Source organism: Vombatus ursinus, unplaced genomic scaffold, assembly GCF_900497805.2.
Source record: "Vombatus ursinus unplaced genomic scaffold, bare-nosed wombat genome assembly UNPS02011431.1, whole genome shotgun sequence".
NCBI lineage: Eukaryota > Metazoa > Chordata > Mammalia > Diprotodontia > Vombatidae > Vombatus > Vombatus ursinus.
The window spans coordinates 2282349-2354437 of NW_020951209.1; the positions used below are offsets into that span (position 1 = coordinate 2282349).

Here is a 72089-nt window from a genome sequence, read left to right on the forward strand (position 1 = left end):
CATTTTATGTGCACACTCATTTCCAGTTCAGTAGAAACTAAAAAGCTTTTCATCATCAGAAAGCAAGGTACCATAAAAGAGAAAATACCTATGTATGCTGATTTAGTGAGGTAAAGGACTTCTCTATAGCATATTTCTAGAAGTGAGAGCACCACAACTACATTAGGATTGGCTGCAGTCAGAGCATATTGTACATGTGCCAACGACTGAGCCCTCACTGGCCAATCTCCAATTTACATCTCTACATTTTCATCCTCTGCAATACTTTTTAGAGTATGAGCTGCAACGATTTTCATGATGTCTTTTATTGCAAATTCTTGTCCTGAGTACTTCAATATAAGATTACCAACTGCCTCATAAAATGATGCTTCTTGTTGCCTTTGGGGACAGTATAAAATCAACCCTGCCAATTCATTTATTTGCTTCTTGAAGGAGAATCTTGGACAAGTCGTCCTTCCACTTAAACATAACTTCTTAAATTGAATGATTGATCTGATTCCTCCATTGGAATGTTCACTCATTGGTCATTGGTCAATGACCTCATGTGTAAACATGTTAAAGTTGATAGATGGTCCAAACACTTAGCACTCTCTAATTTCTTTTTCTAGCCACTACTGCAGAAGCAGTTGATTTAATCAAAGTAGACATTTTGCCACCCATCACTGCAGAATCAAGAAGTATTCTCATTTTTCATTGCATCAGGGTTTGCCATGGCCAAATAATTCATCACCAAATGACTAGTCTACAGGTGATGAAACTCTCCATACTTTAAGAACTCACTTCCACACCACAATTAGCACTGGAGTAGGACTTTGTGGAGAATAACATATACACAGATAAATAAATATTAAATCCCAGGAGATGATAAATTATAGCTGTGAGATAGGGGATGACCACTTTTCTTTTCACTATTTCCATGACAGCATTTCAGTCAGTCAATAGTCAGTTAATAAACATTTATTAAGCACATACTATGTACCAGGACTGTGCCAAGCACATGACTCTCCTGTGATGAAAACACAGAAATCCCAGGTGACCTGTCCATTCCAATAGCTTCATGTCCCCAAAAATGGTTTCAGACTGTGCAAAGTAATTACAGGACAGGGAGGAGCTCTGAGAACTGGGAGAATTAGGGAAATACTCCTGGAGAAGGTCGCATCTCAGCTGAGTTTCTAGAGGTTCTAAGAAGTGGAAGAAGGGAGGGAGAGCATTCCGGACATGGAGGACAGTCCATGCAGAGGCATGGATAAGAGATGGAAGGACATACACAAGAAATAGCAAGGGGTCCAATTTGACTAGAATATAGAATGTGAAAAAGAATAATGAGTAATCAGCCTGGAAATAGAGATTGAATTTGTGAAGGGCTTTATCAATTGTGAAGGGCTTTTTCACAATATTCATATTGTGAATGGCTTTAACCATTAAATAGAGAAGTTCATATCTTATCCTAGAGGAAATAAAAAGCCAATCAGGTTTCTTGTGCAGGGAAGTGATATAGTCACTTTAAGAATGCTTTAAGAATATCATATGTGGCTGTACGGAAAATGGTATAAGAGAGAAGAGATTCAATGCAGGGAGACCAATTAAGAAGTTCTTGCATTGTCCAGATGAAAGAGGATAGTTGGCTCTGTGAGTTTAGATAAAAGGTCAGATGTGAAAGATATTTAGAGGCAGAATCAATAAGACTTGGCAATAGATTGGAAATAGAGAATAAATGAACATAAGGAGTCAAGGATAACTTTAACTCTAAGTTGGAAATTTAGTGTCAGGACAAATGGTGGTACCCTCAATGGAAACATAGAAGTTAGGAGAGGAGGTGATTGACTTGGGAGGGAAAATAACAAGTTCCTCTTTGGATATATTGAGTATAATAGAACTTTCATAAAAGCACTGAGAAAAGATTTTATCAAGGGCTTAGCTTCCAGTAAAAACAGAAATGTGATTTGAATTCAAGGAATAGAAGGGGAAAGTAGCCAGATCCAAAAAGGTGTTCCTTTTCCCTCCCTTGCAAATGCTTATCTGTTGCAGATGGATTTCTTGAAGCTCCTGGCCCTCCACCACCATACTATTGTAGCAGTCATCCTCAACATGCTGGCCCTCTGTCTTTCTACCACATCATTCCTTAGCAGCTACTGGTGTGTGGGCACACAGAAAGTGCCCAAGCCCTTATGTGGGAAGAGTACGGCCTCGAAGTGTATTGGCATGCTAGTGCCCTTCGATGGGGGTAGCGGCAATACATCAAGCCAGGAGGTGGTAAACTACAGCTGGGAGACAGGAGATGACCGCTTCTCCTTTCGCTATTTCCATGCTGGCATGTGGCTCTCTTGTGAGGAAAACATGGAAAGCCCAGGTAACATCTCCATCCCAGAAACCTTACATTACTTTTCAAGTGAGTTCAATACCCAGAAAATACAACCAAGAATGAAAGCAATTGAAGTAATACAGTGATAAGGGACTCCTCTGCCACACCAAACATACACATACATTGTAACCAGTACCTCTTTGTGTCTCTTCTACTCCACAGAGATCTCTCATGGAACCATAGAAAGTTAGAACAGGATGCACCTTTGAAAATCTTAGTCCCTTATTTTGCAGATGAGAAAACTGAGGCCCAAAGAGTGAAGCAGTAACATGCCTAAAGTCACACAACTTGAGCCAGGGCTAGAACCAGGCTATCCTGACAACTAAGCCAGAATTCTATCCATTACATCCTAAAAGATCAAAAACCAGTATTCTTCATCGACTTTTCATTCCTGAGATATTCAGTAGAGAGTATAAATGGGGAAAAAATTATTACCTTTAAGAATTTCCCTTACTACTCACATTTTAAAATAATTTCTACACAGAAATCATTTGTGCTACAGTGGGGTTGCTTGATCTTTTTTATGTCAAGGATCCCTTTTGCAGTCTGGTAAAGCTTATGGACCCCTTCTCAGGATAATTTTTTAAATGCACAAAATAAAATACATAGGATTAAAAAGGAAATTAATTATATTAAAAATAGTTTTCATATGTGTACATATGTGCATAGACAGATAAATAGATAATAGATAGATAGATAGATAGATAGATAGATAGAACAAGTTTATTGATCCCAAGTTAAGAAGTCTTGCTTTCTTAGAATAAAAGTAGTAAGAAGAAAGAGAAGGCAGCACTCTATAGTGAAAAGAACCGTGCAATGGGAAATAAGCAACCTGGTTTCTGTCCCTGTCTCCTTCCTCTAGCTTTATGATTTAGTCAGTTGATCTCTCTAGGTCTCAGTTTCTCCATCTATAACATAAAGAAGTTGGGGTAGTTCACCTTTAAAATCCTTTCCAATTCTCAACCTGTGTCACTGAAAATGGTGGGGGAGCAGGCTCAACTTCAAATATACCCCACTGGATGCCCCCACCCACCCCTCAGGCCCATTCCCAAGCATACTCCATGGAGTAGGCTCCAATCCAACCTCCACTACATTAATAATAATGATGGTGACGCTAATGAGCTAATTTTGTTCTCCATATCTTTAAGGCAGCACCTTTAGAAATATAAAGCAGCTTAGGTAGTAGGAAAAAAATGAATGAAGGAAGTGTGGTTTCCTCCACTTCCCCATAATGTCATCTCTGCGTTTCTATGTGTATTTATTGTCTGTTTCAGGAGAGAAGTGCCGCAGTTTCATTGAACTCACACCACCAGTAGAAAGAGGTATGAGGGTGTCTTGATATGCTCTGGAAGATGGAGCATAAAGGAGCCTGCCTTTCAGTGGGCAGAATGTGTTGTTGACTGCTGGTACAATGTGAGGGGCAGGAAAAGAAACTCTTGTCCAAAATATGTCCTATCCCCTCCACTTTTCCCCTTACTAGAGTATCTAAAATTCCTTTTGGGTTAAAGCATTGAACCCAAATGAAACTTACTTCTTTAATGTGTATAACAGTGGGAGGAGTAAGATATTAAAGGATCAACACTTTCCTTTTAATTGATTCGTTAAATATTAGGAATACTGTCATCTCTCAAGGCCTTGATAGAATGAGTAAATGCAGGTGGGAAAGGTGAAAGGGATAGACTCTGGGTACCGGACCACATTGGATACAGCATCCTTAAGTAGCAGTAAGAGAAGATGAGTGCCGGAAGAGGACAGAGAGCTATTTTAAGGGGGTTGAAAAGGGAGGTCTCTTGACCACCAAGAGACAAACTCAGTCTCCTTCAGACTGTTCCTGAGGGTTGGACTTAAATGAGTGACTTTCTGAGCTTCCAGAGGTAACCCAACCACAAGGATCTCAGCCTCCTCTTTGTTACATAACACTTTTTGAGAACAATTGAAGGAGAAGATATGCTGAGCAGCTGCCTTGGTTTCTCAAGCTAAGAGTTGTTGCTGTTGTTTACTTTTGGCCACCTAGATCAAAATAGAGATTGGGCAACTGGCTTCCTTTAAGTTCCAACTAAAGTCTTGTTTTCTACAGGAAACTCCCTAACATCTCTTAATTTCTATGCCTTCACTCTCTTATTTCCTATTTATCCTGTATATAGTTTGCTTGTATATATTTGTCAGAATGTTGTCTCCCCCATTCAATTGTAAGCTCCTTGAGAGCAGGGACTGTCTTTTGCCTCTTTTTGTATCCCCAGCACTTAGCATAGTGACTGGTACATAGTAGGCACTTAATAAATATTTATTGAATTAATTTGAACTTCCCAATTCCCAGAAGCTTCACACTTTAGAGCTGGAAAAGACCTTAGAAATTATCTAACTCAACCCTCTGAATTTGCAAGTGAGGAATTTTAGGGCCAAGCTGGTGAAGTAATTTGGCCAAGGCCAATCAGTTAATCAAAAACAGTTCACACAAGAGCTTCAGCCCAACTTTATTTCTACTTCCACATTTGAGTCATGCCAACAGCTGTCTTTCAGAACTTTAAAACCCCAAATCTCTCACTGAGACTGGTTGACTCAGTGAGTAATTAGACAGCCAAGTTTCGGATAATTCAGGATGCAAAAGGGATATTTGGAAGCCTGAATGATCCAAATGTTGATTATCAGCTTGGATCATGTAACCTTGATGAATAGCTGATAAGTGACTTCCCTCCAGACACAACCCATGACTCTCTGCTGTGAACTGTGTGAGGCCCAAGGATAGAGTGACACACAGTCACACAACTCTCTCTACTTGCACCTATTGGCTGAGGTTGAAGGCAGGGGATCTTTCAAGGAGGCTCAGAGGCCTTTTCTCTATAACACTAGCCATTGACCATACAGGAAGCCATTCTTTTTTACCTTATAACTAGTGGTATGCCACTGTCTGGCAAGGTCTAAAGGTCTAAGATAGAAAGTTAAAGCAAAAGGCGAGAACTTGCTTCCTTGCTCTGACTTTGTAATTGAGGGATATGGTCCCCCTTTCCAGGCCATATCTTCCTATTGCCTCAGGGGCAGAGGTCCTCCTCAGTCACTATCCCCTTCTACTTGGCCTACTCAAGGAGAAAACAAAAACAGAAGGTAACTGTGGCTCACATGTACCCATCCCCTTCAGCAGATTACCATAGCTGCCTAGACACCATGGTCTTAGCCCAAGGGGCAAAAAATAAACTCAACTTTGGTAAAGTGAGTAATAATCAAAATTTTGAAATTCTCTGCCCTAACTCATCTTAGAGCACATTAGCTTTGATCAAAATCCTAGCGATCTGAGAAAAGTTAAGACCTCTGTCTCACTCTCTGTGTACCAAATCTCAGCCATTCCCTAACCTGCTCTGTTGTAGCTACTACTTTTACTTTTCTTCTTTCAAATGAATATGTTTTTATTTACATTTATGTGTATTATTTATATTTGCATTTATATGTAAACCAATTTACTAATCTTAAAGCACTTCAAATTAAACATTAGTTATTGTTGTTGTTAGGGCAGTTAGGTGGCATAGAGTGTGGGTCCTGGAGTGAGGAAGATGTGAGTTCAAATCTAGCCTCAGACACTAGCTGTGTGACCCTGGGCAAGTCACTTAACTCTGTTTGCCTCAGTTTCCTCATCTGTAAAATGAGGTGAAGAAGGAAATGGCAAACTACTCCAGCATCTTTGCCCAGTAAACCCCATATGGAGTCACAAAAAGTTGGACATGACTAAAACTGAACAACAACAAATTGTTGTTGTTATTATGATTATTATTGTTAATTCACCAAGCTGCATACTCTCCCCACCATCCTTCCCCAATGGTTCCATTATTGTAACCATTTATTAAAGAAGCAAACAAAGTGGGAAGGGGAGGAGGGTGTGGGAGGTGACATTTTCTCTGAGGCTGGTAATGGGAAAAGTTCCATCTATAAACGATTAGATGAGAATAGAATGACTTTCTAGGAACCTCCCTTGCAGTTTATAAATTCAATTAGTCATCAACATTTATGAAATACTCATTGTGTGCAGAGTAGACAAAGCTATCCTGTAAGAGAATCTCAAGGAAAGGGAAATTGCACATGTCGGATGAGATCAGACTTTCCTGATTTCCTTGGTCTCATATCACCTCTGCTATTTTGCTCACTAACCTTTAGTTCATAGTAAATCTTGTATGTACATCCTATTTTTTCCCAATTGGTGTTTCGGTTTACTGTTTGGTTTTGACATAATGAGGGTGCCTTCTTTCTCCGTTTTCTGGCAGGAATACTTTGGTTATCCCTGGGGTCAGAGATTGTCTACATCAGTCTGCTATCCATCAGCCTCCTCCTACTGCTACTGGAATTATTATTCCCTGGAAACCCTGGCTGTGGACTTAAGCTTAATGCCTTTGCTGCTATGTCCTCAGTCTTATCAGGTGAGTGTCTCCCTAGGGGGCATAGAATCACAAACCCCTCAGACCTGGAGGGAAGCTCAAGGGTTACCCAGTCCAACCCATGCATGTACAAGAATCTCCTCTACAATATCATCAACAAGTGGCCATCCAGCCTTTGCTTGAAGATCTCTATTGGAAACTCACTGGTCACTAACTCATTCCCCTAATAAACATTTGCTAAGTGTCTACTACGTGTAAAGCATTGTGTTAGACGCTGGAGACACAAAGACAAAAACAAAACAATGCCTGACTTAAAGAATCTTATATGGTGGCAAACAAGGACACAGGTAAATCAATTTCAAATATATGCAAAAATTGCCTGATATACAAATATAAGTGCCTCAAATCTCTAGGTTCTGGACTCACTTGAAACAGTTATGATCTCAGTGCTTAATCCAAAAGGGTCATTTTCTCTTTGGCTTACTATGACTGAACCTGAAGTTTACTCTGGGAAATCTTCAAATACAGTTTGTGTCTAGATTTTCACAGAAGTGAGTTAAAGGATCCTCTGCTCCTTTACAAGCACCCAAGTAATGAATGTATATTGTGCATAGGATGACTAATAATACCACCCCACAGAAAATACAGAAAGGACATACCAGAGTCCCATAAACAGATAAATAAAATATATAAAACAGTCCCCTCAGAAGGAACTGAACTCAGAGTTGCCAGTGAGGCAACATTCCAACATCCTGGTGAATCCTTAGGAGTAACAGTCCCTCCTAGTCTCTTAGTGCCCCTTATGGCTTAGACTACCCAGAAAACAAGTATATTTTGTAGCTACTGGAGAGGTAACCTCTTCCTTCATATCTACACAGCCCAAATAATTTACTACAAAATATCTCGGAGTGGCAAAGTAGATACCTTGTTCCCCTATAGCATAGCTTTAACCTTGCTGCCCATTCAGTTGCAGGGATCATGTGGTTAATCTACTTTCTCCAAGAAATTAGGAATTCCTTCTCCCGAAATCAATCCCCTTAACTCTTGAACTTAGGGTTAGTTTTAGGGCACTGCCCAAGAAATTTCTCTTCTTTGTTAAATTCCAAAGATAACAGTGCTTAGGAAATTCCCTTCCTCTACACACGAGGTTGGAGTTCAGGAACAATGTCCATGATATGCCCTTTTAGGCGAGTAAGCAAGCACATATCTGTTTCTGCTGTGTGTTTCTGGAGGGACTTTATCACTGCCCTAGTTAATTCTATCAATTAGGTTAGGAAAGTCTATTATTAGGCCTTAGTAAAGGAGAGAAAAAGACAGAAAGTAACCAGGAGGTACAGGATCTCCCATCAAGTCACTTAGGCAAGTACAAAGCCTGCCATGTTCTTCTGCCACAAATAACTACCTTCTAAAATAAGACACTACCCCCTTTTCTCTGTTCCCTTTCTTCCTTCTCTCCCTCCCTCCCTCCTATTAAGCTTCTGATTTTTTGAAACTTTCACCCATTGCTTCTGCCCTCTGGGACCAAATAGAACCTAATTCCTTTTCTTCACAGCCCTTCAAATATTTGAAGACAGCTATCCTGTTTTCCATAAATCTTCTTGTCTTCTGGCTAAATATTGCCATAGTCCATTAAGTGATCCTTATATGGTATTAATCTTGAGGTCCATTGCCACACTGACTGCTGTCCTCTTGATATTCTCCAACTTACCAATGTCCTTTCTAAAATATGGTCCTCAGAATTAAATACAGGGCAGAGTAATGAGGGATTAACACCTCCCCTAGTCCTGAAAATGATACTTCTCAATGCAACCTAAGGTTTTGTCAGTTTTTTGCCTGCCATATCACATTGCTATGAGAGATGGGTTGGTGTGGGTAGAGGACCAATCTTGGCATCAGGAAAAGCTAGATTTAAGTCCAGCACAAAGTACCTATGTGACCATGGGTACATCATCTAACTTTTCAGTACCTCCAGGCAACACTCTATAAATTACAGAAGAGTAGCACATCTGTATCAGTGGAGTTTCCTTCACTGATGAAATCACAGGTCCTGAATTAGCTTTCCCTCCCCACCAAAAATAAATCATCTTTTCCTTCTATTAAGGTTATAGTCCACAAGATCCCCAAATATTTTTAGATGAACTGATGTTTAGCCATGTTCTAATCTTATAGTTGTAAAGCTGATTTTTAAAAACTCCAGTGTAATATTTTACATTTATTTCACCTTATTGCACTTGCTCAAATAGGTGCACTTCTATCTGTCAAGACCTCTTTAGATCATGGCTTGGTCATCCAATCTGACAGCTTTTTGATACCTACAAATCTGAAAAACCATACCATCTTTGTATTTAGCCAAGTCATTAATAGAAATATTAAACAGCATAATCAGATCCGTGTAGCACTCCTCTAAAGACCTCCTCCCAAGTAGACAACTACTTTCGGGGTGTTGTCATTCAACAAGTTCCAAAACTACCCAACTGTATTACTGTTTTGTACATCTCTCCCCATATTTTCCACAAGTATAACATTCATAAGGTCTTGCCAAATATTTTATTAAAAACCAGGTGAACTATGTTCCTAGTATTTTTCTAATCTATCTGTCTAGCAATCCCATCAAAAATGGAAATTATGTTAATCTGGTATGATCTGACATTTAAAAAATCTTTATTAATCTTTTGTTTTTCCACTGATTTCCAAATACATCCCTTCCCCCTTCATTATCCAGATAGCCATCTGCTGTAAAAAAAAAGAATAAAGCTAAAGAAAAAAAGAGCAGTTAACCAAAAATGACCAACCCATCTAACAATACATGTAATATTCCACATCCATAGTCACCCTCCTCTGAAAAGAAGGGAGGGAAGTGTTTTTTCTCCTGTCTTCTTTGAGGCTAAGAGTGATTATAATTACACAACATACTGTTCTTGTTTTTGTTGTTCTTTCCATTTACATTATAGTTATTATACATAATGTTTTCCTAGTATTACTTACTTCACTTTTCATCAGTTCATAAAATTATTTCTTTGATTCTTTGAATACAGAGGCATTCTTCATATTCACTTTGTCTTATGGCACAGTAAGAGTGCCATGCATGTATCACAATTAATTTAGCTATTCCCCTTTCCCCCTTTCCCCCCTCAATACACACAGACTTTGTTTCCAGTTCTTTACTGTAACAAAAAGTAGTGTTGCCCTCCTTGGGTTACATGCCTAGCAGAGGCATCTCAGTGTTAAGGGGTATGAACATTTTAGTGACTTTCTTAGCATGATTCCAAATTGCTTTCCAGGATGACTTAGTTCCACCAACAATGTATTAGTGTGCATATCATTTTACAATCCTTCCAATATTGACTATTCCCACCTTCTGTCATTTTTCCTAGTTTTTAAGGTGTGGGGTAAAACAAACCTGAGTTGTTTTGACCCTTGTTATGAGTGATTCAGAGCAATATTTCAAAAACTTGTTAATAGTTTGCAATTCATTTGAGAACTGTTTGTTAATATCCTTGGAATATTCACCCATTTGGAAATGACTCTTGGTGCAAACCTATTAGTAATGAATCCTAGTTTGTTATCAATATGTCAGAATGCATTAGTTGAAAGGTGAAAATGAATTACAGATACTATTCCACATGTTGTTTTAAAATAATTTTATTTATTTCAATGAACAAACATATCTTTCCCTTCCCCTACTATTAAAAAAAGAAAAAGAAAATCTTTATAACAAATATGCATAGACAAGTGAAACAAATTCTCAAATTGGCCATGTCCAAAAAACATGTCTCATTCTGTACCCTGTGTTCATCACCTGAGGTGGGTAGCGTGTTTTATCATCAATCTTCTGGAATTATAGTTGGTAACTGCATTGATTAGAGTTCTTAAGTATTTCAAAGCTGGTTTTATAGCGTTATTATTACATAAATTGTTTTCCTAATTTTTCTCACTTCATTCTTCATCAACTCATATAAGTCCCTATATGTCTTTTTTTAAATCATATATGTGAAATAAGTTAATTTATATTTTCTAAAACCTCTTTGCTTTTCATAAGGATTTATTTGCCACCGGGTCCTCTGAATTTAAAGTTTTTCTAGTGCATTTAAAATAGCATTTGATGCTTCCACAACTTTTCAGGGATGTACTAAATATATTGAAAGATATACACACACAAGTCCAGGAAAAAAATTATCCAAGAAGGAAGAGAAAGTAGATAGAAAAACCCAGGGGAGGGAGAAAGGGAAAAGCAAGAAAATAGGACTGTTGGACTAAAGATATAGCAATGAAAAAAGACACTTTCAAAGACTTTGGACCTAAAATTCTAGGTATTATGTCCAAACAGTTTATAACCATTGACTATGAGCTCCTTGAGAATAGACTCTATGTTTTGCCTTTCTTTGTATCCCCAGTACTTAGTACAGTGCCTAGCATACAGCATGTACTTAATAAATGTTTATTAACTTTCTGACTAATCAACGTAGAGCTCTTGGCCCTTCAACCACTTTTCACAATAGTTTTTAATTTTATGGGATGCAGTTGTTTCATCATTTGTCAGGACAAATGCCATGGAACTCTTGCATCTTTACACCTTCTGCCCCACCCCACTCCCCAAGGATCTGTAGTTTCTTAAGTTATGATCCTTGAAATTGAGCATTTCCTTCAAAGTGGGAAGACTTGCTACCAAAAATTTAGGGAATAATAAGACATAGTAACAGACTCTGCTTTCTTATTCCCTCTGTAGGCCTTTTGGGGATGGTGGCACACATGATGTACTCACAAGTTTTCCAGGCAACTGCCAACTTGGGACCAGAAGACTGGAGACCACATACTTGGGATTACGGCTGGGCCTTCTAGTATGTCCACCAAAAGGTTCTTGTCACACACACATACACACACACACACACACACACACACACACACACACACACCCTTAGTCATATCCTCTTTAGTTTTTCTCTAGTCCAAATCTGCTAGATCACCTCCCAAAAACTTGTTGTAAGATGTTCTTCTATTATCCCTCGGCCTTCACCTTATCCCTCATCCACTGTCACTGTCAAATTTAGAGAACTGGACCCAAGACTAAAACCCAAAAAGGATTGCAGCCAACTGAAAAGGGCCTATTAGGTGACATCCAATTCACCACTCCCTCAGCAAGTAAAGATGTGCTTCCCCTGGTTTTTTTTTCCCAAGTACTTCGCCCAGTTCAGTGGTCCTACTAATAATGGCATAATCTTCCATAGCTTCATAGAGCTATATCAACTGTATCACCATTCAAGTGCCTCTCCATTTTGTGTCCAAGTTGTCCATGAGAAATGAGAGCTATGACTAAGACAATGAGACTGATGTTTTTGTGTGGTTTACAGAAATCAGTCTTACTTACTTGAAAAAATACATCTATTTCTAGGTGTTTAGGGAGAGAATGGATAACATCTTGTTGGTGAGAGGTGCCATGAAGCAATGGAAAGGATGCTTGATTTGGAATCAAAAGATCTGGTTTCAAAGCCCAGCTTATGACCTTTTGTGACTTTTTGACAACTTGCCTCACCTCTCTGGGTCTCACTGTAAAATGAAAGAAGTTAAACTTGATAACTTCTAAGGTCCTATTTAGCTCTAAATCTATGATCCTTTGGTATCTGAGCACAAAACAGCGGAGTTTAATTCCTAGGCCTATGAATGGCTCACTCTTCCACATATGGGAAGTCATACACTTCCATTCCTTCCTACAAAATCCTATAATTTGCCCCATAAACCACCTCATAATCATGGTGTCAATTTAAAAGAGAATAATGTTATTTATCTTAGATTCCCCCCCCCCAAAAAAAAATGAGAGAAGGGAAAACCAGAATCTTCTCTTCCTTCAAAATGATTTCACTTTTTTAATGAGATATCTGAACATTTTCTATTTTCCTAATCTAATTACTAACCATTATCTAAAATACTAGTCATTACCTTTTTTTCATGTCATGAACTCCTTTGAGAAGTCTGGCAAAGTCTCAAAACCCCTTATCAGAATAACTTTTGTTGCATATGTTCATAATAAAAAAATGCTAGATTTCAATTAAAGGTTAGTGAAAAGAAAATGTAATTTTTTCCCATCCAAGTTCACATACTCCCTGAAATCTATACACAGATCCCCACAGGGTCAATAGACACTAGGTTAAAAACCCCTTCTCTAAAGTATTGTCATTTATTAAATGTTCATAGAGTTCCAAGTACATTTCAGTTATACTATAAAAACATGATACTGGACCTCAAGGAATTACCATTCTAAGAAGACAATCATAAGCCTATAGAGTAAGAGTATTTTGGGTGGTTTTTTGTTTTTTCTACATTTGTTAAATAGTAATTATCTGACACCTGACCTGCTCCTGACACTTGCTACTTTATATAGTAGATTCAAGAGTTCTTGGTCTTGGAATTTCTCCCTTGAGAAATCTTCACCTGCTACTATACAGTCATGGTTGTTCTTACCAAACTCTCTTGGGTACCCACAGTATTCCCTTACAATCCACAGCATTGGGGTATTTCTTAGCTTTGGTCACTAGCTCCCTAAGCAAAGTAAGCAGAATAAGGCTGAGTTTGCTCTTGGACAGCAAGAGCAAACCAAGCTTCATTCTGGTTGTTAGAGGCAGAGCACAAAAAGCATCTTTTGATCCTTTCCCCAAACTCACAAAATTGTCTGTCCTTGGGCTGTTCAGAACTCTGGAGAGTTTAGGGAGAGAAGAGGGGTATAGTTCTGAATGAACATACATTTGCCTTTCATTGGAGAACTTATCTCCCAAAGTTATGATTCTTAGATTGTATAGATTCCAGACAGAGGAAGACATAGGAGATAGGGTTCCTCAGGTACAATGCCAAAAGATAGGAACTGGGGAAGAAACAGAAAATTCCTGGCACTCAGAATATGGGAAGATACCAGACTTTTTCGTGTGTACTTAAAACACTTATCAAAAGACATGAGAGAAGTGGATAAAGCTGTGATAACTCTAAACCTTTGCCCACAGAAACCGCATTACACTATGTCTCCACCCTAATTCCCTAAAATATACCTTCCTGTTATCACATGCAAGAAAAGAGGAAGCCCTCTTACTCTTATAGATTCAACCTCAAATCACATGGGAGAAGAAAGTCAGGTTCTCATTGTCTAATTCTTCTGTTCCTTCATATGTAGCATGGCCTGGGTTTCTTTCACCTGTTGCATGATGTCAGCCATAACAACCCTCAACACCTACACCAAGATGGTATTGGAATTTAAATGCAGCCATTACAAATCCTTCAAACAGAACATGAGTCACTCACCATCACTACACTACCCATGCCTTCTGCTGCAGCAACAGCAACAGCGGCGGCAACAGCAGCGGCAGCCACTGACTCCAACCCACTCCACGGATCGACTGAGCGGTTATTACCAGGAAAAAAACCAGTCTGTCCACTCGGTCTCTGGAGAGGCTGATTTTTGCTCAGAGCTACAGGAGAACGTGCTTTCACAAGAGCCTAGGATGGAATTATGTGAAGTGATTGAATCATTAGTGGAGGATGAGCAATGTTAGGACTGCAATGGGAGGGGCAGGAGAGAATCAGGAGGAAGGGGGTGAAGAGGATAAGTCCTGCCTTCCATAGCTACTGAGAATATGTGCACAACTCCAAAATTCCTTTTTAAGCATGGATTTTGGACCCTGAGAGCAAGGCTGTCTGTCAGCACAAGTCCCCAAAGCTTCCCAAATCCCTCCAGATGCCTCGTATTCCCATCTCACCATTCCCTACTATGTAACAAGGGTCTATTTTCTACTTCATTTAGCCTGTCTGGGGTTGGGAGAATTAGAAACTGTCAATGTGATTGTGGTTAGCATCTGAATTTTTAGCACTTCTCGTATAGTCAAGTATACTAGAGTCATCCTGGCTAGCGTGAGATGAAAACAGAAGACATCATAAAGGGATTTGGTGTCACATGTGACATCTCAGTTTTCTTTGTATTCTCCATGGTGTTTAGCATTGTACCTTTCCCTTGTTAGGTGCTCAATAAAACAAAATTCTGGTTCAAGACCATTGGGAGGAGTCAAGGGATACACTTTCATTCTTGTCCCATCTCTAAATCCTATTATTTTCCTTCTCCTTGCTCCTTCCAATGACTTTCCTCTTACTTATTTGTCCATAAAATAATTCCATGAAATCACTTAGTTGCTCTTTATCTTATATATCAGTGACCATAAACCATCATTCATAGCTAAGAAAAATGAATAGTGGCACACACAAATTATCCTGTACATGGTGTTTATTTGTTCTATCTTGTATTTCAAATGCTTTTCTGACAGTTCACAGAGTGGTGTTTCTTTTACACAGAAGATGTAGACAACAGTTCACATTTATGGGAATTGATGTAACAATACCACAGAATAATAAAATTAAAGAAAGATCCCTCATAGATTGATTAAAGAGGAAAGCAAAGACAGGACAGAGTACAGAGGGGTCAATTTCATTTGCAGTAAGATGCAAAAGGTATTATTACTGCTTCTAGTAGTTGTTTGAGCTATTACAGGGACCCAATGTGAGGAGTAGAGAAAAGAAAGGAATGCTTACAGTACAGACTAATGCTCATTCATCCAGTTAATGGTTCCCTGAGAGAAGAGGGAGGTTTAAATACATATGAACATGGGTTAGTACCCAAACTGTCCAGATGTCAACCTTCCATCACAACTCATTATCTCTTAAATGGTTTAGGGAAGAGAACAGGGGAAAGAGTCCTATCAAGTATAGCCAAAATTGAACCCTTAAGGTGGTAGGCAAGCACATCACCTTGAATTCACACAAAACATTCTTTCCAGCTCTTTTATTTTATATTTCTGTGACTTAACCAAAAAAAGGAGCCTGACTGTCTGCTAAAAATGATCTCCAAAACACATATGTTATGAACAAATGTACCACATATTTCTGCCTAAATATGGGTAGCCAGTCTGAAAGTCTGGGTATACTGGAGAAATATGAAATGCTCAGATCTCAGTGGTGTATGATAGGGAACACCCTTGTCATGGAGACCACTACAGAGCATGACATTCAGTTTGGCCCAGATTAGACTTTGGAACTCCCTCCAACAACTGGGTCTATTTAAAGCACAGAAGGATCCTCAATCAAAACAGGGCCTAGCACCACCACATCCTTCAAAATTGATCCAAATTCCAGATGACCTGGGACCATCTTTTCCTACTGGGATATTCCTAGATCCAACTTGACATTTTTTATTCCTTCATCTGTGCCAAACTGGGATTCAGACAGAAGCTATGCTAGAACTGACTCTGTCTTCACAGGTATGGGGTCAGGTACCTAGACTGGCTGTATTTCAAGCAGCATATGCTGAACATTGACAGTGATTAACCTTTTAATATTATGTCATATGACTTTCATTGGGAAAATGGCACACACGCCCTTTCAAATTTAGCAATGTTATCAATGAAATCTCTAAAACTAGCATAAGGGAGCACTACTGAAAGTTTCAGTGAAAACACATCATAAAGTAGCTCAAGGGAGAGAACAATCCTCCTACCTGCTCCTGACTTGGATTTCTTATGACATATCATCAACTGAGAGGCTCAGCCCAATAAATAATCACTATTAGAAGATAGCTTACAAGAATCCATTCCTATTAAGAAAAGAATAGAGGAAGGGGACTAAAAACTACAGACTACACCAATGAACTTGCTATTTACAAAGTTACAATATTTATACAAGAACACCACGAAATGTATACAAGCTGTTCCATGGCTCTACAAGGAATAGGGTCAGTTGGACAGATTAACTATATATCAAGGCTCAGGGTTTTAAAGGAAGGGCTCAGGAATAGCTTTTCCTCCATAAGAATTCTGTACAACGAAGCAAAAATATTCTTCAATAATAAAAAATGCAAGAAGTTGTAGGAAGAGGGCTCCACGAGGGAAGTGTACCAATCATTATGAAAAGTCGGTGTAAAGTGGGAAAAAGAATATGAACCTCAACTGTTTTCGTGAGCAGTAGGAATGCTCTGCTTAATCCTGACATCACAGCAGAAACAGTGGATCATCCCTAACACACTGAAAACCAAAATAATATGGGGCTTTATCAGAGATAATTCATTTGAACTTATTTCTCTTACTATACTTGTGATAGTAATATAGCTCTTCCCATAGCCTCTGGGCATCTGGATGGGAGGTTAGAAACAAAGGATCAAAGGGATAAGAATAGTCAGTCTTCTCATATTGTTTTAAATTGGTGCCAATGATTGACAAATGAGATAGTTCAAGATTGACCTGGATAAGAAGGAAGTGAAAGGTCGAAAAATGGTGACCCTAAGATAAGAGGTAGGAAATTTAGAGGAGTAGAGATGACCAAATGGCCCAGATATGTTTCACATGTGTAAGGAAATGGGTATGAAATATATCTAGTAAACACTCCACACTTCAAAACCCATAAAGTAACACAAAGCAAAAAACGTTTCCTGGATATAAGTACTTCTTGGACACTTCTCAGCATTTGCTTATAAATTATGCATATTCTCTCTCTCTCTCTCTCTCTCTCTCTCACACACACACACACACACACACACACACACACACACACACACACACATTTTTAAACAACCCACAGAAAGCTTGTGGATGGTCTTGATATGAAAGTAAAGAAGGGAAGTTAAACATACCATTACCAAACAGGTAGGATTGTTATGAAGTAGTAACAGCCTGCTTTCCAAAGTGCTTTGCGTTAATTATACAGAGGTGGCAAGACAATGTGGGGAAAGAAGCTTCCTTTTGCTTTCTCCATATACCTGATTTTACAGACTTAACTGAGAAGATTCTAGGCTAAAGAGAGGGTCCTCATTAGTCCCATCTGAAATCCGAGGTACCTTCAGACTAGACCTAGGGGAAAACATAAACATATGTCTTATTTGAGTTTTGTTTTAAGATGGAAACTTTCAGAGTAATTAAAGTAATAACAACAATGGCTCACACTTCTATAGACCTTTAAGGTTTACAAAGTATTTTACGTGCATTATCTCATTTGGTCCTCGACAACACTGTGGTAAGGTAGATACTATTATTATCCCCATTTTACAGATCAAGAAACTGAGGCTCAGAGAGATAAATGATTTGTCCAAGATCACACAGCTGGTATGTGAAGAAGTATCTCAACATAAGTCTTCCTGACTCTAAGCCCAATACTCTACCTAGCCACTAGACCTCTAAATAGAAATCCTTTTTTCCCAGGTATTCAACATTTACAATTTTCTTCCTTTTTCATACCCTTAAGTCTATGGCTGTCCTTCTATAAGACTTTCTTTTTTCCTTACTAATCTGCTACTGAGCTTCTTCAGGGGTCACAGAATCTTCTAGGAAACCAGGCTAACCACAAAGAACTTCACTCTAAGCATATAGATATTCAATTATAATAATATCAAGAATTTCCATAGCACAGTAAGAGTGCAAAGTTCTAGCTAGAGTCAAGCAAAAGGACACCAGTCCTTGGGTGTAGCCTTTTGATCAAGTCCAAGTTTTGCAGTTTTTTTTTTTAATTAAGGGGCTTTGTTCTGTAAAGTTTAGATTCAGTCAAAGGGTTGCACTTGAGGACCTAGAGGGCCACATATGGCCCCAAGGCCGCAGGTTTCCCACCGCTGTGCTAGACATTATTGGTAAAGCTCATCTCATCCTCACAACAATTCTATAAGGCAAGTATTATAGGCATCGTTATCCCCATATAATAGATAAGAAAATGGAGTCTCAGAGAGGTAAAGTGATGGCCTATAGTCACACAGTTGGTAAGCAACAGGTGGAGGATCTGAACCCAATGCTCTCCTGACTCCAAGTCCAGCACTCTTGCTACTACCTCAATAAAGTTCTCTTCCAACATTCTTTTTCTCTTATAAAAGAGCTGTCCTAAAGTAAAATGGATTGCTTCAGGAGGTAATGAGTTCCTCATCATTGGATATCCTCATGGGGGGATAGATGATTACTTGTTGGGGAAGGTTCCTGTTCAGGTATAGGTTGGGCTAGATAACTTCCAAGGTCCTTTCCAAGGTCCTCTGAGATTCTATGATTTCATGGTTCTGATGATCAAGTTAGGAATTGAAACTAAACCCCAAAATTTATCAAACATTTCTTAAACAAGGGATCTACTTACCTTCTGAGAAGAAATAAACTTTAGCCTAGAAAGGAATCTTCTAAGTTCTCCCCGGCCAATTTTGGGAGTGGTCTCCTTTAGCACAACAACCTGGCTCTCCATCAGGGCCCACCTTAAGTTCACCTTGCTGACAACTAGAGGTCTCAGATGGTTTTCAGACCCAGGCCCTGTTTTCCTGGTAACATAGAAAGCATCTTTCCAGACATCATTAATTCCAACTGTGGAAAAACAAAGGAAATAACAGTTAACATAAGGAAATATGCTCCTTCTTTATAAGGAAAGTCATCTTGTATAGCAATTGTTAATGTGGAAAGCAGAACACAAGTTTTTGAGGGGCCTTATAAGGTACAATATGGGAATTAGTAAGGTAACTATGGTTTAGTAGGAAAAGATCACTGGATAGACAGTAAGAAGTCCTGGTTTAAATCCTTACTTGACCACTTATTAGTTGCATCATCTTGGGAAAGTCTCTACCTCTCTGAGACTCAGTTTCCTCATAGGTAAAATGGAAATAATAAAACCTTCACTACCAACTTCACAGGGTTGTTGTGAGAATCAAATGAGACAATGTGTATTAAGTTTGTTGTAAACCTTGAGGTGATATATAAACATATGTTATTATTGTTTTATTATTATTATTATTATTATTTGTGCCAACAATTAGAAGAAGGAACTGGTAGAGAAATGAACCAAGAAATAGATTAGAAAGGCTGAATATTGTAATGTTGGATTGGCAACCTAACACTTATCCAGTTATTATTTAATGTGCCTCACCTTTAAAACAAGCATTGTAATATAAACATGACTTTTAATTATCATTATTATTATTAGTATTTCTGGGTGCTTTTAATATGCTTGATGGTGACATGTTGAAAATTAGTTCATTTATATTATATAAAAGAATTTTACCAGCATGAGGCACTTAAAAATATTGAAAGACAACATAAAACAATAGACATCTCCTCTGTGAACAGCATATTGCCTTCTGCTTAGTGCAAAGAAGCATTTGCCTATGTCAGAAGACCAGAAGAGTGGCAACAGAAGCCAGGACATTCCAACAAAGCCACAATCACTAGCGTTGGCTTCAACCTCAGAGGAAACACTTGGATCTGTAAATGGAAAGTCTGCCTTCCAGAAGGCAAGAAGGTGTAGAGAAGGATAGGGAAGGGAACTTGGCCGATCTGGTTACATCCCAGGTATGAAGATTCCTCAGAGCTAATGCCATGAAAGATAACAGGATGATGAAGAATCCCAGTCCAACAGATGACAGTGGCTAGCTTTCCATGACTTTAGTGAACTGAATTCCCATTCATCCTGAGATGATGAAGACTAGAACAGGCCCAACATCCAGTTAACATCTTTTTCCTCTATAAATCCCTTCTTCTTTTAAAAATTCTCTAAGAACCACTTATCCTGTGATGTTTATCCTGAAGAATCCTCAACTTACTTGCCCTAACTTCTATGAATATAGATACTTTCGCTGAGAATTTAAGATTAAAGACAGATGCTAAAGAGGTCAACGTTGCGAGCATTTTTTGCACCTTTCTATGCTGCTGTTCACCACAGGAATCAAGCAAATAACTGTGTGAAGTTCAACGTTGTTAGTGGAAAAAAAACAAAACTCAAAGGCATATGTCCTAAGGATGATGGTTCGATGGAATAGTTTTTATATGTAACCAGACAATGTATTTTTATACATTGTTTTGTTATAGGTAGTGAGCCATAAATCCAGGATTTAGGCCCAGTCCGTTGATTCTAAATCCTGTGCACTCTCTGCTAATCCATTACTGTCTTATATGAATCTTCCACTACCTATCCTTCTCCAAACTTTCCACTGACCCCCAGTCTCACATATCTGATTGCTGCTTCTCAGAAGAACTCTTCTCTGAATAGTTCTCAAACCCTCTGTATGTAGACTCCCACCATCAGAAAACTCACTTGCTGACGCATTCACAGCACTTGTGTCATTAGCCAGATCCAGGAGGATTGTGGGGAAGGTTGGATGCAAAAGGTAAAGATGATGGAGCACAGGTGGCTCAGTTCCTGAGTTGAGATCCTAAATGGAAAAGGAAAAAACAGAAATATTAACTCTTCCATTTAATGCTCATCTAATGCAGAGGGCAAAGGAGAAATTTGGCTAAGATATATTTCCTTTCACAGTTAAAAGCTTGATTTCTTCCTATGAGAAGGGTCTCAGATTATGAAAGAAACCCCTACATGTCCAGAAACAGAAGGTTCTGCTTTCTCAACATATAAAAATCTTATGACTGATCACTAACTTCCCATTATTGCTTTTCATAGCTGAAAAGTATTCTCTTCTCACCAAAAAAAAAAAAAGCAAAGCCAAACAATTTCTTAAGTCAATAGTTCTGAAGAGTAGCTAGCTGCCTTTTGACAGAGGAAAGAGGAATAAAATAACCTCTTTCACAGGTTTACTCACTGAATTGGATGGGGCTGCTGACAGGTTTTCAGCCCAAAAGAGAAAAACTGATTTTTGGTCTGATGTCATCACTGAAGTGGCAGCTGATTCTTTCATGTGACATGAGAGACTGGAATTCCAAACGACTGTACCTGAATTACCGTCTACCACCATCACCTGAAAAGCAGGAAACAGAGTAAGTACCTTAGGTACTTAGAAAAATATGAGGAATCAGAAAAAGGAAGCGTGACATTGAAAAATATACAATATGGCAACAAGTGTCGATACTTAGATGGAATGAGGAACAGTAACAAAGCAAGAGCTTTTTGAAGCCTGCCTCTGTGACCTTGGCAAATACCAGGAAGAGAAATGTCTTTCTGCAACCCACAGGAAATGCAAAAGAAACTCCTGTCTAGCAGCCCTGCAGGCCCTGAACTGTGCAAGTTCCAGTTTGTAGCAATCAATCAATCAAATAATAAACATTAAGTGCCTCCTATGTTCCAGGAATGTGCTAAGAACTGGGAATACAAAAAGGATCAAATGACAGTCCCTGCCCTTAGGGAGCTTACAGTCTAATGGTGGAGACAATATGCAAACAAATATATACAAAGCAAGATAGATGCAAAATAAACAGGAAATAATTAAAAGAGGGAAAGCACTGGAATTAAGAGGGGTTAGCAAAAACCTCTTGTAGAAGGCAGAATTTTAGTTGGGACTCAAAGGAAGCCAGGGAGGTCAGTAGTCAGAGCATCCCAGGCATGGGGGACAGCCAGAGAGAATGCCTATCCACCAGACTGGATGTTTTGTTTGTGAAACAATGAGGAGGCCAGTGTGACTGGATTGAAGAGTACATATTGCGGAGGAAGGTGTAAGAAAACTAAAAAAGGTAGGAGTGGGCTAGGTTATAAAGGGCTTTGAATGCCAAACAGAGCATTTTGGATTTGCTTCTGGAGGTAAGAGGAAGCCACTGGAGTTTATTGAATAGGAAGGTAACACGATCAGACTTCAGGAAAATCACTTTGGTGGCTGAATGGAGAAAGGGTTGGAGTGGGGAGACAGCAGGCAGACCTATCAGCAGGCTATTACAATAGTGCAGGTGATAATGGCCTGCACCAGGGTGGTGGCAGTCAGAAAAGAAAAGGAGGTACATTCAAAACATGTTGAAAAGGTGAAGTCAATAGGCCTTGGCAACAGCTTGGTTGGGGCGGGGGAGTGGTACAGGTTGAGAGATAGTGAGAAATCCAGGATGACTCCTAGGTTGTGAGCCTGAAAGACTAGAAGGATGGTGTTACCCTCTACAGTAATAGGGAGGGTAGGAGGGAGAACATTGAGTTCTGTTTTGGACATGCTGAGTTTAAGATGTCTACTGGACATTCAGTTACAGATATCTGAAAAGCAATGTGATATGTGAGAGTAGGGGTCAGCAGAAAGGTTGGAGCAGGATAGGTAGCAGAAGATTCAAGTAAGGCTGCAATGGATTAGCAAAGAGAGCACTAGATTTAGAGACAAAGGACCTGGGCCTGAATACTGGATTTATGACTCACTACTTATAACCATGGCCACTTAACATCTCTGGGCCTCAGTTTTCCTCATCTGTCAGATGAAGGACCCATATTAGACGATCTCCAAGGCATCTTCTAAATCTAAAAAAATTTTCCTGACTATATGATCTACCCGTAAAACTGACAAGGGTTGGGGAGCAGGTATGTGTAGCATAGTATTGAGTACTGAAAAAGGGAAGATCATATACTAAAGCTACTTGTGAAAATATTACTGTTAAATATTCAAGAAGAGGAAAATGGCCAACATTAATCCTGAAGGGATAACTATCCTTGACTTTAAACTAAAAACCAGAAAACATCCGACTGAAAGGTAGCCACACAGGCAGCATGGTGTGGTAGAAAAAACTCTGAGCAGCGAGTTAGGTGGCATAGGTTCTAGTCCTGGTTCTGACTCTAACAAACTATGTAAGCTTGAACAAGTGATTATACTTCCTTAGGCCTCAATTTCATCACCTGTAAAATAATGATCTGAAAGGTTTCTTTCAGCAATACCCCACACAAATATTCCACTTCCATGATCAAGAACTCTAAACTCTGACCTGCATTTATCTGATCATGATTTTCCATCACTACACCCCTAACCCTATTCCTCATCCTCATTAAGGCTCATAATCTCTCCAAACCTCAGGTCTTCTCCAGGCCATCAGCCTGTTCTGCCATTCTCCTCCCTGGACTAGACTATTTACTGAATCAGTTCAGCCCTGCCCTACTCTCTAATCCTTTGTTCCCTCGTCCTACCTCTACTCTGTGCCTTACAAAGCCACAATCCTGAATACTGCCATCACCCACCTCTCTGCTCCTACAGATGTACTGGTGATTGGAGCTAGAGAAATCACACAACCACCACCTGGGTAAACTATAAATTTTTGTTATCCAGTCTCAACTAGGTTCTCAATGCAGCAAGGCAGTCCTTTTACTCCTTCCTAATTTATGCTCTAGTCTAGGTGGGGGACTTCACTTTTCTGTGAAGCTTGGATTCAGTCAGAGGGCTGCACTTGAGGACCTAGAGGGCCACATGTGGCCTCAAGGCCTCAGGTTCCCCACCCCTGAATCTAATGGCCTTTATTCTACCCTCATACTTCTTGATCTCTGTAATATTTTAGGCTGTTGACTCTCTCTTCCTGGAAACTCTCTTCTCTGGGTTTTTAAGACTCTCTCCTGCATTTCAGTTGCACATCTTCAACTACCCAGTAGACATTTCAAACTGGATGCCCAAAACAAATCTCAAATTTAACATGTCCAAAATAGAGTTCAGTATCTTTCCCTCAAAACTCACCTCTCTTCCAAACTTTCCTATTACTATCCTGGGTACCACCAGTCACCCAAGCTCATAACCTCAGCGTGGTCCTCTAGTCTCCATTCTCATACACCCCACCTAGCCAATCAGTTACCAGATCTTATTGCTTCCAATTCCTTAACATTGCTCAGATATGCCCCCCCCTTCTCTACTCACATAGTCATCATTGTTGTTCATCACCTTCCACCTGGACTATTGCAATAGCCTCCTATTCCGTTTTCCTCTCTAAAATCTCTCCTCGATCCATCCTTTTTTTTCCCAAAAAGGAGTATTCCCAAAGTGGAGATACAACCACGTCATGCCCCAACTCAGTGAGCTCCAGTGGTTCCCTATTACCTCTATAATCAAATATAAACACTTCTGCTTTGGCATTTAAAGCTCTTCACAATCTGACCCTTTTACATCTTTCCATTCTTCTTGGATATTAATCCCCTCCACACTTTTGAACCATAGGGTTCTGCCTGCTGTTTCTTACACATGAACCTCCAGCTCTTTTCCTCATCCCTTCTCACTAGATGTCCCCTATGCCTGGAACACTCTCTTTCCATATTTCTGCCTTCTAGTAACTTCGGTTTCCTTCAAGATTCAGCTCAAGCAATACCAACTTTGGGAAGTCTTTCCTGGCTCCCCCAAGGACTATTTCACTTTTCTCTTTGTATCTTGAGCATTCAGCATAGTCCTTGGAATATAGCAGGCTCTTAATAATAAATGCTTGTTGACTGTTTATTTCACTATTCCTTCTCTTTTCCTGAATCATCATTCCTTTTTTTTAATTCTGAACTTAAGAAATAAAACAAACATTTCCATAACACAGCAGAATAGAAAAAAAATGATTGCAGATGAAACTGCAAATTTAGCATGTATAACTTGCTATTACTTTTAAATGTATAATAAAGTTAACATATAACTTTCTTTTTTTTTCCTTTTTTCTTCTCTCTCTCCCCATCCCCACCCTAGAGATGGCTACCATTAGATTTAAATATTACACACACACACACACACACACACACACACACACACACACACACGTAAAACCATTCTATACATACTTCTATTTACCAGTTCTTTCTCTGGATGCAGATAATGTTTTTCTTCATATGTCCTTTGTAGTTAATTTGGGCATTTATAATAGTCAAAATGACTTAGTTGCTCAAAGCTGTTCTTAAAACAATACTGCCATTGCATCATTCATTTCCTGCCCTCCTTTCTATAAGTGTTTCATGGTACTTTGTCCTAGGTCTTCTTTCTGTACATCTATGGTTTCTTGTAGATCTTATCAGTTCTCATAGGTTCAAGTATCTTCTCTCCTTAAGTAACACACAATTCTATACATCCAGCCCTAATATCTTGCCTAAACTCCAAGTCTACTTTACAAACTGCTGACTACATGTCTCGGGAATCTCAAATTCAACATATCCAAAGCAGAACTCATTTTCTCCTCCCTAAAACTTACTATTTCCCAAACTTCTCTATTTCCATTGAAGGCACCACTACCCTTTCAGTGACCTTGACTTTTCTTTCTCTTTCACCTCCCCCCACCCTCTGCCACCAGAGCCTATAAGTTGTTGTGGTGGGAGCAATATCCTAAACCCCTGACCTCCATGTATGTTAGGCTAGTTGGTTTTTTGTTTTTTGCTTTTTCATTAAAAAGTAATGAAATCATTCTCTCAACTTGATCATCTTAGAGGACTAAAGGATCAAACTACCAACATCTCTTCCTGGTCACCTGAGTATAACACATCCATGAGGTACCCTCTGATATTTGGCCAGTAGAACTCAGACTCTTTCCCCAAAAATCTACCTTTTTTCCCTTTTTTTGAATTCAGAACTTTACAAACATCAAACATGAACATCTCCATATATAAAGAAGAAATATTTTGTATGGAATTTGAATCTGGATTACAAACAAGTAAAATCCATATTAAATTTAACATGTAGTACCAAAGTTACCCTATTATTCTCTGTCCACATCTGAACCTCCTTCTGTTACAAGTATTTTTTAAATGTTTCATTGATGCTCTTTTCTTTCTTTTCTTCCTTTTTTTTGGCAACTCCATCATTACCACTGCACTCTCACATAACTCTCTCCCTACTCCAGAAATAAACTGTAGTAAATAAATGTATTTAATCAAAACAATTCCACATAAAGGGCATGTATGATAATATGCCTCATTCTATACCTCTATTACTGTCAAGGGCAATGCTATCTTTCTATTCACCCAGAGTCCCATCTTTGGTATCATCCTTGACTCTTAGCTCTTCATTCTTCCTCATATTACATCTCCTATCAGTTGCCAAATCTTATCATTTCTACCTCCACAATATCCCTCGTCTTTCACCTTCTCTCCACTCCCATAGTCCCCACCCTAGTTGTAGGCCACATCACCTCTTGCCTAGACTATTGTAACAGCCTCCCAAGTTGGATTCTCTGCTTCAAGTTCCTCCCTACTCTACTCCATCCTCCCCATAGCTACTGTAGTAATTTTCCTAAAGGCCAGACCTGTTCATATCACTCCTCTACTTAATACATTCCAATGGCTCCCAATTACCTCTAGGATCAAATATGTACTCTACTTCACATTTAAAATCTTTCACAACCTGGACCCAACCTACCTTTCCACACTTATTACATAGTATCCTTCATGCATTCTACAATCTAGCCAAACCTGCCTTCTCATGGAACTCACAAGGATGGTGCTGATACATGGTACTCAATCGCTGCACTTCTGCCCTTGTGGCCCATCCTGTCTGGAATGCACTCCCTCCTCACTTTTCAGAACCCGTAGTTTCTTTCAAGGTAAAGCTCAAGTGTACCTGAAGCCTTTCCTGATCCCCACAGCTCTAGTGCCCACCCTCCTCTAAGTTATCATTTATCTATTCTATATTTTTCTGTAGAGGTCCAGGGCACCTCCTAAAGCTACATCAGAAACTCCTTTTTAGGGCAAGAACTGTTTCATTTTTGTCCCCAGCACGTAGCATGCCCTTAATATAGTAAACAGCCATGGACTGACTGATTGATTGCTCGTGATTGGAAGGCATTCCCCATATGTCCTCTCATCTCTCCCTCTCAGAATTCTTCTCCTTATTCAAAGTTCAATTCAGATGCCTTCTCATTCCTCAATTTTTCTTACACTATATAATATAATACCAAATACACTTATACTATATAATTCTTTGCAAATATGTAGTATCTCCCCAGAAGACTACAAGATCCTTAAGGAAAAGGTACTGTTTAGTTTTTATTATTTATTATTATATTTTATTTTTTATTTTATATTATTTAGATATTTATTTATTTTGTATTTATATATTATACATTTATATGTAATTTATATTATATTTTATTTGTATAGTATTATTATTATTTTATCTTCAGCACCTAGTATAGTGCTTTAGTGCCTTACCAGGTGATTAATAAATATTTGTTGAAATGAACTGCCAAATTTATTCTTCAAAGCTCAGTTCAAGTGTTACATCTCCATGAAGCTTTCCCAGGTAGTTGTACTCAAATGGGATGGTGTATTTATTTGTTTTACAGTTGAATTACAAATTCCTGGAGAATAGAGACCAAGTCTTATCCTTTTGACCCACACACTGTGATGCAGACAATGTTGGGTATGTATTAAGTGTTTCATAAGTATTGCTGACTGACAAATTGATTTCTTGAATTTTACCTTTTTCATCCCATCTCCATACTGTGCCTCCAGCAGAAAATCCAAGGTCTGGTCATTTGTGAAATATCCAGGAGTAGGTTGGCTAAGAGCGTAAACAAAACAAACAGTCAGGGAGATAAGAACTCCTATCCCTTTTCTCACATACATGTCCTAGGCACCAAACTGAGCAATTACTCTAGGCAATTCTGAGATATAGAGAAGGAAACTAGAATTCTAAGAAATAAGAGATATTATAATAGGTATATTACAAACCTGTGTAGGCCTTGGAGATTCAGCACCCAATGACGTGCAAGGTCTTGACCCCGAAGAAGGACAAGACTCTGTTTCGTTGTGATGAGGAGGTTGCTGTAGTTGCTGTCTGGTGCTTTTACCAACTGGAGTAATTCAACCTCATCACTAAAGGAAGTAAAACATAAGCAATTTATGTTCTGAGGCTCCTCTAGTTGGCTTTTTGTTTATACCTTATATTTCTCACCTTCATTTAAAGAGCAGGGATGCTGCCAATCTCTGCTCAACCTGATTTTCTTGATCTTTAGGACACTCCTAGCTTGTCCTCATACAAATACCAAGAGAGGCACACAAAAGAGTGTTGCTTGGACACACCTCTCCACTAAGTATTCTGGGAGTGTAAGAAAGATAATCAGGCCAAAATTACAGAACGCTGGAAGAAACCATATGCCTGAAAAACTGGATGCCTGAATCCTGCATTAAAATCTGCCAATGACTTACAGGTTGAACTTGGCCAAATTATTTAGCTTCTCTGTAAAACTGGGACCATTATATTTATTACCTATGTACTTTCCAGAGATACAAAGGGAGTTAGTAACAAAATGCTGAAAAAATCCTTTGAAGTTCCAAAGAGAAAAGCACAAATTACAATAAGATAATAAACAGGAAAGGAAAATAGGATTCCTGTTATGCTATTGTAATTTATGCTAAACAGAAAAAAAAATGCTCAATTTGAGGAAAGTATATGGATAAACTATGGAGCAAGTACTTTATCACAGCCTTGTTACAGGTTAAAAACAGGTTTCCAAAGCTTAAAAGATTCCTGGATCTCACACACCCAATAAAAAAATACTACCTATAGATGTACTGTCACCTCTTCCCACAAGAGTTGAAGTATATATGCCATGAAGATGACCATGACATGCTTTTCCGCATAAATATGGCATTACTGACAAACTAATACACAGCAAAAGGTACAGATGGAGGCATATTATAATTAACACAGTTTCTTCTCTAATCCTGTGGCCCAGACAACACTGCAGGTTCCTGTAGTGCATGGGCATTTGCTGATTTCCCTAGGGGCTTTACCATAACCAAAGTTAGAAGACGACAGCCCTACCTATAAATGTCAATAAGCTCAGACAGGTTGACAGATCTTCTCTTCTCCCACTCTGGTTCCTCTATCTGCAACAAAGGCGGCGAGCTGTCCCGGTTTAGGGCCTGGACAAAAATATCCCTCAGGGCGATGGCCTGAATGTTACCTAGCATTACAAGAAGAAACCAATACTGAACCAATCACAGGGTCCAAGTTGAATGGGAAGTTCCAACCCAGCCTGACAAGATGGGTCTGACTCATAAAAAAATGGGAAAGTGACCAAAGCAATTGAAGGAAGATGACTTGCCTCTTAGAAGGTGTGATAGGGAAGAATAGGACCAACACAAGCAAATGGACAGGGGAGACTAGGTCTCCGCTAGTAGGAGATAGTGTAGGGGATAGTGTCAAAGTCTCCCCTGCTTTCACTGTGTCCCACAAGACAGACTTAACCATACCCTTGGGCACTCTTACCAAAGCCAAACAGGATATAGATCGCCCCATGTGTGGTGACGTGAACCTGAGGACGAATCAGACTGCCCTCTTTCACGATGTTGTACTTCACAGGCCGGCCCATAGGAATCCCTGTCTTGCCTGAAACTAGCAGGAAATAGAGATCTCCCTGTAGAGGTGAGAAGAAAAGGCGGGCAGCAGTAGAAGAAAATAAGTTAATGATGGACCTGACATTTCCTATTTTCAAATATCATACTGGAATGGATGTCAAAGATCATCTGGTCTATCTTCCTCAGTTGAAATCCTCTCATTAACTAAAAGACTAAGAACACATCCCAGAATCACAATATGTGTAACCAAAATTATGTTGCTCATCCTCTACTAGTATGAAGGTGAGAAAAATCCCTCACTTTAATGGAGCTAAAAATGCACAAAGGTAAATGCCCAGAAAGAGGTTAGGTCGTCTTTCCATCCTCAGTAACCAGCCCAATTTAGGGTGTGAATACAGATCAGGGGAAGGCAAGGAGGTCTTCCTTGCCAATACATGATGATATCAAGAAATCTGGCCTGACCATCACTACAGTAGTCTGCCTTGTTTTGATAGGATTACTATCAATGGAATGTCATATCTTGATTTCAGCATGGCATCTGATACAATCTCTATAACATAGACAAGATACAGACAAGATGGAGGAATTTAGTCTGGGTCATAGTACAGTTATAGGTAGATTAAGAGCTGTTCAAACAACTTCATCCAAAGAATGCTGGTTAAGGAATATATGGCAACCTAGCTAGCAGGAGAAGGGGAGCTTCTCTTAATGGCATGATGTAAGTCAGGCATCAGTCTAGTATTATGTAAGCCAATCATAGAAAACTAACTATTCTAAGAGTTGAGAAAAGAGTACATTCCTGCATAAGGAACAGCCTCTTCAAGTCAAATCAAGTCAAATTAACAAGCATTTATTAAGCCTCTACTATGTGCTGGGCACTGTACTAAATGTTAGGAATACAAAGAAAAGTAAAAAAAAAAAAATCCCTGCTTTTGATGAACTCACTGTCTAATGGGAGACACAACACACAAACGACTATGTACAGACAAGTTATATATAAGATAAATTTGAAATAATCAGCGAGTGAAGACCCCAGAATTAAGAAGGGTTGTCCATTCTTTTTCAACAATTTATTAACTACTGAGCACAGCACTTGGCACAGTAAGTGCTCAATAAATGCTTTTTCATTCATTCATGGAAACATAGGAAGCTTGCTTATTAAAGTCACACAAAAGTAGAAGAGAGAGCTAAAACACTGAATGTCAGAATAAAGATTCAAAAATTCTCAAAAGGCTAAAAAGACAGTACAAAACTAACAAAATGAAAATTACCACATAAACTTAAAGTCTTGAATCTAAGTTTAAAAAAACAATAGGGCAGATAAAGGATGGAGAAGACATAACAGTAGTTCTCATTTTTAAAAAATGAGGGATTTTAATTAACTGTGCACTCAATATGAGCTGAGTGTAATGCAATACCATCTTAGACTGCATCGACAGCAGTACTGTACAATGCTCACCATCAAGGCAGTCCCTAATAGTCCCATTTAACTCTGCATGAATCAGAACACATTTAGGCACTATATTTTATGAGGGATATTGACAAACTGAAGAATTTCCAGAGAGAACAATCCACATTGTGAAGGGTCTGGAAACTACTTAAACTAAGGAGGAGAAGGCTTAGAGAAAGATTATTCGATTCAATTGAATTGAAAGAGAAGACCTGGAGGGACGTTATCACTGTCTTCAAATATCTGAAGGCTGTCATATGGATATTAGATTTATCACAGAGATCAGAACTTCAATGAAAGGGTAAAAGTTATAGGGAGTCATATTTTCGCTAAATATACTTGACTTTCATGGCTTTCCTTCTATCCTCTGTGACTTCTTCTCTATTTTTCGTTAGTGCCTCATCCTCCTTCCAAGTCTTAAGCATGGGTATCCCCCAATACTGCAAGGTTCAGTTCCTGGCGCATTCTCTTCTCAATTTCATTTACTTAGTATTTATTAAGTACCTACCAGGTACAAGGATACAAAGACAAAAGCAAAATATCATCTGCTCATGAGAAATTTTCAAGCTTTTGTACCTCAAGGTATGTCTACAGAGCAATTTCAGGAATGATGCACTAATGACCGAGGGCATCAGGAAAGGTCTCAAATAGAAGGTGGCACCCATGCCTTGAAGGAAGTGAAAGATTCCAAGAGGCAGAGACGAGAAGAGAGGACATGGGGTGTGAGAGCCTGTGCAAAAAGCACCAAGGTAGCAGAAGGAATGGCATGTACGAGAAACAGTTTGTCCGGAATGAAGAATGCTTGAGGAAGAGTAACAGGAAATAAGAGAAGCTGGAGCCAGTTTCTCTCTCCATCTGATTTAATCTACTTCTATGGCTTCAATGATCACCTCTATAGAGATGACTCCCAAATCTATATTCCCTTCCAATCTCTCCCCTGAGTCTCATTTCTTATTTTCAGTTGCCTGTTGGATATCTCCACTTGAATCACAGAATCATAGATAGAACTGAGAGGACCTTTAAAGGCCATCAACTCCAATGCCTTCATTTTACAAATGAGTAAAATGAGGCCTAGGGGGTAAGTGACTTTTTATAGGTCTCACAGAAAGTAAGACTTACTACTGGTATGATCTTGGGCAAGTCACTTAACTCTGGGCCTCAATTTGGATGACTTTTGAGGCCCCTTCCAGCTCTCAGCCTATGATCCTACAATCTGAGGGAGCAGGTTCTGGCTTGAGAACCAAGACTACTGACTTCAAGTCCATTGCATTGTGTGTTTCATCACCCTGCCTCCTACTGGCACTTCTAATTCAACGTGTCTAAAATTGAACTCCCAACACTTCCTGCCAAATCTGTTCTTCCTCCTTGTTTCTCTAGCTCCAAATTCTTACTCCCCACTAATTCTCAATCTCTATTGCTGGCACTACCATTCTATTAGTCATCCAAGCTCATAACTGGAGTCATCTTGGCCCTCAGTTCCCATATCTAAGTGATTGCCATATCAGGCCAATTCTACCTTGGCAACATCTCTTGAGTCTTTCTCCACCTTCTCATTCCCACAGCAACTCTAGTGTACACCCTCATCTCTTTTCACCTAAGAAAATCATAAGATCCTACTAACATTTATTCCTGACTTTAGTCTATTTTCTTTTCCATTTTTTTGTACCACTAGTAATCTTACAAATGCACTGATCTAATCATATTACTCCATTCAAAATCCTTCAGTGTAACCCTTGTGGTTGTTCTTGTCAATCATTTCAGTCATGTCTGACTCTTCATTACTCTATTTAGGGTTTCCTTGGCAAAGTGGTTTGCCATTTCCTTCTCCAGCTCATTTTTCAGATGAGGAAACTGAGACAAACAGGATTAAGTGACTTGCCCAGGGTCATATAGCTAGTGTCTAAGGCCAGCACTTACATAATGCTTTAAGGTTTGCAAAACATTTTACATGTCTACATGTTGTCCTCACAACCCTAGCACATAGATACTATTGTTACCCCTTTTTAACATATAAGGAAACTGAGGCATAGAGAAGTTAAGTGACTTGCCCAGGATCACATAGCTAGAAAGGCAGGATTCAAACTCAGGTCTTCTTAAGCCCAAGTCCAGCATTCTATGCACTGGTCAAAGAGTGCTGAGAGTCACAGCCATCCATCAACATTAACTTAGTTGTTTGTCTCCTAAATGTAATATCCTTGCCCAGTAGCCAATCAGTGCAACCCAGTAATGTTATTGTCCCCATTTAGGGTTTTCTTGGCAAAGATACTGGGGTGGTTTGTCTTTTCCTTCCCCAGCTCATTTTACAGATGAGGCAAACAGTTATGTGACTTGCCCAGGGTCACGAAGTTAGTAAGAGGCTGAGGCCAGATTTGAACGCAGGCAGATGAATTTTCTTGACTCTAGGCCTGGTCTACTGCACCACCTAGCTGCCCTAAGTGTATCCCTACTACATAACAAATAATATATAATTTGAAATTGCAAGGTCCTTCACCATCTGTTTCCAACCTATATTTCTACCCATATCCCATCAATTTCCACATACTTGACACTCCAGCCAAATTAAACAACTCTATCTCCTACACTCATCTAAACTTCTGTCTTTAATGCCTTTGCTCCTACTATTTCCTCATTCTCAGAATGGACTCCCCTTACCTTCTTAGCCTATATCTGTTCCTATATCTTTCTTTCTTCCAGGTCTAACTTGGGTGATTCTCTGACCCCACCTTACCAAGTGAAAGTGATCTCTATTGCATCAAATTTCTCATTGCACACAGTTGGCAATTAATTATTAAAAATATATTTTATTGAATTAGAGCAATACAAAAATGAAATGAGCTACCTTGCAAAGTACTGCATTCTCTATCTCTTGAACTATTTAAGCAGATTCTGGATGACCACCTACCAAAGGTATAATAAAAGGCACCCGTGCAGTTAGTGGGATGATAGATTAAATGACTTCGATTCTAAGGCAGGCTACCTCCTCTGAGCTAACCAGGCCCACCTCAATCAGTAATAAGATGCAGACCCCACGAACTAACCTCCAGAGATGAGAGAGTACCATAAACTTGGGTGTTGAATTGTATCATAGTGAGCTCTTACCTATAAATCCAAGTCATCTCCTTGTCGTATATATCCTGAATTGACTGGGACACTTTCACAGACACTGTATTGTTAGTGCAAGGGTGAAAAGAAGTTAACAAAAGGTTGAAATCCATTTCCCTAATCCCTTTAATTTCACCATTATTATCTCTATCACTTCCCAATGAAAATTACGCCCTTTACATCACCTCTCAATGTATCCCATGTAGAACTATAATTAAGGTGAAGCAAACAAGGCAATGTCCTGGGTACAACATAGAAGGAAAGAAAAAAAAAGGCACAGAGCTTCTGCTGGATCTGGAGCAGGCAAGAAACCAAAGCCTCTGTAAAGTTTTATCCTGATAAAGGCCTGAGCCCTAGTTCCGGACACCATATTGAAAGAAATCCTACCCCAGAAATAAGCCAGATAGAGAGGGAAGAAACCTGTCCTGGGCACCAACACTTTGCTTCCTTTTCCATGCAACTATAATCTTGTCAAAGAAACTTCCTCTCCAAAAAGTTGAAAACAATCCCTTAGCCCCTGGGGTCTCTAGAACAGAATTACTGATAATGATCAGGAAACTTGCATCCAATTGAACAGATTCTTAGACAAAATTAATGTTGTGGCTGATTCTGGTATTATTGGTCTCAAGTTTTAGTTCATTGAGCACAGGAAGTAAGAAGAAAAGTCCCAAAACCTTAGTGGACCACTGAAAAGGAATCAATTTTTCTTCTACCTTAAAGGAGGTGAAGTATGATTTGAGATACTAGAGCAGAAATACATACTATCCCTGATGGTGCTACATTTATTTTGACTTTTACCTCCAAGGCTGGTAAATTCTAGAACTTCTGTAAACTCTAATAAAATACTTTAAAAAAAAAACAACATAAGAAAAATATGCATTGAAAACCAGAGTGGAGTGGTCAGATATAAAACAATAGCTATCACAATAAATTAGTTGTTTTTGTTTCATTTTTTTAATAGAACCATAAGTCCAACTTCTTAGCTGAAAGTTTCAATTAATCAATAAATAGCTACTGGGAAAACAGACAAAAGTAAAGCAATCACTGAGCTTACATTCTACCAGGGGAAAAAACATATCCCCATAGGTAGGTACTGAATAGGTACAAAAATAAAAAATAGTCTGGGATGGGAGGGCACCAGCAGCTTGAGGAAGGGGGTGGAATAGGAAAGGCTATAATAGGAATAATTACAATACTTTTTATCTGTAGAGTCCTTTACAGGTTTAAAAAAAAAACAAACATTCTTATTTATTATCTCCCCACTATAGTAAGAAAACTAGGAAATGACTAAACCTGGATTGAGGTACTCCTACTCTCATATTCTTTCCAAAATGAGGGTCATCTAATTGAGGCCATACCTGTAAGTGCTTAATGGTCAGAACCAGGAGATCTCTAACTCCATCATCATCCAAATCTGGCAGCACCACAGCTGAGGAGACCAAAGTCCCATTGGACAAGTGGCTTGGGTTTAGAGTCCAAATGGCTTTGCCTATGGGAGAACAAGCAGACTAGTTGCTGATGTGACTTTGTATTAGCAAACCTTTCACCCCACAGAGAAGAAAAAAACTGAGCTGGAGAAAAAAAAGTCACCTTCTTCTCCCTTGCCCCTCCTCATTTCACAGGTGGCATGTGGAAGTGGGGAATTTGTTTAGCAAAATAAGGCAATGTATTAAATTCATATATAATTCAAAAGATGTAGCTGAAATTAGCTTGGGAAAGAGTAAATGATTTTTTTGGAGGGGAGGGGGATGTTACAGGTGGTTTGTTGTGTGGCTTATCATATGGACAAGGATTAGAGGGAATTATTCAGAAAACCTATTCTCTATCTCTACCACAAGACACTTAAGCAAATATCAGAAAAAGTATGGGAGAGCCTTCAAAGATAGTTCATGAGTCATGTACAAGAACACCAATGTTACCACCTCTTTTTAACAAACACTTGCATTTCCTGGATTGATCACCCACTTTACTCATTAAATTTGGTTTCTAATGACCTTAAGTTGTTTCTAAAAAATCTACTATACACTCAAAGAACAAAAATCTGAGGGCATTTAAAAGACTGCATCACAGGCTCAGAAGGCAATTCCAAAAGTGGAATTCTAATAACCGTACACATACAGCTCCCTGAGGTGACTACTTTATAAAGGAAACAATACCCACCTGAATGTACAAATTGTACATTTGCTAAAAATCTAGATATGTCGCTTCATTAATCACACATAATAGATATTTATTATTTTTACTCCAAAACTTTACCTGGGAGGAAAATCCAGTGACAAATGTGCCTCAACTGTGCATTTTACAAATAACATATAAGTAAGTCTAGTAACATATACCATTATTTAATTATTTTCAATTCAATTCAGGTTTCCTGGCTAAATAACCAAATTAGCATTGCTTAACAAACCATGATTTCTTCATGAATTTTTAAGGAGCTAAATTATATGTTTAAAATCAACTCCTGTGAGCCTATTCTGACATTACAAAACTTGGATATCTTTGAGGAAAAGATAATGGGGAGAGGGGGTTGGGGCATTTTGTATACCAAAGATCTCAGGGGATTTTTTGTTTGAAGAATAAAGCATTTTTTGTCCAAACTAAACAAAACAGCTTAATCTGAATTTGTTTTGTTCAATATTCTCTAATTTCTTCCCCGATACCCTGTAAAATATGTCTTTCATGCTAAAAAATTAAACTTCCCATCATGGAGGAGGGCAAGGGACCCCACTCTCTATTGGGATGATCTAATCCATTTTCATAACTCATAATTATTTCTCTGTGACATTTCATCTTTACCTGAAGTGGCATTGAGTGCACTGAGCAGCTTGGATATCCCAGTCACAAGACAGATGGCTTCTGCTGAGTCTACTGGAGTTAGCCTAGAACACTGTAAGCTTTGTACCTCCTCTGAGAGAGAAGTGGTCCAAAGAGTGCTCCCATTTACCCCTGAAAGAGCTAGCAGAGTGGCCCGGGGCTTAGGGACAGCTGAAGGCATATAAGAAAAAGGAAGAGAAAAGAGTTACCTGCTAGTATTGCACATGCACCAAAAAGTACAAGAAAATCATTCTCTCCCCTCAAGGAGTTTACAGTTATTTGGGGGTCAAAACAAAAATGTACGAAAAGTTAAACAATAAGATTTGAACAGTTGAAGACTGTTTCTCCTGTAAAATGAAGAGAGTGATACTTTTTAATCTATCTATGAATAACAAAATATGCTGCTCTTCATGGAAACAAACAATGTTATTGATCATTTGTTAGTGCTCTGAACTGTTTGTCTAGGGGCAGTGATGAGTTGGCATTTATCCATCTATGTGCTCTCACTCATCCCTCTTGTGACCAATGAATGGCGCATATTTATAAGGCAGCTGGCCAAGGGTATGAGTGCAATGGATCCATGGCCATGGATCAGAGTAAAGCTAGCTGGATCTAATGGACCTTAAATCCATGATTTTACTCATGGGCTTAAGTGATCATCACTGTGATTCCAACAGTATGGAATCTCAAAAGGCTGGAAGCCACCCAGCTTTATGAGCTATAAAAAGCTAGTAAAGAAAATCTTTTTTATGCTGAGAGCTACTAAAGCAAAGAAAAAATAAGCAAGAACCATATATGTTTTTTAAAAAAACTTAATCATGTTTTAAATAAATAAAATATTTCATTGATCCATTTTCTAAATTAAAAACAAAGAACAAAATTATTCAATAAGTAAGTGTGATGCCTCCTAATTGAAGGTTGGACCTTTTTCATACTCTATTTATGCCCAAATGGTTTGTGTGCATTGCAAAAAAATTCATATAAGAAATTTCTAGCCGCAAAAGTCAAGTTCAAAGTTTGATACTTTTGATGAACACCTAGATTTTCATAATGGGAACCCCAAATAAATGTCTTGGGACAAGAAATGTGAATGGATTACTTTCATCCTCAAGCAAAAATAAAAGTTACACCGTTTCATAAACTAGCTCTAATAATAATAATAATAATAGCTCCAATCCTCTTTAATGAATGTTGCAGCCATGTGGGGAGAGACATAAAGTTTCCCAAAAACTCTCCCAATCAAGTAGATTCAGCATCGTGTCTCTTACCTATTAAACTCCCATTTTTTAGGTTCACAAAGGAAAGCAGGACATCAGGTAATCCATCACCATTCACGTCAACCAGTTCCAGCAGAGAGAAGTCCCCACCTATTATATTGACAGAGGAAAAGAAGATACTTAGCAAATCTATCAACAAGTAAATGCCTACTATGTACCAGACACTCTTCTAGGCACTTGGGACACAAATACAAAAATGAAACAGACTTCATAAAGGAGCTTACATTCTAATAGAGAAACAACATGTACACAAATATATACAAAGTAATAGGGAGGGAGAGGTCAGTAACATCTGAGAGAATACAGAAAGACTTCAAGTAGAATGGGATACTTGAACCACATCTTGGAAAAAAAATCAAGGGTTTCTAAGAATCAGCAGTAAGGAGGGAGTGCATACCTCATGTGAGAAAGGGTCAAAGCCATGACACAAAGAAAGGACATTGTGCATCATGTGTAATGAACAACAGGAAGGTCAGTTTGGCTGGATTGTAAAGTGAAAGAAGGGCAGTGATGATAAGGCTGGAAAAGGAAAACTGGAGCCAGGTTGCCAAGAGTTTTCAATGACAGAGGAGTTTATGTTTGATCATAGAGGGAACAGGAAACCAACAGAGTTTATTGAGTAGGGGAGAAACATAGACTTGTGCTTTAGAAAAATCACCTAAGTTGCTGTGTGGGGTGGATAGACTGGAGGGGAGAACCATGAGGTATGGAGATCAATTAACAGACTGTTTCAATAGTCCAGGTGAGAGAGGATAAGGGCCTCAAACTAGGGTGGTGGCCATTTGAGCAGAGAGAAGACAGTTGCAAGAAACATCATGGAAGGAGAAACAAGATTTGGCAACAATTTGATATATAGGGTGAGGAAGAGAGAAGAATCAAGGGTAATATCAAGATTGCAAACCTGGGTGCCTGAAAGGATGGTGTTACCCTAAGCAGAAAGAGAGAATTCTGGAAGGGTGAGTTTGGTGGGTGGCACGTAACAAGTTCTGTTTTAGAAGGGTAACGTTTCAAATATTTATGGGACATCCAGTTTGAAATGGAGCTCAGAAGGGAGACTAGGGCTAAGTATTTAGGTCTGAGAATCATCTGCATAGGGATGGTAATTAAACAAAGGAGGACTGTTAAGGTTACCAAATGAGAGGGTATAGAAAGAGAAAAGGGGCCAGGGCAGAACTTTGGGGTACACTCACAGTTAGGGGTCATTACATGGACGACTGGCCTGCAAAGGAGACAGAAGAAGCAGACAGAAAGGTTGGAAGGAACCAAGAGAGAACAATGTCATGAAAACCCAGAGGAGAGAATATTCAGAAGAAAAGGATGGCAAACAGCATCAAATACTGCAGAGAGGTCAAGAATGATAAGAAATGAGAAGAAGCCTTCAGATGTGACAACTAACAGGTCATAGATATCTTTCAAAAAAGCAGTTTCAATTCAGTGATTAAGTCAATAGGACACAAAGGGCTTCTATCTTAAGATCAGAACAAGACGCCAGTTATAAGACTTGCTCTACAGTGGAAACCACTGGAATTTGTCACCCCATTCCCTAAGTCTGAGGAGGAAGCAAAAGTTAATGGTCTAAGATAAGATATAGAATCTTTTCCCTGCTATTTCAACTCAGTCTGCAAAGAGATCCCCAGGTCCCCTACTACTCATTAGTTGGGCCAACTTGCTGGTCTGGATGCACAAAGAACACAAAGGGGTACAGATTCCCATTTGTAGGAAGGTATCCCAGACCACAGACACCCTCTTATGCCTTAGGATGACTGAGGATGGATACAAAGGACTCACCTTGAAAGGAACAATTAAGCAGTTTCTGTACTAAAATAATTCAAGGAACTGGGGTGCATCTCAACCTTTCTTATTGGGAAACATGTAACTTTTTTTTTAATCTACAGCCTTCTATCTATCCATCTATCTATCTATAAGCTTGTTTGAAATACAGCCACTTCTGGAGTGGTTCTAGGAAGCACAGCAAGTACCATATTAACCACTCCCTCTGTACCACCCTCGCCATTTAATACAGAAAGCAAAGAAGAATAAATACATTTTTATAGAGGAAATGAAACTTGGCTAAGTGCCTTATACATGGGATAGCATCTTATCCCTGGATGATCAGGCTCTGGGCTGTACTTATCACTAGAAATCCACCTTTGTATGGCATTCCACTGCACTGGTGCAGAGGCGAGGAGTGTCCCACTTACACGTGTTTCCTCCTCTCAGAGCCTACTCCAGATCTGCCAACTGGACAAAGATACTGGAGGGCAATGCTTCCCCAGCGTGCAGCAGAAAAAAGTACCAGACTTGGAGTCAGAGACCCTGAGTTCAAGTCCTACCTATGCTTGTGCTTTGGGAAGTCAAAATTTACCTTTCTGTGCATCAGTTTCTTCATCTATTTACTTTGCACGAAGATTAAATGAAATAATGCATGTTAAATGCTTCATAATTGAAAAGTTACTGTATAAATGCAGTTATTACTATTACATTATGTTATACTATTATAATCAGACATGTGCTATACTATCATAATCTTAGACTACATGATTCAGGAAAAATGCTGAACTGCATTGGTGGAGGAAGCCTTCTGACCATGAGCTCCATGCACCGATGGAATCTCAGATCCAGTCCCATCCTCTCCAATCAACAGTAAACCTTATTCCAATGAGGTCACAGGTCTGGCACAAAAACAGAAAAAGCATTAGGTTAATTTTACCTACCCCCCAAGTCCCTCCACTTATTACCAAAAAATTTCTTCAAGAGTTTTGTAACAATTAGAATAAATGTAAATTAATTTTGATTGAAGAATCACGAGATATTCAGGGACCCCATGAAGTTTCAGAAATCTAGAGCTGGAAATAGTGCCACTCACCTCCTTCTGGGCCCAAATGGCGGCTCCACATATTCTGCAGATCTCTGGGAGGGCAAGGGATCAGAAAGGCACACACTAACACCAGGATCATTGAAATCAGGACAGTGAACAAGAAGATCAACGTGCGCACGTGAGACACAAATGAAGATGCCGTCTTTTGCTCCAGACTGCCAAGAGGAGGCAAAGGGTAGCCCTCCGTGGTGACTTCTGACAAATGCTGCTTGGCAGGCCCGACTCCTTCCGCATCGGAGTCAGGCTCTGGCCCTTCTCCCTGGGGGCTCTTCCCATTTTTGACACCCCCATTTTTCTGCTTTAGGTTGATAACAAGATCATCTTCACTTTCATCACTGTCAGCCTGGGTGAGAGGATCATATTCCCCTAAATCTGGACTCTTCTTCCCTAAAGACAGAGAGAGCTATCATCATTGATAAAAAGGAAAAAAGATAAACCCCAGATGAACTCTGAGCTCTTTAAAGGATGTATTCATTTATGGTCCAGACCAGTGACTTCACTGGTGTACCAACTGGATGAGAAAACCCCTTCCACTAATACATAATAACAATTACTCTGCAATTTAGAGTCCTAGAGAAAAACCTTGAGCACTGAGAGGATGCATGATTTACCCAAGATCAGGGGTGGGGAATTTGCAGCCTTGAGGCCACATGTGACCCTCTAGGTCCTCAAGTGCAGCCCTTTGGCTGAATCCAAACTTCACAGAACAAATCCCCTTAATAAAAGTATTCATTCTGTGAAGTTTGGATTCAGTCAAAGGGCCAAATTTGAGGGCCTAAAGGGTCACATGAGGCCTCGAGGCAGAAGGTTCCCCACCCCTGCCCAAGGTCATGCCATCAATATTTGTCAGAGATGACACTTGAACACAAGTTTTCCTAACTCTAAGACCAGCTCTCCTGTCAATCAATGCCTCTTGTATATCAATCAATCAACAAGCACTTATTAAGTACCCACTATTTGCCAAGAACTAAACTAGATACCGGGGACTGCTATCCACTAGGAGTAGATAGAAAGCTGGGCCTGAAACCAGGAAGACTCATCTTCCTGAGGTCAAATCCAGCCTTAGACACTCACTAGCTGGGCAAGTCACTTACCCCTGTTTGCCTCAGTTCCTCATCTGTAAAATGAGCTGGAGAAGAAAATGGCAAACCACTCCAGTATCTTTGCCAAGAAAACCCCAAATGGAGTCACGAAGAGCCAGATATGACTAAAATAACTGAACAACAACAAATGGTAGGCACTGGGGAGACAAATACAAAGAATGAAACAATCCCTGTTCTCATTCTAACAGGAGACACAAGAACATATAACTATGTAAATATAAGGAAAAAATATATATAAGATAGTTAAATACAAAGTAACTAAGGAGAGAAAGCACTAGTAGTTCATAACATTAAGAAAGATTCCATGCATAAGGTAGTGCGTCAGCTGAATCTTGAAGGAAAAGAGAGATTCTGTGAAGCAAAGGTGAGAAGAACGTGCTTCCCATGTATGAGTGACAGCCAGTGCTAAGGCACAGAGATAAGAGATGGTGTGATGTGTGGAATGAAAAGCAAGGTTAGTTTGGCTGTACCATAAAGTGAATGAAGAGGAGTAACTTAAAATGAAACCAGAAATGTGTACAGTGCTACTCTAATCCTCTGCTGTGGCTTAGAAGTCACTCTGCTTCCTTGAACACTACGCCAAAAGAATATAAGCTCAGGCGGGTCCTGCCAAGTTGTCATGGCATTTACTGTAAGTCCTAGCATGGATGATTATCTGAGCACCAGCCTAGCCAATTTCAGAGAGGATCGAGTATAAAGAGGAGAGCAAATCATGAAGTGGTTCCCTAAAACATGAAGAAACAGGACCATGGGAAGCTAGGCACCATAGGCAATGAGCCATCTGTGGAAAGAAAGACAAGCAGTGACAGGATAACCCCAACACCTGCTGAAAACAAATGATGGCAGCAGCAGAGCAAAGTAGTTATTCTTCTGGAAGCTGACATGGCAAAGACCAAGCTGCATGAAGCAGCAGCAGAGTCCATGGTGGGGAGGGGTAAAAGAAATCAGCAACTAGGTGCCATGCTGGCAAGGAGAAATGAGGCATGGGGTCCCAGCCCATATATACAATATAAAGTAACTATGAAATGAGGGAGGAGGGAGGTAAAGAAAAGAAGAAAAAAAAGCATTTATTAACTATATATATGCCAGCCACTGCACTAAACACTTTACTAATATCTCACTTGCCCCTCACAACAACCCTAGGAGGAAGACCCCAACTTTACAGTTGAGGAAACTGAGCAAACAGAAGTTAGGCATTCTAAGCATGAGGGACGGTCTCTGCAGAGGCAGAAGATGGAATGTGATATACAGGGAACAATAAGTAGAATAATTTCCTGGTAGGTAGAATATATGTACAGGGGAATAATGGGATATGATCGCGGAACCAGATTATTAAGCTTTTAAATGCCAGATGAAGGAGTTTGTGTTTTTTCCTAAAAGCAATGCAAAGGACTGGAAAAGGGAAAGACTGGAAGCTAGATACAGTACAAGGCTATTTCAATAGTCCAGGCAAGAGCTAATGAGTGCCTGAACTAGTGTGTTGCCTGTGGGAGCGAAGGGGAGACAGATTTAAAAGAAGTTGTAGAGATAGAATTGACAAAATCTGGCAACTGATTGGAAATGAGATAGTGAGGTGAAGCATATGACTCTAAGGTTATAAACCTAGGTGACCAGAAGGATGGTGGACCCCTAAACAGAAAGACACAAGGACACTTGTTTAGGATAATAATGAGTTTGGTTTTAGATATATTAAGTATGAAATGCCTAAAATTCATTCAGGTGGACATATAAGATTCAGTTAGGATGAGCTCATAGGATCACAGATTTAGGACTGGAAGGGATCTCCAAGGCCACCTATATCAACTCTTTCATTTTACAAATGTGGAGATTGAGGTCCAAGGAGTTCAAAGAAAATGACTTGCCAAAGCTATGGAATTCGTAAGCTTCAGAGCTGGAATTTGAACCCAGGTCCTCTGACTTCAGACCTAAAACTGTGCCATGGCACCTCAAATGAAGTCTGGATATATAGACTGGAAAGTCATCCAAATAGAAATGATAACTAGACACACGGTAGCTAAGGAAATCACTAAGCTTGTAGAGAGAGGAGACAACCCAAGACAGATCCCTGGGGTATGAGGATGCTTAGTGGTCAGAACATGGGTGCTGATCCCGCAAAGGCAGACTGAAAAGAAGTGTCAAAGTTATAAGAACCAGGACATAACAGCATCATAAAAATCAGGGCAGAGAATGTATCCAGGTCAATTGTTTTAAAAAGTAAAGAGGTTTGTTACTGGTAAATAAAGAGAACTGAAAAAAGACCATTGGATTCTGAATTTTTTTTTTAAGGAAGACAGCATGGACTGCTTTACCTGTTTGTCTTTCTGTACCCAGCATCTGACCCAGAAAAGGCACTTTAAGATGATTGCTGAATTAAAATGCATATCCAGTGCAGTTTTAGCATTAAAGGTATTTTACTATTAATTGGTGATAACTGATAATACAAATATATAGTAGCTGAAAGGCAGAGCGATGTAGAATATAAAGAAATGGCTTTGAAGTAGGGAAGACCTGGGTTCAGATCTCTGATGCATAACGGCGTTTTTAGTTTAGGCAAGTCATTTAAACTCTCAGTGCTGGAGACAACTCTCCAAGTTCATAAATTGTAGAAAAACTATTGGTCTTCATAAGGAGAAGCAGTTTTCTCATTTTCAGCTCAAAATCTTGATAAAACAATACTATAGCTATTAATCTATACACTCATATATATGTGTGTTTTAAATATCATATATGTGTTGTATATATAAGGTACAAATGTGTGCATATATATATACACATATGTATATATACTTATGTGTTTATACTTGCTCAGGATTCATGCTTGATAACTGAGTTATTATATAAATTAAAGTATCAATGACCTTGTAGGAAATAAGATTATTATCTTTAGACCCTCTGTGCCTTTTGTAACAAGGAGCATTCTTTTTTAATTAAAAGACTATATTTTAAATAGTATTCAGAAGAGAATTTCTCACACTTTAAACGCAACCTAAAATAGTACTGGGGTCAAAATAATATCACTTTGATATCACTGATTAGAGGCAATGTCATAGTGGAAGGAGCACTAGACTTTAGACCCAGAAATATGGATTCTGATTCCAGCTTTTTCACTGACTAGCTATTCCAGTCAACCTAACTTCAGGCTCAATTCTCTCAACTGAAGACTCCCTCATCTCTAAGGTCCCTTTGAACTCTTTGAAATACAGTAAAATCTCACCAATTCACTCTAAGTTAAAGAAAAATCATTCCAATTTACTGAGCAGCCTAAGTTGCAGAATACTTAAGAAAAGTAGTTGGTTGTTTTCTTAAGCTTAATGGAACTGACAACTTGCCATATGATTTATAAAAACTAATAGAAGCTTTAACAGATAAGGAATGTTTGTGTTGTTTACAAAGATACTTACAAACAACACAAACATTCTTTTAAAAACAAGGCTCCCACAGAAGTGGTCCTTAAAAACAATTCTTAGCTTCATTATAAAGCAAGTTAAACATGTCTTCTTTTTTATGTCTTTTTTTTGGGGGGGGGGCGGTTAGGCAGTGGGATTAAGTGACTTGCCCAGGGTCACACAGCTAGTAAGTGTCAAGTGTCTGAGGTCAGATTTGGACTCAGGTCCTCCTGACTCTAGAGCAGGTGCTCTATCCACAGCGCCACCTAGCCGCCCCTAAATGTATCTTCTTTATACTGTTAAAAGCTACTTACCAAACTCTTTTCCACAGATGGCATAAAGGTAAACTTCTGCCCAATCAACAAAATGCAAATTCTAAATTAGCAAAACCATAAATTAATAAGAACTTCTGAAGGATCACAGACTACACCAAGAGTAAAACACTCCTTTGCCACCAAGTTTCAGCTGCATTCTTCTTCCCCCAGTGCTCCCTTGTCCCACTGCTCCAGAAAGCTCTATTTTGAGGAAAGGTCCAGCCCAGCCAACTTTAATTCCCAAGGGTTCATCATTATGGCCAATACAAGCACCTTCTCCTGGGTCCATCCCCTCCCCCCACCTGCTTTTCAGTTTCCTTTTAATGTGTTAACTTCCACCATTAGAATGTAAGCTCCTTGAGGTCAGGAACTGCCACACACACACACACACACACACACACACACTCTCTCTCTCTCTCTCTCTCTCTCTCTCTCTCTCTGCTTCTATTTGCATACCTAGTGCTTAGTAAGGGCTTAATAGGGCAGTTAAGTGGTGAAGTGGATAGAGCACCAGGCCTGGAGTCAGGAAGAGCTGAGTTCAGATATGGCCTCAGACACATACTATCCATGTGACCCTGGGCATGTCACCTAACCCTGTTTGCCTCAGGGCATCTATAAAATCAGCTGGAGAAGGAAATGGCAAACCATTGCAGTATCTTTGCCAATTAAAAAAAAAAACCTAGATGGGGTCACAAAGAGTTGGACACAACTGAAAAAAACAAACAACAAAATGCTTGCAGAATTGACTTAAAGATACTAAGATAGACAATGATTTGCTCAAGATTGTTCTTAACTGACAATGCTGAATTCAAACTTTGTGCTCCAATACTCGAGTCATTTAGTGATTCGATTCTGCCAAACTTAACTATGAGTTATAGTTATAGCTTTATTTCCCCAAGTTATAGCTTGATTTTCCTTGCTAAAATAAGGGAGACTCAGGAAAAGATATAAATAATCTAGTGACCTATTCAAATACATCACAGCATAGATAAAAATGAACTTTCCACTGTGATTCATTTTTTTCCCTAGGAAAAGCAACTGAAAGGTATTGTTTATGGAGTATGCCCAAGAGTACAAATAGAAAGAGACATAAATAGGTGAGAAAGATGGGTAAGTGTAAACACAAAACTTCCCTAAATATTTCTGGGGAAACAAATCAGAGTGTGACAAATATACCTAAAGGGTGATAGGTTTAGGGGACCCAGGGACACAGATTCAGCCTAAGAATATATATTTTTAAATATTATTGTACCACCATGACCATTAAGGTAACGCTTAATTCTCAATTAAAAACCACTCACCCAAGCTTAAAACAGCCCTGAAAATCTGGAACTAATGATTAATAATCCCAGTAGTACATTTTCATTGTTACTAATTAAACTCATTATATGACAATAAATCAAATACCTTCCTCTTTCCTTTGTTTTTAATAAAAGTTTAATGGATGAAAGGTTCATCAGTAGAATTTTTTATACTAATGCTTTGGGGTCTGACAGTAACTCATTATTACCTCAGGCCCCTTTGGCCTAACTAAAGGCATTAACTGAGAAAATGATGAGATACACAGAATTACAGCCCACAGCCCCTGAGTTTCTAAACTACCACCATGCTGACTACCCCCAAAGTGTGAGACAATGAATAATCATATAAAAATTAATTTACATGAAATATAATGGATAATAATATATATGAAATATCAAGACATCAAGAAAAAAATAAAGGAAAAACTGACAAAAATAGCTCTGTACTTCAGAATACAAAGCAACTGGTTTCTAGATTTAGGAGGAAAAAAAAAAACAAGTAAGACACACCTGACTGCTTTAAACCATGTGCCTCTACACACAAGCCTAAAGAGTAAGTTGACTTTGGCAAAGTTTCACACCTTGTCAGAAGGCCAAGTTTCTGAAACTAAATACTTTGCTGCGTCTCCTAGCCCCAGGCTTAAGGATAAGAATTGAGAAGAACTCAATAGTTTCTGAAACAATGTCCTTCCTACATCCACATCTTCCAAGGATAACTAATGACCTATGCTGATGTAGAAAAAGGAATTTAAAGAAGAAATTCCAAATATTTTTTATACAGCCTTTCCCCTGTTCTGGAAGAGTTAAGTCACTCAATTTTGGAATTCCTGGTGACTGTGCTGTTCTCATTGCTGACAGTGAAATATATCTAGCCCTCTCAAGGTCTCTGACCATGCTTCTCTCAGTCATCTTGCAATGCAGCCCTGAGCACACCATCCCGACTCTGGCTTTCTAAATTATTTCCTGGGATCAGTATTCAAATCGACACTACTACTACTTCTGGAAAGAGTCATTCAATCCATAGCCCTATGATTCCAATTCACTCACCATTCCAGTAACTTTTTTAACTAAAATACCCTTCCCTAGTCATAACTCCCCTATGTGTAAGCCCCCAACTAGAATACAAACTCATAGAGGGCACAGATTGTCTCTTTCATAGCTATATCCCCAGCACTTAGCATAGTGCCTTCATAATATGAGCTTAATTCATTCATTCATTCCTGATCTCCAAACCTTGAGAGATACCAGACCAGAATGCAACAGGTTTTCATTCATATAAAGTCAATCAGTCTCATCACATAAAGGTATGTGCTACTTCCTAAATTTAAATTTCCCAGTATATTTAGTCCCTCATAAGAGAAACTGTGTAGCGTAGATAGAGTTGTTGTTCAGTCCTGTCAGACCGTGACCCCATTGGGTTTTTTTTTTTTTGTCAAAGATACTAAAGTGGCTTGCTATTTCTTTTTTCAATTCATTTTGCGGATGAGGAAACTGAGGCAAACAGGGTTAAGTGACTTGCCCAAGGTCACCCAGCTAGTACCTGAGGCCAGATTTGAACTCAGGTCTTCCTGAGCACTGGCCTGCCCTGTGCTCTTTCCACAGCACCAGCAGATAGAGAGCCAATCTCAAAAGCCAGGACCATGTGGGTTCCCGTCCCACCTCTGGTTATGTGACCCTGAGCATTTCATTTAACCTCTCAGTGGCCTAGACAACTCACTAAAATATATATGTAACAGAGAAAGTGCTGACCTGCCTCAGCAGTACAGGCAATTCTTTATATAACTGAAATTACAGGTCTATTCCTTGTTTCTACATTAATAATTATCCCAGTGTCCTTGTGACCTAAAATGCAAGTACCAATATAAAGATTGGCTTTAGGTGAAAGAGAAAGTTTGGATACAAAACAGATTCTCACTTCCAATGACAAAACCTGGTTGCATAATTAGGCTGCAAACTCCAAAACCGTAAGGGCCCAAGTCAGAGTGTTATGTCAAGGAACAAACGATTTTTGATGAAGCCAGTGAAGGGATTCACTTTTCCCACTATCAGTTTAATGTCAATGTTAAGGATATATATGTGTGTATGTATGTATATACATGTATATATGTATATATCTGAATTACTTTTTTTTGAAGAGAAGTGTTTCGATCAGACAAAACAAATGACTGGGTTGTTATTTGAGTGTACATCTGTATTTATTTCTGTTAGAGGAAAACTAAAGCATAGTCTTATCCCGGTGATGATAGCGGACTCATTTTGTAAGCCCAGCAGTTCTGGGGACACCATCATCACTATCAACTCCTGAGATACCGCCTTCAGGATTGCAAAACCCCAGCTGACAAAGGGAACTGAAATGAACGCCTCCACGCTCACTTTCAGGTCGTTACCTTCCTCCCCTCCCCCATTCTCCACCTCCTACGTCTGAGAAGAAAAAAAGAAAGAAAGAAAAAAGCCTGGCGCTCCGGTTTGACTCCTGAACCCCATCCCCCATTCGGCTCCACAGAAAGTGCTGGCGAAGAGGAAACCTTGGGTCTGCAGAGCTCAGACCTTGCTTGGCTCCTGCGTCCCGGCAGAGCAGCCGTCACGAGCTAGTTGGGACTGGGGCTGGGGCTGGGGCTGGGGCTGGGGCTGGGGCTGGGGCTGGGGCTGGGGCTGGGGCTGGGGCTGGGGCTTCGGGCGCGGGTGCGGCGGCCCCTGACGCTGGTGCTGACCCGGGTGCTGATGCGGATGCTGGAGCTGAGGATGCTGGGGCTGAGGATGCTGGGGCTGATGCAGGCGCCACGCCTGGTCCCGCGGCCGCCGGCCCCTCGCCCCGTCCCCCCCAGCCGCAGCCCCTCGCCCCATCCCGCTCCCGGGCACGCACATCCACCCAGGACTCTCTCTCAAACACGGACCCCATTTCCTGGGGTCCCTTTTCCCGAGCCCGGTCAACGAGCGGACCCCGCGAGAGGCGCGGGGAGGTGCCCGTCTCCCCGGGATGCGCCGGCCACCGGCGACCCCCAGGACCCGGCTTCTGCTGCCTCTACTTTCCTCAGCCCCGATCTCCGCTCCCGCTCCCCCTCCCCACTGAGGCGGGGCACTACACCCTGGGGTCTGCCCGGCTTCCTCCTCTTCTTTCCCCTCCCCAGCCTGAAGGAGCCCGAGGTGGATGAGGGGCGGGGGCGGGGTGGTCCTGGAGACCCGTCTCTTTACCTGGGAGCTTGAGCGCACGGGACAGCACGGTCGCCATAGCTGGGGCCACTAACGCGCGTGCGCGGAGCCCCACAACCCGACGGGAAATGAAGTTCCCCGGAGGCCGAGGCTCAGGCGGAGCGCGAGACTGGGCTCTGCGGAGGAGAGCGTAGCTGCGGTCTGTCTAAGAGCTTGTAAGCAGCTGCATCTCGGGGTCCACCCGAAGGCGTCTCTGAGCACTACCAGAAAGCCAGACAGTCTCTGACTGTAAAAGGCACAGTACTTGCGCATGCTATTAAATGTGGACCCAGCACTGGTCTACCCCCGCTTCCCCCTTCCTCCTCCCCTCTTTTTCTCCTCCCATCCTCCTGCCTTTTTCCCTCCTCTTTCTCCCCTCCTCCTCCTATCCTCCCATCCCTCCTCCCCTCCTTCCTACCTTTCCTCTCCGTCCCCTTTCCCCTCCTCCGTGCCCTCCTTCCCAGGTGGACCTGGCAGTGGTTCACCTCCACCTCCCTCTTCCTCCCTTCCCCTCCCTCTCCCTTCCTTTTTCTTCGTCCTCACCTCTTCCTCTTCCTTCCCTTTTGCCCTCTTCCTGCTCTTCCCCTTCTTTCTCTTCTTTCTCCCTTCTCCCCCTCCCCCCTCTCCTTTTTTCACTTCCTCCACCCTCTCCCCCTCCTCCTCCTACACCCCATTCTTCGACACTCCTCTTCCCCTTCCTCTTCGTGTCCCTCTCTTCCCCTCCTCCTCACCTTCCATCTACACACACACACACACACACACCCCTCTATGGATACATGGGTTTGAACTACGCTCTCTCCAAGCTGACTAGATAATTCCCCTGGTCCTGGGCCAAGACAGAGCAAGTAGCAGCTGGGCATACACAGAAAGGGCCTGGTATTTTCTAGGCTGCAGGTTCTTTGGGTATAATCTCCCTCTCCCTCCCCCATGACATCACACACTTACCACTTTGTTTCCCTTACACTGCAGCCTGGACATTCTTCCAGAGGGAAACAGATATAGGAGAGTCTGACATGAGCTTTGTGTTCCCTACTTCCATTCAGTCAACCTGGAGGTTGAGATCACCCTGACCTAACTTCACCCTATGAGGCCCGAGTAGCATTAGGTGTTATTTGGAAAGTTATAGACCCCCTAAGAAAGAAAGAAAGAAAAAGAAAGAAAGAAAGAAAGAAAGAAAGGGAGAGAAAGAAAAAAACAGTCTCAGAGGACATAAAACAAAATGGTGTTCAATCTTATGCTTCTTCAATGATGAAAGGAGAATGTTAGAAATAGCCAGCACTGACATAATGCTTTAAGGTTTGCAAAACATTTTACATGTCTACATGTTGTCCTCACAACCTTAGCAGATAGGTGCTATTATTATCCCTTTTTAACATATAAGGAAACTGAGGCATAAAAAAGTTAAGTGACTTGCCCAGGTAAGATTCAAACTCAGGTCTTCTTAAGTCCAAGTCCAGCATTCTGTGCACTGGTCAAAGAGTGTTAAGAGGCACAATTTAGGCCACCCATCAACATTAACTTAGTTGCTTGTATTCTAAATGTAATATCCTTGCTCAATAGCCAATCAGTGCACATACTAATGTTGTTGTCCCCATTTGGGGTTTTCTTGGCAGAGATACTGGAGTGGTTTGTCATTTCCTTCCCCAGTTCATTTTACAGATGAGGAAACTGAGGCAAATAGTTATGTGACTTGCCCAGGGTCACGAAGCTAGTAAGTATCCGATGCCATGTTCAAAAAAGTCTTTCTGATTCCAAGGCCAGTGCTCTATCTACTGGGCCACCTAGATGCCCTAAACCAAATCATATTAATCATGACATTCTTGCTATAAACCAGAAGGAAGTTGCAACTAAATCAGAAAATCATTAAGAGTCTTCTTGGAGAGGCAATAAAGGAGTTGATAGCGTTGCTTCCATTCTGCACCCAAAAACAACATGAAACTTCATTTCATTTCGTGGCCAGCTCATATTGTAGTAGTCACGATTTAAGGGAGGTAAATCCTTGAGCAGGGGGTCAGCCTGTCGAAGGGATGTATGTAGATAAATAAGATCTAGAACACCCAATTTTACCATCTCCAAGAATGACTGCCTTTTCCACCTTTGGGCAAAGCAGGAGGAGGGCTTTGACTGGGCATTGACTCCTCCGCTCTCTTATCTCCAAGAAGAGTATTGAGCTGGAATTATATCCATCTATTACACATCAAATATTTGCAGTCTATGGGTATAATGCTCTTTTAGGGGTTCAGAATAAAAGCCACTTCCCCGATTGCTCTAAAAGGGCTTACTCTCAGCAAGTTTAGCTTACTCCCACCAAATGCTTGTTACACAACAATTGTGGATAGTGAACAAACACAACCATAGACTTTCTACTGAGCTATGATCAATCTTCGCCAATTATCTCACATTTAGCATGTCCAAAACAGAATTCATTATCTTCCCCTCCAAACCTTCCTCCCTTCCAAACCTCCTATTGCTGTAGAATGTGCCACACTTTCTCCCAGTAACACCCAGCCCCATAACCTCAGTACCTTCCTGAAATCCTTACTCTCTAATACACATCCCACAAATTCAATATATTACCAAATAAGCCTTTTAACTGATGTCTCTACATCAAGGCTCTATCCACTCCAGTCTATCTTCCATCAAGCTGCCAAGGTGATTGTTCCAAACCGTAAGTCTGATAATGTCTCTTGTGGCTCACTGTTGGAAAGTTAGTCATTGTTCATGATTATACGATACTTATGACTATATTATATAATAAAAGTTGTGATACTCCCTAAATCAATTTATAGCTTTGATGTTATACGCATCAAATTATCAAAGAGTTATTTTTAGAGCTAGATAAAATAATGAAATGTATTTGTAAGACTAAATGGTCTAAATTAGAATATCAATGGAAATGATGTAAAGAAGTAGGATTAAAGAAGAAATAGCACTCCCTGGCCCATAACTATATTATTAAATAATAATGATCAATTTGGTACTAGAATTGAGAAGTAGATCAATGAAACAGACTAGATAAATAAGAATCAAACAGTGAAACTCAATAGCCTTGTGTTTCTAAACCAAAGAATATAAATTACTTGTGAAATAATTCTCTTTTTAATAAGAATTTCTGGGAAAACTTAAAAACCAGTTGGCAGAAATTACATTTAGACCCACATCTTATACCCTATGCCACAATTACAAAAGGATATGGCAAATATGAAAGGGCACATCATTTAAAAATTAGAGGAAAGTAGAGGGAGGTACCTCTCATAGCTATGACTTGGGGGAGAATTTTTAACCAAACAAAAGGTCAAATATATTACAAAAGATAAAACAGACAATTCTGATTACATGAAATTTAAAAAACCTATTTCATGAACAAAATCAATGCACCTAGGATTAGAAGGGAAACTGATGATTAAAATCTTTGCATAAATTATCTCAGATAATGGTGTTATATCTAAGTATCTAGAGAATTAATACAAATATATAAGATAATAGAGTCATTTCCCAGTAAATAAGTGGGCAAAGTTTGGACAAACAGTTCTCAAAAGAATTGTAAATTATTTTTTATAATAAATTTATTTATTTATTTTTCGTTTTACAACATTCACTTCCACAAGATTTTGAGTTCCAAATTTTCTCCCCATCTCTCCCCTCACCCCACCCCAAGACATCGTATAAATTGATATAGGCTTAACATGTACATTCACATTAAACTATTTTCACATTAGTCATGTTGTAAAGAATCATTAGAACCAATGGGAGAAACCATGCGAAAGAAGAAATAAGACAGAGAGAGCGTGCGCAAATAATATGCTTCAATCTGCATTCAGACTTCATAGTTCTTTTTCTGAATGTGGATAGCATTTTCCACCATGAGTCTTTTGGAGTTGTCTTAGATCCTTGCATTGCTACGAAGAGATAAGTCTATCAAAGTTAGTCATCACACAATGTGGCTGTTACTGTGTACAATGCCCTCCTGGTTCTGCTCACTTCACTCAGCATCAAGTTCATCTAAGTCTTTCCAGGTTTTTCTGAAGTCTGCCTGCTCATCATTTCTTATAGCACAATAGTATTCCATTACATTCATATACCACAATGTTCAGTCTTTCCCCAATTAATGAGCATCCCCTCAATTTCCGATTCTTTGCCACCACAAAAAGAGCTGCTATAAATATTTTTGTACATGTGGGTCCTTTTCCCATTTGTATGATCTCTTTGGCATACAGACCTAGATCTGACAAGTAAACTGTTCCTTGCTCTCCTAATTTGCTTATAATTTCATCCTTTATGTCTAAATCGTGTACGCATTTTGATCTTATCTTGGTATACAGTGTAAGATGTTGGTCTATGCTTAGTTTCTGTTCTACTGTTTTCCAGTTTTCCCAGCACTTTTTGTCAGATAGTGAGTTCTTATCCTAAAAGCTGGAGTTTTGGGGTTTATCAAACAGTAGGTTACTATAGTAATTGACTACCATGTCTTGTATACCTAACCTGTTCCACTGATCTACCACTCTATTTCTTAGCTGGTACCAAGTAGTTTTGATGATTGCTGCTTTATAATACAATTTAAAATCTGTATGGCTAGAGCACCTTCCCTTGCATTTCTTTTTATTAATGTTCTTGATATTCTGGACCTTTTGTTCTTCCAGATGATTTTTGTTATTATTTTTTCCAGCTCTACAAAATAATTTTTTGGTAGTTTGGTGTAGCACTGAATAAGTAAATTAATTTAGGTAGAATTGTCATTTTTATTATATTAGCTCAGCCTACCCATGAGCAACTGATGTTTTTCCAATTATTTAGATCTGACTTTATTTGTGTGAAAAGTGTTTTGTAATTTTGTACATATAGTTCCTGAGTTTGTTTTGGAAGGTGGAATCCCAAATATTTTATAATGTCTACAGTAACAGAATTTCTCCTTCTACCTCTTGATGTTGGGCTTTGCTAGTAATATATAGAAATGCTGATGATTTGTGTGAAGAATTGTAAATTATTAACCACATGAAAAATTACTTAAAGTTAATAAGAAAGACAAATTGAAATAACTCTGAGATTTTATCTCACACTAAGCAAATTGGCAAAGATAACAAAAGATGAAAAGAATCAATGTTACAGGGTAGGAGACTGTGGGGAAACAGACACATTTGTTGGTGGAGCTCTGAATTGATCCAACCACTTTGTAAAACAATTTGGAATTGTAGAGAAAAGGTGACTAAAAGGCCTATATTCTTTGAACTAGAGATCCCACTGTGAGGTTCATATCCCAAGAAGGACAAAAGCATATGAAAAGAGCATATATATCACAATATTCATAGCAGCCCTTTTTGTGGTAGCAAAGAACTAAAAATAAGATGGGTGTCCATTGATTGAGGAATTATTAAACAAACTGAGATATATGAATATAATGGAATTTTATTAAATCAGAAGAAATTATAGAACATATAGGCTTCTGGGCTTACTCTAAATCATTAGTTCTTAACCTTTTTTGTTTCATAGATCTGTTTTGCAAGCTGGTCAAATCTATGGACTCCTTATGTAGCTTAAATTTAAAATTGAAGGAAATGCTAAATTTACATACAAATATGTAAAATGCTTTGCAAACCTTAAATCACTATATAAGTGCTAGCTATTGTTATTATTTCAGTTAGAAGTTAATGAAAATAAGGATGTAAAAATTTTTCCCATTCAGATTGACAGATTCACCCTAAATTCACCCACAGATCCTTTGAGAGACCAGGTTAAAAAACCCTCTCTAAGGACTAGGCCTCATAGCAATTTTCTACTCCATTATACTCTTCCTACCCCAGCCCTGTGTAAAAATGTGATGCACTTGGCAAATCAGAGTGCATCTTGAATTCATTGTCCATCCAATACAGAAAAATTCTCTGAGATCCCAGAAAAATATTACATTATAATGCTTACATTGTACTTTCACCTCTTTCTCAAGTGCTATAGGGAAAAAGTCTCAAAGCAGTCAGTGTGTCACAGATGTTAGGGTACAGTATACAGGAAATTACATTTTTCCCCTAAATAAAGTTAAACAGATTCAACAAACAAAGAATATTTTTTATTAGATTGCTGTTTACTTAGAACTTAACAAAAGCCTATGTAGGCACTTTAAATGGCCTTCCCTAACCCAAAGGCAGCAAAAAGAAGAAAAAGACAAAGAAAATCAAGTTTCCTATCTCAGAAGGAAGCCTGCTTACAGAGCTTTCTTTCCACCCCAAGAAGCTCTCCTTGTAAAAATTTAAGACCTGGAGTCAACCAAAAATCACACCTGCACCCTCAGGTGAAAACCACACCAAACTGACTTGTGCTTATGTAGCAACACTGACCAGGTGCTTAAACAAAGTGGCACTGTTGAAGGGGGGAGAGGGGAATTAGAGAACTTCATTGTTCCCCTAAAGGTACTCACACTTGATGGGTATAAGCTATTAAAATTCTTTGGATTAAAAATCTTCTCCAGGGATTCTTGAAACACATAGAGAATCCCATAAGGCATGTACAAAATCTCTAGGTGTTCCTTTCCTACACAAGACAACCAAATCTTCTTGATCCCTCAACATAGCCCTCAAATTTTCTCCTTGGAAAAGGAATTTTATTCCAAACTCAAGCAACAATGAGACAAGCAGTCTCCATTTGAGAGGAAAAAAAATAAGATCAAGTAAGGCCTAAACACATGTTGAGTTCTCAAAGAGATTAAGTACTTGGGCTTAATTTCTCAGGGTTTCTAAGCTATCTGGCAAACCTTGTCCTATGGACCCACAGTCCACAGGAATCTCACAGTTAAGCAAGGAGTTTATATCAATTTAAAAGGGCAGGGAAAGAGCCTTTATGAGCTAAGGTCCAATATTTTCTGGACTCAAAATCCATACTTTTCATATTAGCTGAAGTACTAGTACTGAGTACAATATACACAAGTGGTTCAAATATGCGAGTTATCACAGAGAAATTGTCACAAGGAAATACCCAGAAAACTGACTTTACAATTTACAGCTTAGTGTAAAAGAGGGGGAAAAATTTTTAATTTTTCTCTAGTGGATCTCTCAAACTAAGGATTTCAATAAAGACTCAGGTAGAGAATACTCCAAGTTGGTTCTTACAAATGCAAAGACACCAAAATGCTTCCAGGTAAGGCTTGACATATAGCACAGAGAAGGTCTAGATTTATCCTCCAAACCCACAATCACACTGGCAGGTCAAATACACATTTCTCCATTACACATTTCTGAAAGTCGACTTCTCAAGCCTCCAAATGGGTAGACACCGGGGACAGAATATTGCACAGGCTTTACTGGACCTTCATTGTCTGGTCCCCATCCCCCTCTTCCCTGCATTTACAAAATGATGAATATGACAAATTTAAAAGAACATAGGAAGAAATAGGATCACAGATTTAGAGCTAGAAGGGACCTTAGAAGTCATCAAAGTGGGTCTCCCTCCAACACATAAAGTGATTTGCCCTGAGTCATATTGCTAGGACATATCTGAGGCACAATTTGAACATAGGTCTTTTTGACCATGGGAACAACTAGATGGCAAAATGGATAGAGTACCAGGCCTGGAGTCAAGAAGACTTGAGTTCAAATCTGGCTTCAGATACTTACTAGCTGTATGACCCTGGGCAAGTCACTTAATCCTGTTTGCCTCAGTTTCCTCATCTGTAAAATGAGTTAGAGAAGGAAATAGCAAACCCTTCCAGTTGATCTTTAAGTAAACCCCAAATGGGGTCACAAAAATTTGGAAACAACTAAAACGAACAACAACAACAGAGATTGTGATCAGCCCAAGATCCTTCAGATCATAAGGAGCAGGGCCAACATTTGAACAGTAGTCTTCCCATTCCACAGTCAATACATTTCACCATACCACGCTGCCTCTTTGCTGGAAGGCCACAGAGGTTTTCATTTCCACATATACTTTCTAATAAAGCGGGAGTACATTGATTCCAGTTCACAAACCAATATTTATATCCTGCAAGCCTTCTTAAGGGTATAATATATTGTCTCTCCTCTAAGCTTTTAAACCTAATCTTCCTTCTAATAACTCTCTCACTGGAACAGATTATGCTTGAAAGTAATACAACAAACACAAGGCAGACATATGGAGGTCATCAAAGAATTTGGTCACTTTAGATCTATGTTTACCATATACCATATACTAACACTTTGGATAACATTTATTGATTTTTTTTAGAGTCTCAAAGGGGGATTAAATTAAAATACCAGAATTATTGTACCACTCACATAGCATATGTAGTATACTGACTTCTTTTGGGGCAGGCCTAATACCAGCACCCATTAGTTCAGGTTTGTTTTGGGTACAAAATGAGTCATTCATAAGTCATTGAAGTTAACAAAAGGAGGCTTACTTAATCCTAATATAGCAAGGACAGGGAAGAAGGATATAGAGGCACTTAGCTTCTACAGACAGGGTTCCTCTTATTTACATATGAAAAGGTGTTTCACACAATCTTCAGACATCTACCAAGTCCATAGGGCTTCAGTTCCACATAGATTTTTTTATCCCTTAAGTGAACAAGAATCTGGGTCAAGGGAAGTAAGGCATAGTCAGGTAGGTCCTGGGGACAGTTAGTGGTGCAGTAGATTGAGTGCCAAGCCTGGAATCATGAAGGCTCCTCTTCCTGAGTTCAAATCTGGCCTCAGACACTTATTAGCTGTGTGCCCTTGGGCAAGTCACTTAACCTGTTTGCCTCAGTTCCTCATCTATAAAATGAACTGGAGAAGGAAATGGCAAACCACTTCAGTATCTTTGCCAAGAAAACCCTAGATGGGGTCATGAAGACTAGGACATGATTGAAATGACTAAACAACAAGGGAAAAATATTCACTGTTGTAAGGATAGGGAGAAACCCTGGTAGATATTGCTCCTATCACATACTATCCCCATAGTGACAAGGTCTTAAGGATCTCCTAGAGGACTTTTCATGATTTAAATGCTTTTGGGGGTTTTACTGGACAATCCCCCTGGCAGAGACAGCACTAGGGGGGAAGAAAAAGAAAAAAATTCACAGTCATACCTCAGCCCAAAAATTACCATAAAGAAAAAGAATAAAGCAAAAAGAAATGTGGCGAACAAAAGCCAGAAAGACTAGACTTTTTCCTCTCCCACTTGGAAGGACCAAACCTCAATGATATAGTACATATGATGGATAATGTCAAATCTTTGAAATTCACAGTGGACTTCCCTATGCAGGAAAGTAAGGGTGAGCCAATGAGCCAATAAATCAATGAGGCAGAATAGTACCAGGAACAGATGATGGCACCTCTAATATGCTACAGATTCTTTTCCTGAAGAGAAAGTGAAGTGGTAACAGTGAGCAGGAACAGCTCCAAAAACATCAGAGCACTGATGATGACCCTTCTGGCATAGTAGTAAAGTGGCAAAGAGGTTGTAAGCCTCTTGCATCCTACCTGTCCCAGGATCTAAGCTGATGGAACCAAGATTCTCCCAATAAATACCACCACCCACTCAGCATTCTATGGCTCACCCACAAAAACTTCTCCCTCCCTAAGAGCCACAATAATGGAATGATATGAAATCTTTGCCCCCTTACAAGCCTCTACGGAGGGGCTGCCCCCTTTTTCCATGAGGGCTAAATAAGGACCCTCCTTCACTCCTATCCAGTGGCTAAGAATTACTACCAAGTAATACAATCAAGTAAATACTCATTCACCATAGTTATGTAGTGACAGTTTCATCTCACCTACACTACTAGAAAGCAAGGCACACCCCAACAATATTACCCTTTCTTCCCCAAAATCCTTTTTGGGAAGGAGTTTTCCAAACCATCCTAAAGTAAAGAAAGTCAACTGAGGAGGACTTGATATATTTCTTCAAGATTTTTGGAGACCTTTGAGGGGGTAAGGACTTTGAAGCCAAGGCAGTTCTGAACTGGGAAGGAATAAGGAAGGGCTGCAGAGGATCAGACAAAGCAATCCAATCCTACTAGGTAAGCCTCCCTGGAGACAGGAGCTCTGAAACCACTGAACTGGAGAGCCTTTCATCATCCTAGGCTGGCACTGATTCATCACAGACACAGCTTATGAGAGGCAGTCAGGTTCATGATGATGCCACTGTTGATGAGCAAGAGCAAACTTCTTATTGAAATAGAAGAATGCCATCTTGCCAACTGGGGACAGACTGAGGATCACTTATTTGGGTTAGGGGTACCAGCTGGTCTAAGGAACCCTAATCAGCAGGAATAGCTGTATTGCCCTGAGTGAGGTGGCTCATACAGTCCTGTGTCCAGTACAATATATTATGCCCACCCAGTGTCCGTACTGGTAATGAACCTACTCCCCATTACACAATTAGTGCTGCTTTTGTAATGGCTGCAACTTGGTTGTTTAGCATATATTCTCTGATGGGTGCTACTATGCCCCCAAACAGCTATAAAGAGTGGAACGGAAGACATCAGCAAAATTCTTCCATTGGTCTTGACTCAAAAAGAGAGAGCTTCTGAATATTTAGTCCTATTCCCTCCAGGTACCAGACCACTTTGCCAGACCGATGACCACTATCTAGGAACTAGCATAAATGAAAATCTTTTTTTTCATACCTCAAGTGCCTCTCATATGCCAGCCATACAGCTCAACCCAGTGGAAGGATTTCCTAAAAGTCCTATTCCTTAGGGGGCAGCTAAGTGGCAGGGACAGCTAGGTGGTATAGACTCATCCTCCTGAGTTCAAATCTGGCCTCAGACATTTACTAGCTGTGTGAACCTAGGCAAGTCACTTAATGCTGTTTGCTTCAGTTTCCTCTTCTATAAAATGAGCTGAAGATGGAAATGGCAAACTGCTCTAGTGTCTTTGCCAAGAAAACCTTAAATGGGGTCACGAAGAGTCAGACATGACTGAAATGACTAAACACGTTACTCTATTACCAGATTAGTGACTGCTGAAGTATAGTTGCCTATGTCTTTCTAATGGTGAATGAAGCCATTGGTAAACCAGGAAAGAAAATGGCATTCTGCAAGAGCCAAGTCCTTATCAGTAGGGACCTATGGGGCCAGTGAAGGAATTAGAGTTCCTGGACTATAGCATAGTCACCACCTGCTTGCGAAGGACACCAATGGGACCCAGATAAATAACTTTGAATGTACCATTGCTATTTAGTAATAAAAGCCTATTGTATCCATCTTCTTGGGAGGAGGAGTGGCATTTTGCATTACCCAGTCCATTATAGGCAACTCTGGATAAAGGGTGATTATATGACCTTGTATCATCTGTTCTGTAACACCTTCAATCCAATTACAAGCAAATAACTATCTTTTAAAAGCAGTGTAATGAACACTTTGGGAAATCTGCACCTCCTAAAGCCTGAGAATCACTTCTTCAGGCCACTCCTTGGGGTCAGCCAAAGTTGCCACTCCCCCAATCTTTACGAACAAAGACCATCTGAAAGACGGGTTTTGCAGGATTATAAAGGCCCAAGGGGAGATTTTGCTGGACAGTCTGCTTTAGATCTTCTATGTTTTTAGCCTGTTCTAGGCCTCACTTGAAAGAAGCAGACTTGCTAGAACTTGGAAAATGGAAGCCATCACCATACTGAGTATGGGGTTATGTAAATTCTATAAGACCTGAAAAGTCCAATAAGTTTCTGAACTTTTTTCTTTAGATATTGTGGAAGTCATTAATTTATCCCAGGCTGTCCCTGAAATTCTCATGTTTTCCCTGTCCACTGTATTCTCCAAAACTTTACTAAGTAGATTGGACATCGCATTTTCTTGGAACTGGTTTTCCACTGCATATCACTTACATGGGCCACTTTTCTATCTAGGGTCTCTGCCACCCTGGCTTCAGCTGGTCCAGTCAGTTTCATGTCATAAGCATAGTAGTATATATACATCATTGTCCAAAAGAAGAGAGGCCTCTTTCAAGTCTCTGTCTACCATAATGTGACAGTATAAAGGAGAGTTCAGGTAGCCCTAGGGAAGGACAGTAAAAGTATACTGGACTCCTCGGGTGAAACAAAATTGTTTCTGACTGTTCTCAGCCATCAGAATGGAGAAAGAGAACATTAACCCCAGACAACTCACCCTGGGCCTTGGCTACCTAGTCTATGACATTGATGAGGTCAGGAACAACAATAGTGATGGACATGATGACGTGAAATCCATCATAAGCTGCCAGAAGCCATCTGCCTTCCTCATAGGCAGCACAGAGTTGCAAGGGGATTTGCCATAATGAAATACTCTAGTTTCCTTCATCACTATCACTAGAGAAGAAATATCTTTCACCCCTGGGAATTCAGTGTTGTTTGGGTCTACTACTACATGATATGGTTCAGGCAATTCCAGGAGTTTCCATTTGATTCTACCAACAATAATCTGAAAGGGCCCATACAGATTCTGATTCCCAAGAGCTCATGGTACTCCTTCCCTTCATGGTCTGCTCTCTATAGCTTCCCTTGAGTAATCTGAGTGTGACAGGGACTGTAGAGGATGCCTTAGGCTTATATGGACTTCAAAGGCCATAACTCCCCTATTGCTAAATTTACCTGTATAGTTTTACTAGCATTCCCATGGGCTGGCCATCAGTTGCTTTCCTATCAATCCCTTGTTTCAGGATCCAACAACCAAAGCTCTCTCCAGGAGAGGGTATCATTGCCCTATGATGCCCTAGCATTGTATCATGCCTTCTGCCCACTCCTCCACCCCCATTCCCAGAAAGCCTATTCATCCTAATATCAATATTTGCCCAAGATACAAATGTAACAAAGTCCTGCTAAGATTTCACCAGTTCATCAGCTAATATCTGATCCATTGCTAAATCCTGAAGCCATTCTGGTGGAGCTCCACCAGGATGTCAGATTCAATTGTCCCAGAGACAGGTTGGTCATTTCATGGAAGGAGGGGAACATAAATGCAAAATATGAAATCCATTTATTTCAAGAATTTCAGCCTTTCCCTTGCAGATATCTATTTGGGAGTCAACTGCAAAGAGAATTCATCTTTATGGGGCCAGGTGTATATAAATCCCAATATTGGCCTCCTAAAAAAGGGAACAAGGATATCCTTGTCTGGAACCTTTAATAGATTTAGCTGACTGTAACAATAAATCCTAAGACAGCACACCAAACAGATGGAAGTCAGCTGCATAGAGCACCTCAGCATGGGCTCCATTTAGACCACTTCAAGAAGCTCCATTCACTCCATTGACTCATCAATTTTCTTTTTGAACATGAAACATGAAACACGCTTAGTTCCTTGGTAGAAGGTCTACCCACCCTCTGCTCTCTAAGGGTAGGGAATCACTCTCCTCCAGGGAGTAGTAATAAGATAATTTTAGGATTTTAAATCACTAGTGGTATTTCCCACATCTCTTCCCCATAACTAGCTTCATTTCTCTGTCTCATGCCTCCAACCTCAGTGAAATACAGCTGACCCAGAGCTTCTGGAAATAGAGCATCTGGGCTGGTGCCTGTATGTTCCTCTCCGACCATCTGGAAAGGAAAGTGATCCTTTCACTCTCAAGGATGCCAATTCTACTGGTTTCCCCTAGGCCTTTATTGCACAGTCCCTAAAGAGCTCTGTCTTTAGCTCCTGAGCCAGTTCACTTTCAGATTTATTATGACAATAGTCCAACTTGTGCAAGATGGTTAATAGCAACCAGAGAATGCTGGGCTTGGTACTTTCTTTATCCTTTTGGGCAGCCCCCTCCAATAATCATCGAGCTAATCATTCTGGGTGAGCTAAAAGGACTAGCTGGGCTCACATTACCAGATACTACTGTGTGGTGTCTAATTGTCCCACCCCCCACATCTGCAATGCCCTTCCCCCAATTCAATCACAATGTGAGCCACAAGGCCATCTCACCTTGTTCTCAATTACCAACTACACCAAATATTAGGGGCAGGTCTGATGCCAGCACCCATTTAGTTTAGGTGCAATTTTGGGACAAAATGAGACACAATTCATTAAATAGTTGACAAAAAGAGGTTTATATAACACTAACATAACAAGGATATACCACAAAGATAAAGCAGCATTTAAATTCTTTAGACACAGCTTCCTTTATCTCTGTATGGATACATGTCTGGTCAGCAGAGCAAGATGTGATAATTCATGTAGTCTTTACACATTCACCAAGTCCAAGAGGCCCCAATTCCATGTGGGTGGGACTTTTTAAGGAGTAGCTAGGTGGCACAGTGGACAAAGTGCTGGGACTGGAATTAGGAAAACCTGAGTTCAAATCTGGTCTCAGACTCTTACTAGATATATGATCCTGGGCAAGTCACTTAACCTCTGTTTGCCTCTGTTTCCTCAACTGCACAATGAGAATAATAATAGCACCTTCCAGTGTTGTTGTGAGGACCAAATGAGATGATTTTTGTAAACCCCTTGGCATAGTGCCTGGCATATAATGGGTGTCACATAAATGCTAGCTATCATTATTGTTATTATTATTAATAATAATGATTTTATGCCATAAGGTGATCAGGAAGCTGTATCAAAAGAAGCAGGGGTTAATTGGATCCTGGAGACAGCTCTGTTGCCAGGCATTAAGGCTTAAAGCTACACTAAAACCTTTGAGACACTCTGGATAGCACTTTTTTAAGGTTTGCAAAGTGTTTTACATATATTATCTCATTTGACCCTCACAACAATCTGTAAAGTAGATGCTATCATTATTTTTATAAATAAAGAAATTGAGGCTGAGAGAGGTCAAATGACTTTCCCAAGGTTGCTTAGCTAGTAAGTAAACTCAAGGAACATTTGGGATTGGTCATAATAATAGAATTGAGTGGGGGTTGAGGGAAGGAGACCAGAATCACATTAATGTAAGAAAAACAAACGGCAAATGCTAAGAGATATCTTAAAAGAGCAGGGAGAGAGACAAAGATGGAGACACAGAGACAGAAAGACAAAGAGATAGAGACAGACAGAGAAAGACAGAGAGAGAGATACATAGATATATAAGGTAAATGTAGGAGGACTGTCTAAATATGTAGACAGTGCTTGTGGGTGGTATGGCTATAAATGATTTGCAATCCAATCTGGTTCAACCTGTTTCTAAGGAAACTGCTTTTTCTCTTTTGTGGGGCGTAGGAGAAAGTCTGCACCAGAAGCCTAGCTGGGAGAGGAACAGGCAGAATCCAGGTCCGTTGAGGCTAAGGGATCTCTTCTCAGTCCCTAAAAGGGCTTATGTTAGAATTGTCTCTGCTATCCCTCAAATATCTCTAACATAAGGGTGCTAGCCTAGGCTCAAAAGGAAAACCACTTACCTTTTTATCTCTCAAGGAGAATGACAGCCCTTATCTTACATTTTCTAATTTAGTCCCTTTTCACCAAACGCAAAAGACCATTGTGAATAAAGAATAGCGAGTAAACCCATTTATCTAAGCAAAACAGCAAACAGAAATCAGAGAATTTCTGCAGATTAGGATATACTAAAGAATACACAAGAGTAAGTGAGTTCTTCCTTTGGAAGTAAGATAAGGTCTCCACTCAAACCAGAAGATTGAGAAAGATCTCAAGTAGGAGAGTCTACTAGTTAAGTAGTGGCTAGAGTTGTGAGACCTGGAGTATACTCACATAATGGGGTCACTTTCCCATACACATAGGAAGCTCTGCAGGCTCCAGTCTACCATTCAAATCCATGCCTCTCTCTCTCTCTCTCTCTCTCTCTGAACCACCTTCCACAAGGTCATTAAAGTGTCTGCCACTAACTGAAGTACTTTACATGGTTAGGAAGCATTGTACTCAGCATTCTCTCAAGTAATCAGAAGTCACATCTCCCTCCAGAAAGGCAGTGCAGGAGTCACAGGTCTATCTGCCCAAGGAGTTATTACAAATAGATAAATAGATAGAGAAATAGATACATACATTCACAAGTATTTTTTGTTGGTGGTGGTTATGATAGTGTTTTGTTATATGTAAGGAAAACACAAAATTAACATTGCTAATTCTAAATCACAATAAAAATAGTCCTAATTTTGAATGGAGTAGCGGCTAAATGGCTTAGTAGTTAGAGTGCAGGACCTGAAGTCAAAAAGATTCATTTTTCTAAATTCAAATGTGGCCTCAGACAATAGCTGTGTGATCCTGGGCAAGTCACTTGACCCTGTTTGCCTCAGTTTCTTCATCTATAAAATGAGCTGAAGAAGAAAATGGCAAAGCACTTTAGTGTCTTTGCCAAGAAAACCCCAAATGGGGTCATGAAGAATCAGATATGGCTAAAAATGACTAAACAACAAGTTTGAATGGATTGAATTCTCCAATAAGAAGAAAGAGAATGGTGGAATGGGTTTTTAAAAACTAACCATTAGCTACACACTCACACAAAAAAAAATGCATTTAAAACAATACCGATATATACTAATTGAAAATGAAGGAACAAAACAAAATCCATTGTATTTTAGGTATCTATAAAAATGGAGAAGTAGATCAATAGAAACAATATTTGTTGAATCCTTACTATGCTCTATACTATATACCTTCTTACAAAAAGGTAAAAAGAAATAGTCCCTGCCCTCAAGTAGCTTAAATTCTAATGGCAGAAGACAACATATAAAAGCAAGCTAAAAATCAGGGTGGAGTGGGGGGAGAGGATAGGGAAAGAAGCAATTGTCAGCTTGAGGAGGCCACTGGGATAGAGGTGCAGAAGTAATCCAGGGAGTCATAGGCCAAGCCAGACTTGAAGTAGAGCCCATTTGAATTGCAGCCAATTTCAAACAGCCAACAACAATAACAACAACAACAACAACAACAAACTTTCATAATGTCAAGAGAAAGAAACAGAGATAATGAAAAAAATAATATTATTAAATGTACACCAAATAGTATAATGGCTATGATCTGAAAAGAAAAGCTAAATGAACCATGCAAAGACATTGACATTAAGACAATAAAAGTAGAACACTTTAATATTCTCTCAGAACAAGATAAATCCAACAAAAAGATAAAGAAGAAGGAAATTATGAACATAAACAAATTGTTGGAAAGATAGACTTAATTATTCTATGGTGATATCTGAAAGGGAATATTAAAGAATATATACATATGTTTCTCAGGATTTCATGATGTCTTTACAAATATTGATCACAAGCAAAAGTAAAAATACACAAATAATAAATATGGTATTCATAGACAATAATGTGGATCTAATAGCAATTATCAAAGGAAATGAGAAAAAGATCAGACTAAAATGAAGACTATATAATGACATTCTAAATAACATTTTAACATTTGAATAAAAAAACAAATCATGGTAACAATAAAAATTATGCTACATGTAATAATAATATTGAGACAGCATTCAAAAACTTATGCCATTCAGTTAAAATAGCATGCAGAGGGAAATGTATATTTCTGAAAATCTATTTCAATAAAAGGGAAAAAGAAAGGATCATGAAATTAAGAAGACTAAAGACTAAATGAATTAGAAATCCTAAAACAAGTACAATTTTTTTTTTGAAAATGAGAGGAGCTTCAAAATAAAAACCCTATATTTAAATGACTTTTTGATCGAGATTGATATAACATTAGTAAAGTGATCAAGGGGGAAAAAAAGAAAATGGATTGTCAAAATTACAAAACAGCAAATTTACAATAAACAGATTAAATGAAAAGAATGATCAGAGTTTATTATATCTAATAATATGCCAGCAAAACTGAAAATTCAAAGAAAATTGACAAGTTACTACAAAAATATGAAAGACACAAGAAAGAAATAGAAATCTTATACAAGCTAATCTCATTTTCAAAGATTGAAAGCCATAATTGAAATGTCAATGGAAAAATATCAATGCCAGGTAGATTTACAAGTGAATTACAGCAAAGATTTAAAGAGTAATTAATACTTGTACTTTAAAATTTTCTTAAAAAAATAAAGAAAACAGGCTACCAAACTCCTTTTGTGAGACAAGTTTGGTTCTGTTACTCAACCAAAGGACAGACCAAGTGGAGAATGAGAAAGATAAAATAATTTCAGTGATGAATATTGATGAAAAACTTTTAATAAAAGAAGTCTCCAGAAGACCTCTCCTTTACAAAGGAGACTACAGTAATAAATCCAGAAAAGAATTCACTATAACCAATCTATTCATATCATGAAGGCAAAGATCATCCAACATTAGGAAACCAATTAGCATAATTAATCATATTAAAAACAAGAATAACAGAAATTACATGGTTATTTAAATAGCTGAAGAAATTGCCATTGACAAAATATCATACTTATTTATCATAAAAAATTTAAAAAGCCTAAGCATGGAAAGCTCATAATTTCATATTATTAAAAGTATATATCTAGAGCCAAACACTAGTAGCATTTGAAAAAATAAAGACAATAGAAGTTTTCCTAATATTAACATAGGTAAAGCAATAATATCCTCCTCCTAACTTTTATTTGACAGTTTCAGAAATGCTATTATAATAACAACAAGACAAAAGAACAATATAAAAAATAGAAGCATCAGCAGAGGAAATAAAATTATCCTTATTTACAATTTATATAGTTGATATACTTGCTAAGCACCAGAGAATCAACAAAGATAATAATTAGGATAATTAATAGCATTAATAATGTTACAAGATACAAAATAAATATATAAAAATCATCATTTCTATGTTGTTATTTAGTCATTTTTAGTCATGTCCAACTATTTGTGACCCCATCTGGAGTTTTCTTAGCAAAGATACCAGAGTGGTTTGCCATTTCCTTCTCTAGCTCACTTTACAGATGAGGAAAATGAGGCAAATAAGGTTAAGTAATTTGCCCAGGGTCACATAGCTAGTAAGTGTCTGAGGCCAGATTTGAACTTCCTGATTCCAGGCCCAGCACTCTATCCATTGTGCCCCCTAGCTACTTTCAACATTTCAATATATTTTTAACAAACAGCTAGGAGAAAAGAATAATAGATATTGGGTGCAAAATAACTACAAAATGCATAAGAAAATTGGGATTGAACCTACTGAGATACATGGAATTTATAAAATTACAATTACAAAATACAGAAATAAAAGGAGATAAATACCTGGAGAAAGATTTATTGCTCATGATTAGACCATGCTAATGTAATAATGATGGGCAATTAGGTGGCACAGAGGAGAGAACATTAGCCCTAAAGTCAGGAGGACCTGAGTTCAAATGTGACTTCAGACAATCACTAGCTGTGTTACCTGGGCAAATCATGTAACCCAGTTTGCCTCAGTTTCTTATCTGTAAAATGAACTGAAGAGGGAAATGGGAAACCACTCTGGTAATTTTGCCAAGAACACTCCAAATGGGGTCAGAAAGAGTCTGAAATGACTCAACAACAACAAAATATAATGATAGTAATGGTAATAATAATAGCTAATATCTAGAGAGTACTTTAAGATTTGGAAAGTGATTTACATATATTATCACTTTTGTCCATATATTATCACATTTGATCCTTCCAACAAATTCATGAGGTATATATTATTAGGTCCAAATGAGAAAAATGAATGAATGAATTAAAATATATTTTTAAAATACTTATGATGTGTTAAGCACTTTGCTAAGTGCAAAGGATACAAATATAAAAACAAAGACAGTACCTGCCCTCAAGGAGCTTACATTCTAAGGGAGAAGAATACACACATAAGAACTGGTGAGCAAGGAGAAAGCTAAAGAGATGATGAGTGGGAACCATAAGGGAGTTAGTTACACAACCCTTCCAGGAATAATAAGAGCAAAATTGATTCTAGAATTTGTAAGGGGTTTAGGAGGGAGGAGAAAAGAGCAATGGTACAACTAAAAAAGTAGTTAATGAGGCTGTGGAGGAAATGACTATACAGGAGGGAGGAAATAGAGAATTGCTGTGAACTTCCAAAAAATAGTGGTGGAAAAAAAGTATTTATCAATCAGATCAATGAAGCCCCAGGGGGAAAGTTCTTCCGGGGCAAGGTCTCTTGTAGAAAACCTCTCAATGTGGGCTCTAACTGGAAAAGTGGTGGAGGATATATCTGGAGAGTAGGGAGAAAGTAAAGGAGTACCAGAAAAACATCTACTTCTGCTTCGTGGGCTACACTGAAACCTCTGACTGTGTGGTTCACAACAAAATGCATCATGTCATTAAAAAGATGGGAGCACCAGGTCATCTTACTTGTCTCCTGATAACCTCTAAGTGGGCTAGGAAACAAAAATTAGAATTGAACACGGAACAACTGATTGGTTTAAGATTGGAAAAGGAGTATGACAGGGCTGTATATTGCCATCTTATTTATTCAACACATATGCAGAGTACATCATGTGAAATGCCAGGCTAGATGAATCAAAAGCTGGAATTAAGGTTACTGGGGAAAATATCAACCATCTCAGATATGCATATGATACCACTCTGATAGCAGAAAGTGAAGAGGAATTAAGAAGCCTCTTGATGAGGGTGGAAAAAGAGAGTATCAAAGCTGGCCTGAAGCTTAACATCCAAAAACTAAAATATTGACAACTGGTCCCATCACTATCTGGCAAATGGAGAAGAAATGGAAGCAGTGTCAGATTTTATATTCTTGGGCTCAAAGATCACTGCAGATGGCGACTACAATCATGAAATTAAAAGATGCTTGCTCTTTGGAATAAAAGCTATGGCAAATCTGGACAGCATACTAAAAAGCAGATATATCACCTTGCTGATAAAGGTTCACATAGTGAAAGCTATGATTTTTCCAATAACAGTGCATGGCTGTGAAAACTAGGCTGTAAGGAAAGCTGAGCACCACAGAATTGTGGTGCTGAAGAAGACTTTTGAGAGTCCCTTGGACAGCAAGGAGGTGAAATTAATTCAGGCTATACACTGGAAGGTCAAATACTGAAGATGAAGCTTAAATACTTCAGTCACATAATGAAGACTGAAAAAGATCCTGATGTGGGGAAAGATTGAAGGCAAAAGGAAAAGGAGAGAGCAGAGGATAAGATGGATGGAAAGGATCATGGAAACAATGAGCGTGAACTTGGACAGACTTTGAGAGACTGGGGAAGACAGAAGGACCTAGTGTGCTATGCTTGATTGGGTCAGGAAGAGTTGGACAGGACTGAACAATTAAACAGCAACAGGGAGGATAAAAAGAGATTAAGTGACTTGCCCTGGGTCACACCATTAGTAAGCATCTGAGGCAGGATTTAAACTCAGTTCTTTCTGATTCCTGGGTCACACCATTAGTAAGCATCTGAGGCAGGATTTAAATTCAGTTCTTTCTGATTCCAAATTCTAGCTACCATTTATGATACTATCTAAATTAATTTACAGATTTAGTGCTATACTCATGAAACTACCAAAAGGATACTTTAGGAAACTAGAAAAAAAAGCAATAACAAAATCCATTTGGAAGAATAAAAGATCTAGAATCTCAAGGGAAACTACAAGAAAAAGTAAGAATGAAAAGGTCATAGCATCACCAGACCTCAAACTATATTGTAAATCAGTAGTCATTAAAACTATTGGGTACTGATAAAAAGAAAAAAACAAACAGAAACATAGATCAGTAGAATATACCAGATAAGCAAGAATTAAAAGCAATCAAAAATAGCAACCCAGTGTTTGTTAATAATTACTGGGAAAAGGATTCCTTTTGAGAAAACTGCTGAGAAAACAGGAAAGTGGTTTGATGG

General features: G+C 39.2%; 2 protein-coding genes across 2 annotated transcripts; one reads left to right on the top strand and one right to left on the bottom strand.

The window, feature by feature from the left end:
* Positions 1 to 2028: 2028 nt before the first annotated feature.
* Positions 2029 to 14873, top strand: GSG1 (germ cell associated 1). The gene is made up of 5 exons (XM_027856392.1): positions 2029 to 2350; positions 3637 to 3684; positions 6613 to 6765; positions 11450 to 11561; positions 13880 to 14873. The coding sequence occupies exons 1-5, from the start codon at positions 2029 to 2031 to the stop codon at positions 14256 to 14258; spliced, it is 1014 nt and encodes a 337-aa protein (XP_027712193.1). The 3' UTR covers positions 14259 to 14873.
* An 89-nt stretch (positions 14874 to 14962) lies between these two features.
* On the bottom strand, positions 14963 to 50750 carry FAM234B (family with sequence similarity 234 member B). The gene is made up of 13 exons (XM_027856391.1): positions 50503 to 50750; positions 41195 to 41593; positions 38320 to 38418; positions 37034 to 37222; positions 35596 to 35726; positions 29597 to 29744; positions 29150 to 29291; positions 28054 to 28197; positions 27802 to 27883; positions 21290 to 21445; positions 20788 to 20905; positions 18850 to 19067; positions 14963 to 17591 (listed from the first exon to the last, which is right to left on the bottom strand). Exons 1-13 carry the CDS (start codon positions 50537 to 50539, stop codon positions 17586 to 17588), a joined length of 1869 nt encoding a protein of 622 aa, XP_027712192.1. The 5' UTR covers positions 50540 to 50750; the 3' UTR covers positions 14963 to 17585.
* Positions 50751 to 72089: the final 21339 nt, after the last annotated feature.

Bases quoted from the DNA above. Each gene is read 5' to 3' on its own strand.
- GSG1 (XM_027856392.1), top strand. From the start codon at position 2,029: ATGGATTTCTTGAAGCTCCTGGCCCTCCACCACCATACTATTGTAGCA. The intron at 6,766-11,449 runs GTGAGTGTCTCC...TTCCCTCTGTAG, and splicing joins TATGTCCTCAGTCTTATCAG to GCCTTTTGGGGATGGTGGCA. The intron at 11,562-13,879 runs GTATGTCCACCA...CTTCATATGTAG, and splicing joins GATTACGGCTGGGCCTTCTA to CATGGCCTGGGTTTCTTTCA.
- FAM234B (XM_027856391.1), bottom strand. From the start codon at position 50,539: ATGGCGACCGTGCTGTCCCGTGCGCTCAAGCTCCCAG. The intron at 35,727-37,033 runs GTAAAGATGAAA...GTTCTCCCATAG, and splicing joins TGCACTCAATGCCACTTCAG to GCAAAGCCATTTGGACTCTA. The intron at 27,884-28,053 runs GTTTGTAATATA...TTACGCTCTTAG, and splicing joins AATCTCCAAGGCCTACACAG to CCAACCTACTCCTGGATATT.